The sequence below is a fragment of the Panthera uncia genome, chromosome X, assembly GCF_023721935.1.
Source record: "Panthera uncia isolate 11264 chromosome X, Puncia_PCG_1.0, whole genome shotgun sequence".
Classification (NCBI taxonomy): Eukaryota; Metazoa; Chordata; class Mammalia; order Carnivora; family Felidae; genus Panthera; species Panthera uncia.
In genome coordinates, this window is record NC_064817.1 from 107,667,166 (window position 1) to 107,739,254 (window position 72,089).

The following is a 72,089-nucleotide window of genomic DNA, read 5'->3' on the forward strand; positions in this document are numbered from 1 at the left end:
TGTACATAAGCAAGAGTCTGTGTTGTTATTACATGCCTGAATTGCTCATGTGAAGGTCATTTTTTTGGACTAGAAAAATGACCGATGATTGTACAATCAATGGGATTGCCAGCTGGTTGATTTCATTCCGGTTAGTTTGGCCGAATACCATCGACCAGAAAACAATCCATCTGACTGGGATCATTTCTAATTGCTCTGACAGAATTGATTGATTGAGGACTTTTTCGCCCATGGAAACAGACTTGTTTTTGTATGGTTTTGATATTTAGGAACTTGGAGCCCTTTCCCTCTATAAATGATTCGAAGGTTCCATTCTGTTTCTTAGATGAGACACACATCTGCCCAAAGGCTGCAAGTTGATAATATGTCACCTATTACTTATATAATTAAATCAGTAAACACTCTGGAGATGACCTTCCTCTTTGTTCCAAGTCCTGCATCATCTTGAGGGTGACTTTCATATCTATATCTCTCTCCATCTAGAACACTCTGACTCCCAGCATCTCCCAGCACTTACAGGGGCCTATTCAGATGAAGTGCCCTAAAGTTGACCCGAAGCTTCATGAGCTGCTTCACCTTTATGGTAAAAAGGTGAGCACCTTTTTAGGAGCACCTATCTTAGTTTGGAGTTGTTAAATCATTAACATGTCTATTTTATTAATATCTTCCTCCCCTAGTAGACTGTGTTCTGTGAGATCAGGGACCATGTCTAACTTTGCCAATCATGAAATCTTTAGTGTTTAGTGTGGTGCCCGAGATGGAATAGGTGCTCGATAAATATTTCTTTGCCCAGCACAGTGCCTGACAGGGTTCAGTGTTGGGCTGAATGGAACAGATAGAAGCCCTACCCTTCCCTCACTTTCTGTAGGCAGAATGCCAACCTCCAAATAGTCAATGTAAGCAAAGCTGTCTGGGATAACTTATGAAAGGAAGGAATGGAGAAGGAAGCAAATGGTTTGCTTAGGGTGGGCCTAGACTGGCTTAGACTGGGAAGCTGGGGGTGTTAGTGTGAGTGGTGCTGGAACTGCCATACTTTAGTGCCTCCCATTCCCCCTCTAAGCCTCGTGGGGGATGGGCAGGAGGCTGTGCGTAACAGCAAACTGAAGGGAAAAGGTGCAGGAAATCAGAAAGCAGTCAGCGAACATCATTAGAATGAGCCAGTAATAATCATAATAACAGTCATTTACCACGTTTTAGGCCCCGAGCTCCATACTTTCCCATACATTATCTCATATCTTGCTTATAATGAGTCTGTGAGAGAGATATTATCTCCATTTCATGCTGTGGAAACTAGGACTCACGTTGGTACAGAACTTGGCAGTGTTCCCATGGAAGTCCAAGGCACTCCAACCCTGCTCTTTCTGAGTTCTGAGCCAGAATTCCCTTTCAACCTGTGTACTATTAGCTGGAAGAAGAGTCTAGAAACAGGCAGAGCCTCCTGTGAGTGGGGGTCAAAGCAGCTTCCAGGGTGCACCTTGGTCAGTTGCTAGAGAGCCAGACAGAAGAAGGGATTTATTGGCCACTGGGCAGGGGACCTGTGGGAGCAGGATTTGGCTTGAGCCATGACTAGGTTGGAAGTAGGGTGGGACCAGGAAGGATGAGACCAATGACAATGAAAGGTGAACATCCAGCACCTAGGAGAGCTCCAGGTTCGCTTCTCCTGGGTGGGGCAAAGCTGGACCTGGCAATGCTATTGGCCTTCTCTTTTGCCCACGGAGCTCCCCCAGGTCAAGCCATCTATTCATCGATGTGACTGGGTGGCACGCACTGCCTGGGGCAGCTCACAACACTTGTGAGCTGCGTGTTAAGCAGAGGAGATGTATGCCAGACTTCTAGGTTGTAGCCCAGCTACGTCCCAGAACCCAGACCCTGCCCTGAATTCTTGAGCAGTGGAAACAGCAGTGACAGCTGTGAAAACAAGCAGACTTGCTCATCTTGGCATTGAGTTATAGAGCACATCACCATTATAGAGGGAATCAGTAACATCTGTCTTTCCTGGCCCTTATTTAACTTATTCTACTTAGGAAGCCTCTCCCTGTTCCCACTCTGTAACTACTGTAAATGATGCAAAAGAGCAGCAAGAGACAGAGACAGAAAGAGTGAGGGAGAATTAATTTACCACTGGGTGAAATGAAAATGTACTGAAGTGTAATGGAATTTCATTAACTTCGGAAATGATGATGAATGCTGTCCAAATAATTCTTACTAATGCATAATTCACAGCTGAAAATAGAGCCAAACTCTCCTAAAAAGCACATCCATTTATGCCCCCAAATTAATTTGGTGTGTTATTCAGGATGGTTGACAGGATAAAAGATCTACTATGAAATGTAATCATCTATTAAGATTGGGAATCTATGAGTCTTTCTAGTTTAGTAGATGAGGGTAGCTGATAACAAGTGGCATCTTGAGAGGCAGACACCCACAGTCCTCATTCTCATAATTTGAATCTCCCCAAAGACATAATTTCAGACATAACCACGGAGAAGTTAGGATGAGCTTTGAGATCTCCATAGCAACCACGACCCAGTTCATATATATATCCCAAAAGGAAATTAAAATCCCTTTCAACAGATTCAAATGGGGTCAGGAAAAGACCCATACCTTTTCTGACTGGCAATGTTTTTACATTATACGTTTATATAATATATAAATTATATAGATCATATATTATATACATTTACATATAATTAGGTGGAAAGGTTTAAAAATTACTTTCCCATTTTGTGCAATACTGTCTTTCCTATTCCACAAACTCTCAGCGACATTTATCACTTAATGTCTCAAGATATAATAATCCCTTCATTAAAACCCACTTAGGCTTTTTGTATACTCAGGGGAGTGGTAATGGGGGAGAGACCTTTTCACCTTTAGATCTGACACAAACCCCCACTGTGGTTGGCAGAGAGACTCTATTATTAAGTAGGAGGGTAGCTATTGGCTCAGCTTGTACCAATGGGAATACGTAATCAGAGGCCAGTCAACACCCTACAGTGGAGGCATCCTGGCTCTTACCCCTGATTGGTCCCTTCAGCCAATTAGAGAGAACCTTGGTCATACATGTGAATAGTAATGTTAGGGATGACTTCAGGAATCCTCTGAATTCCTTCCCCAGGGTGGATTGTACTGTGTGGAGGTGGAGGTGTCATGGGGGGAGCATTGCCTTCCAAGGCGACCTCTATTTGTCTAAATGGCCAGACCTTATGATTTGAGGTGCTGGGGTGGTAAACAAGCACACTGGCTGCTGATACAGGGGATATGATGCAGGGGGAGGCAGCCCTTGGGAAGAATCCACCAATGGGAAGCCTTGGTTGCAGGACCATCAACACCCAACAATGGAGGCATCATGGCTCCTCCCCACCATGGATCCCTCCGCCACTCAGAGAGTACCCTGTTGCTGACATATGAATAGTGATATCAGGGATGACAAATGCTACCCGTGCAGGTCTTTCACCAAAGATGAGGTCTAGTTGGTGGAAATGGGACTACTACCTTCCAAGACCACCCCTATTCCTCCTAATGGCTTGACCCTATGATTTGGAAAGCATCTGGTGGTGAGGAGCACATTGGTTGCTGATAGTGTTGGTGACAAAGTAGAAGGGCAGCCAATAGGCCAGCTTCCACCAATGGTAGACCTTAGTTTTCTGGGTCATCAGCACGTCACAAAGGAGGCATCATGGCTCCACACCCCCTCCCCTGTGGCGCCAAGAGCCCCTCAGGGAGCACCTTGTGCTCACCTGTGAATAGTGATGTCAGGGATGACTTCTGCCACCCTGCATTGCCTCCCCTAGAGCAGGATTCAGTGTGTGAGTTCTCTGTGATAGGGGGAACCCTACCTTCCAGGGCCATCCTGACCCTTTAACAGTCCTGCCCTGTACTATGGGTGCTGATGTGACAAGCCAGCACATTGGCTGCTTCTATTGAGGATGTGATTGAGAAGGAGGCAGCCATTGGCCAGCTTCCACCAATGGGAGCCCTTCATTTCCTAGGTCATCAACACATCACAAAGGAGGTATCATGGCTCCTCCCCACCCCTCCCCTTGGGTCCCTGAACCACTCAGGGAGCACTTTGTGCTGACGTGTGCATAGTGCTATCAGGGATGACTTCTGCCACACTGCATTGCTTCCCTAAGAGCAGGATTTAGTGTTTGCGTTTGAAATGTTATACAGGGAACACTATTTTGAGGGCCATCCAGATTACTCTTAAGAGTCCTCCCCTGTACTATGGGTGCTGAGGTGGGAATCAAGCACATTGGCTGCTTCTGCTGAGGATGTGATTGAGAAGGAGGCAGCCATTGGCCAACTTCCACCAATGGGAGTCCTTCATTTCCTAGGTCATCAACACATCACAAAAGAGGCATCATGGCTCCCCCTGCCCCATGAGCCACTCAGGGAGCACCTTGTGCTGACGTGTGAATAGTGATGTCAGGGATTTCTGCCACCCTGTATTGCTTCCCCTAGAGTAGGATTTAGTGTGTGAGTTCGAAATGTTATACAGGGAACAATATTTCGAGGGCCATCCAGATTCCTCTTAACTGTCCTGCCCTATACTATGGGTGCTGTGGTGAGAATCAAGCACACTGGGTGCTTCTACTGAGGATGTGATTGAGAAGGAGGCAGCCATTGGCCAACTTCCACCAATGGGAGTCCTTAGTTTCCTAAGTCATCAACACGTCACAAAGGAAGTATCATGGCTCCACCGCCCCCCTCCCCTGTGTGTCCCAGAGCCCCTCAATGAGCACCTTGTGCTGATGTTTGAATAGTGATGTCAGGGATTTCTGCCACCCTGCATTGCCTCCCCTAGAGCAAGATTCAGTGTGTGAGTTCTCTGTGATAGGGTGAACGCTACCTTCTAGGGCCATCCTGAACTCTTAACAGTCCTGCACTGTACTATGGGTGCTGATGTGACAAGCCAGCACATTGGCTGCTTCTACTGAGGATCTGATTAAGAAGGAGGCAGCCATTGGCCAGCTTCCACCAGTGGCAGTCCTTAGTTTTCTTGGTCATCAACACAGCACAAAGGAGGCCCTTGGCTCCTCCCCCATCTTGGGTCCCAGAGGCCCTCAGGGAGCACCTTGTGCTGACGTGTAAATAGTGATGTCAGGAATGACTTCTGCCACCCTGCATTACCTTCCCCAGAGCAGGATTCAGTGTGTGAGTTCGAAATACTATAGGGGGAACACTACTTTCGAGGGCAATCCCTATTCCTCTTAACAGTCCTCCCCTATACTATGGGTGCTGAGGTGGGAATCAAGCACGTTGGCTGCTTCTACTCAGGATGTGATTGAGAAGGAGGCAGCCATTGGCCAGCTTCCACCAATGGGAGTCCTTAGTTTCCTAGGTCATCAACACGTCACAAAGGAGGCATCATAGTTCCACCCCCGCCCCCCCCGCCCCCCCCCCCCCCATGGCTCCGTGAGCCACTCAGGGAGCACCTTGTGCTGATGTGTGAATAGTGATGTCAGGGATGACTTCTGCCACCCTGCATTGCCTCCCCTAGAGCAGGATTCAGTGTGTGAGCTCTCTGTGGTAGGGGGAACCCTACCTTCTAGGGCCATCCCGATCCTCTTAACAGTCCTGCCCTGTACTATGGGTGCTGATGTGACAAGCCAGCACATTGGCTGCTTCTATTGAGGATGTGATTGAGAAGGAGGCAGCCATTGGCCAGCTTCCACCAATGGGAGTCCCTAGTTTTCTAGGTCATCAAGACGTCACAAAGGAGGCATCATGGCTCCTCCCCACCCTTCCCCTTGGGTCCCTGAACCACTCAGGAAGCACTTTGTGCTGATGTGTGCATAGTGCTATCAGGGATGACTTCTGCCACCCTACGTTGCATCCCCCAGAGCAGGATTTAGTATTGGAGTTCGAAATGTTTTACAAAGAACACTATTTCGAGGGCCATCCAGACTCCTCTTAATCGTCCTCCCCTATACTGTGGGTGCCGAGGTGGGAATCAAGCACATTGGCTCTTGTACCGAGGATGTGTTAAGAAGGAGGCAGCCATTGGCCAGCTTCCACCAATGGGAGTCCTTAGTTTGTTAGGTCATCAATGCCTCACAGTGAAAGCATCATGGCTCCTTCCTCCCATGGGTTCCTGATCCACTCTGAGAATACCTTGTGCTGACACATGAATGTAATGTCGGGGAACGTATCTCTCCCTCTGAAAACCTTCCCTGGTGGCACAGGTGCAAATAAAAAGGGCCATTATTAACTAGGAGCTTCCTGAAGTCTTTCTTGCCCTGGTACCTCCGTGTAGTTTCCTTTTTCCTATTCTGTGGTGTCACAGACTTCTTACATCACAGTAACGAGGTAACCCTTGTTAAAGACACTTATCTCTGTTTGTTCCCATACCTAGGGATTTAGATGTAGTCACATTGAGATGCATCACTTACCTTATTATTCAACACATTTTCTAAGGCATATCTCAGCTTTTCACACTTTAGGGCCTGTGTAAACTGCTGAGCCTTTGCAATGGAGCCCAGTCCTGCTCCTTTGGGGGCATTCAGGACCCCATGTGGCTTGCTAAGTCCCCTCCAGCCCCATTCAATCCCCAAGGCTCCTCCCCACCATGTGTGCTCTAGGCACAAAGGTATCAGTGCTCACCCTGGCCCGAAATATTGTTAGTTCATCCCCCCTCATACAAGTGCTACTTTCCCTTCCAAGCCCAGGCCCACCGTCTCGTTTGAAACTGTCTCTCCCCTAGTTTAAATGCTCCCTTTTGCTGCTAGTTTGTCCTGAGACCCAGTGTCAGAACTGGATCTTTACCTGGCTTCTGGACTAGCTTAACTGCTCAGTACCCTTATCCGTTGGCCCTCTATGTATTTCTTTAAGATTCTTTTAGATTACTATATTGAATGAGTCCTTGTAAGCTATCTCCAGTTCATTTTGGAACAAATAGGCTAAATGAATAAAGAGATAGTAAAGAAATAGTCTTCTTCAGAGAGTTTCACCTCTAAGCCCTAGCTCGGTGATCACTCTTACTTGTTCTGTGTGTCTCATCCACCCCACCTCCCATTACCTTGTTCTTCTGACCGGACTGCTTGCGTGGTGGGTGAATGGACGTTGGTAATTCTCTGGATCGGAGCCTCGCCACGAAGGTGGGTTTCCGATGTCTTCATCTAGGCTCTTCTCTGGTGTCTGAGCTGTCCCAGGCGGTAAGCCTGTATGTATACCCAGGCCCCACCCAGACTGCCCTATTGTGTGCTCATCAACCCACTATGACCCGGCCTGAACTATGACATAGGTAGACCAGGACTAGGTGATACATGAATATATTTCAATGATCAAATATTTTTCAAGGTAGAAGAAACATATTTATGTATAAGCACAAAGACCTACATAACAACGTTATCACAAAATTGTTCAGAATTCTAGATTCACAATCCCACCTCTCCTTTTGTTCATAAAAAGCATGACCAGGCCCCCCGGGGTCCTGCTTTACGAGCTCCTCCTCCGAGACCCTCATCAGAGGCCCATTGCTTATTTCGGTCTTTCGTCAGACCCAGCAGCCACGCCTGCTTTAACATCCCCCTGGTTTAAGAGCTGTAACAGCAGCAGGTAAACATGTGGAAACTTCAGCGAGGCTAGTTCTAACTAAATTTCAGAGCTCTTCATGCTTTGTATTAAAAAAAAAATGCTCACCACCTTTTAGCTTGTTACCTACCTCTCGTAAGGTTGCTGCAACGCTATGAACCCGGCCTCCTTCCTTTGCCTGAGAAAGGAAACCCCATAACTGTTGGCTTCTGTTAAACAAGCAAACAAAAAACAACAGCAAGCACCTATCCATACGCTGCACAGACCTTGTAGAGACTCCCTTGAGGAACGCTGATTCAACTACGTTTGTTAATTGTTCATCCGTGAGAAACAAAAACCCAAACTGACAAGCTGGATATGCTCTCACAGGCTTAAATTTACTCTTAAAATAGAAACTTATCACAGAAATTAAATCAGCTCAGATGGCCTCATTGGTCATCTGTGCCTAGATTTACCAAATGCCAAAAGATAAAGGTGTCAAAACGTGCCGTACCAGCTAACAGCACCATCTTGGTTAAACTGTCAAGTGGGTCATTGACACGACCCAAAGCCTGGAGGGCCCTTTGAACACCTCCAAATAGGCTTTATACAAATGTCTCCTCAATGGGCTATAAATATGCCCGGTTATTGTTTGTTTTCAGGGTGGGTTAAAGCGTTTCCTCTCAGAGAGTGCAGCCCTGTATTAGTGGGCTAGGGCTGCTGTGATGGAGTACCATAGACTGGGTAGCTTGGATGACAGAAATGGGTTGGTCTCATGGCTGTAGAGGCAAGACGTCCAAAATCAAGATGAAGGCAGGGTTGGTTTCTTCTTCTTCTTTACTTACTTATTGATTGATTGATTGATTGATTGATTGATTTAAGGAAGCTCTACGCCCAACATGGGGCTCGAACCCACCACCCTGAGATCAAGGGTGTCGGGCTCTACTCACTGAGGCAGCCCGGTACCCCAGGTTGCTTTCTTCTGAAGCTGTAAGGGAAGGGTCTGTTCCAGGCCTCTCTCCTTGACTTGTAGATGGCTGCCTTTCCCTGTGTTTCTTCGCATTAGTTTCCCTGTCTGTGTCTGAATTTCTCCTTTTTGTAAGGACACTATAGTCATATTGGATTAGGGCCTACCCTGATGACCTCATCTTAACTGAACCAATTGTATCTGCAAAGGTCCTGTCTCCAAAGAAAATCACATTCTGAGGTCCTGGGGGTGAGGACTTCAACATATGAATTTTGGGGGCACACGATTCAACACATAACAGGCCCTAAATGTGGCAAAAATACAATCTTGATTTCATTTTTTTTCCCAGTCTGGGGCATTCCAACTTATCTCTCTAGCGACAGAGAAACTCATTTACCAGCACTGTTATTAAGGAGCTCTGTAAACGTCTCTCTTTTACCCAGAACACTGTCCTTATCATCCAGAGTCCTCATGAAAAGTAAAGAGAATAAATGGAACTCCGATTGTAGAACTAACAAAGCTCTCAGAAACCTTAAAACTTTCTATAGCTTAAAGTATTACCGCTAGCTTTCATGTCTATAAGGTCAACCCCTCTCAGTCTGGCGAGTTATCTCATGAATTAGTAAGGATTAATGAGGGGGCGCCCTGGTGGCTCAGTCGGTTAAGCATCTGACTGTTGGTTTCAGCTCAGGTCACGATCTCAAGGTTCGTGAGTTTGAGCCCCGTGTCAGGCTCTCCGCTGACTGTGGAGCCTGCTTGGGATCCTGTCTCTCCCTCTCTCTCTCTGCTCCTTCCCCGCCTGCTCGCTATCTCAAAAATAAATAAATAAACTTTAAAAAGTGATTAGTGAAATAATAAGCCCTAAGTGTTTGGGAAATTCACCCCTTGCCACCCCCCCCCCAGCCTTAGATTCTACCCTTATTATAAGCAGGTATGATTAGCTCATGCGAGACATTCATACCATCCCTCCGGCTTTATCGCCAACAGGTGCAAGCCACATTTCCAAATATCTACCCAAACAGCCTCTGCATGCTCTGCAAGCTGGGTATTTTGTCTTCTGGAAAAGGCTGGAGAAAAGCTGCTCTTGAGCCTTCACAGAAGGGACCTTATCGGCTACCGTTAACAGCTGTCATAGCAGTAGAGCTCCGAGGTATTGATCCCTGAGTTCATGATTTCCACCTTAAAAGATGTATGTCACTTCATCCTGATTCGCAGACATCCATTCCACCTGGAGATCGTAAGCCTGGGATTCTTAGGAATCCTCCAGAAGCTGCTGACTTCAGAGGTGGGCAGCTTCTGCCCAAGACGACAGAACAAGATTAATTTTCTGATTCTTCAGCACTCATTTTGTTCCTTCATTCTTCTACGCGTCTTGCTTATTATTCTATTTTGATGCCCTCTAGAACACTAATGTGACATCCCTCGTCTCCATCCGATTATTTTTGCCTCCTCAGGTCTCCTTCTACCTCTTAAGAAAAACACCAAACCCTCTTATGTGTTTTTTTCTGTAACCACTGCCCTGAATTGAACTGACTGCTGGCTCTGTTACCCCCTACCTATCCCTGCTGACAAAAATTGAATAGCTGTTCTTTTCAACACCTCAGGAGGTAGATTCCCTTTTACAGGTCCCTTCTGGTACTTGTTTCCTTCCCAGTGTTAACCCCGACCGGCAGTCTTATAAAAATTGGACCTTGGCCTCACATCAACAAAATGCTGCTGCTGAAGCCCTTATCAGCAAGTCCTAGTCGATCAAGAGTGGGCCCTGATATTGAGGATCTTCTGGTTGCAATGGTCTGTCCTCTTCAACCTGCTTTGCACGGACTGTTTAACTCCACTAAAGGGATTTGTCTATCTCGAGAGACACAAATTGGCTTATTCCTATAGTGGTAAATAATAGTTTTATTGCTAATATAATCTGTGCTTCACTAGAGTACTACTTCTTATGCAGTTATCAGCCTTATACCTTGAGAAAGACACCCAGAAGCCTCCCAAACGAGGCAAAGATAGGTTATTCAAGAGAACTCGCAAGAGGGATAATTGATTCCCTTGTTCCGCCTACACGTGGAGCTGCAGTTCCATAATGGGGGTAACGCAGCCAGACAGGTGGCCCCAAACTTGTCTCTGCCACTAGTAGAAGTCATAAATGACACACTTCTGCTCTGGAAGCCCAACAAAGTCGTCTAGATTCATTAGCTAGTGTTGTCACAGACAGTTGCCTAGCCCTTGATTTCCTCCTAGCCAGCCAAGGGAGAGTTTGTGCTACAGCAAATATTACTTGTTACACTTATGTCAATAATAATACAGAACAAGCAGAAGAGTTTGCGACTAAGCTAAAGGAAAAAGCCACCTGCTTGTCTAGAACAGACTTGATTGGATCCTGGGACATGATTTTGTTCGCTGGGTTTCATAGTCTAGGCCCCTGACTTTAAGACCTGCTACTGATACTTGTTTCTGGTAATGGCTTGTGTTACATTGGCCGATGCAAACCTCCCCGTCTTTCTATATTGACCTCTTCCTGTGCGGTCACTTGCATATCAGAGAATGCAACAGTTCATCCTGCAGCAAGCAGGAGGGACTAACCCCCGCCCGGCTGCAGACTGTGTTTTCTAAACAACCATCTTGATGGGTAGTAGGGAAATCTGGGTATCATGGAGTAATGTCCTGTAGCTGGACTTCATGTGTCCTTGGCCAAAAGAGAAAGAAAGGAAGCAGCCCCTGTCACCCAGGAAGTGGTCTGAGGCTCGCAGCTGAGCCGGAGTACAAGCTGGCTTGGTACCCACAGGTAGACTCCGTTATTCTCCTGTTGGGCATGAACAATCTTACAGAACATCAGTGTTTGCCAAGGTTACTCTAAGACCAGGATGAGTAAGTTCGAAGAAGGCTGCTTCATAATTTTGTCTAAGTGCAGACAAAACCAAGATCACGGTGCAACCCACAAAATGCCAAACATCTCCCTCTCCTGGCTACTGTGAGTGACTGCTGCCTCTGTATGAATCACAGTACCGGTGTCTCTCCTCATCCTCAGTTCGGCTTTCCACAGTTTGTTACCCATGGTCAACTACAGTCTAGAGGCACGTGATCCCTCCTGACGAATCCTGACAAGATCAGTAGCCCCCAACACCGGGTAGCAACGCCTACATCGTTTACCTCACTGCGTCTCATCACTAGGCATTTAATTATCTCACGTCATCACAAGAAGAAGGGTGAGGGGCCCCTGGGTGGCTCAGTCGGTCGAACGTCCGCCTCCTGATTGCAGCTCAGGTCATGATCTCACGGTATGCGGGTTTGAGCCCCGCGTCGGACTCTGTGCTGGCAGCACGGAACCTGCTCGGGATTCTCTCTCTCTTCCCCTCTCTCTGCTCCTCCCCCACTTGTGCTCGCTCGCTCTCTCAAAACAAAGAAATAAACATTTCTAAAAAAAAATTATAAAAGATTTGGTGGCCACTTAGGGAAAGGGTATAGTCTTACAGATGCCCCCAAACTCAACTGAGTTGTATCTTTTCGTTAACTAAGCCTGTCTCCCACTTCCCTGTGCCCCAGGCTCCTTTGAATTCTGGCCTACCTATATCCCCGGGGTGGTCTGAGCAAGCCTCGGCTCTCCTGGAAACCCTACTACCACTGTTAAGTCCCAAGGATTCCAGCACTGGGCCTCCACTTACATCAACTTGTATCAAGGGCCAATCATTACCCTTGATACATTAGGACACAAAGAACCTGAAAAGGGGACTTTTATCTCTCCTAGGAGTCCAGAAAGGTGGCCGAAGGAGAGTAACGCTGGTGCCACAATGGCCTGAATGATAATTTCTACCCAGGATGGGATGCAAGGAGAAGGGATGGCTCAGGGAAGACTTCCCAGAAGAAAAACATAGCTGTGTTGACTCTTGAAGGACAAGTAGGAAATTTTTAGGTGGCCAAGGTGCAGGAGGGACAGGCTGCGAAAAGAATATTCTAGGCACAGGGTGCCTGGGTGGCTTAGCCAGTTAAGCATCTGACTCTTGATTTCAGCTCAGGTCATGAGTTCAAGCCCCGCATCAGGCTGTGAGCTGATGGCGTGGAGCTTGCTTGGGATTCTCTCTCTCTCCCTCTATCTCTGCCCCTCCCTCTCTCTCTCCCTCTATATCTGCCCCTCCCCTGCTCATGCTTTCTCTCTCTCTCTTTCAAAATTAATAAACCAAACATTAAAAAAAGAATCCTCTAAGGGCCCCTCGGTGGCTCAGCCAGTTGAGCATCTGACTTCGGCTCAGGTCATGATCTCACGGTTTGTGGGTTCGAGCTCCAAGTCCATCTCTGTGCTGACAGCTCAGAACCTGGAGCCTGCTTCCGATTCTGTGTCTCCACCCCCCCCCCCAAAAATACATAAATAAACATCGAAAACAATATTCTAAGCAAAAGGAACAACATTCACTAAAGCACAGAAGAATAAAAGAGAATGGAATATTTGGGGGAACTGTAGAAATTTCGCTATGGGCAAAGTGTAGGATTTGAGGAAGGAGAGCAGTGGGGGATGGAGCGGGAGAAGTCCACAAGGACCAGGCTAGAGAAGGGCTTTCTTTGCAATGCCATGTTTTGTTTTGTTTTGTTTTTTCATTGCGGTACGGTCAATAGAATTCAAAGGAACCAAAGTTTGTATGTCAAAATCCTAACCCTCAGTGTGATGGTACTTGGAGGTGAGGCCTTTGGGAGATCACTAGAGTGAAGCTTTCCTGCGTGGGATTAGGAGAGCTTATAAAACAGATCCCCGAGGCCCTCCTCATTCCTCCTGCCATGGAAGGAGAAGTTGGCCATCTATGAACCATAAGGTGGGCCGTCACCAGACATTGAACTGGCCGGTGTCTTCATCTTGGACTTCCCAGTTTCTCGAACTGTGATAAACAAATGTCTGTTGTTTATAAGTCACCCAGTCTGTGGTATTTTGTTACAGCAGCCCCAAAAGAAGGAAGGACGGGATATTTACACAGACTCTAAGCATTTTTCCACACATCACTTACGAATTACAAGTGGAGAAATTATAAGTTTCCAGTGGAGGAAACTGGCAAATGCCATCTTAATCAAGTTATCAAAGTTAACATTCTCAATAATGGGACAGAGTGACATCCTGTGTGTCCTGACGGGATGTCCCTCGGACACAACAGCACTTCTGTGCTATTCCTGCCAAAGATACGTAGCCTGAACTCTGAGGAAAGATTAGACAAACCCAAATTGAAGGATATTCAGTGAAATAGCAGGCGCATACACTTCAAAAAAATGTCAATGTAATGAAAGTCAACGTAAGGCTGAGGAATCTTTCCAGATTAAAGGAGACTAAAAAATAATGGCAGCGAAAGCAGCTTGTCATCCTAGATTGCTCCCGGATCAGAGGGGGAGACCATGAAAGATGGCATTAGTGAGACGGTTGGCTAAATGTGAACGTGGACCGTATAGGAGGTAGTATTACCTCAAGGTAAATTGCCCAATTTTGATAATTATACCGTGGTTATGTAAGAAGCTATTCTTGCTCTCAGGAAAATGCCAGCTGAGGTGTTCAGGGTAAAGGGGCACCATGGCTGCAATTTACTCTTAAGTATTTCAGAAATAAACGTAAAAAGGGATGTGGCAAATGTGGCAAAATGTTAACAACCGATTTTTCTGACAACTCTTCTGCTAGGTTGATGTTATTTTGAAGTCACAAGTTTTGAAACACTCTGCACGGGTTGCCTCCCCATTTCTCCAGGGTAAAGCCAAAGTTCTGGAAATGGCCCACCAGAGCGTGTGTGATTTGGCCCTCCATTATGTCTCTTGCTTCTTTGCTCTTTGTTGTCCCCTTGGCTTGCTCTGCTCCTGGCACGCTGACCACAGCGCTGTTGCTGGAACACCTGCACGTCAACTTTGTGAGGAGGGACAGGTTATCTGTTTGGGTCACTGCTGAAGCCCCAGCGTCTTACAACCGCCAAGCGTTCTTGACGAAACGAATACTGTTGAGCTTGAAAAGCAAGGTGCAGAAGAACAGCGAATAAGAGCCAATACTTATAAATTTATTGTGTACCATGCAGTGCTCTAAGTGCTTTACAGATATTATCTCATCTATACCATAAAAACACTAGACATGGACACCATCGTCATCGTCATCATCACCATGTTGCCCACACATGTGGCGAACGTACGAAGGTAGGGTGGGAATAAGAGCCAGCAGGGAGTCAGCTGGATGGTAGCGTGTAAGGTGGCAAGCGGACCTAATCAAAGTTGTACTTGAAAATCTCTTAGCAAGTCCCCAACACAGATGATTTCTTCCCCGAGCATCGGATCCTTTCACTGTGTCTACAGTTGAGACCTGAACTCAATAGCTGGTTTGTGGGTGGGGGCCATGTTGTATGGAAATTTCCAGAGAAATTTCCAGTTGAGAAATTGGCCTGGTGGGATGCTCACCCCAGGAAGGGAAGAGGGGATGATGACAACGGGGACCTTCACCGGAGTAAAGGTCTCTTCTAGTGACAGAAACAGGGACAGAGTCTCATAAGCTCAGCCATCTCTCTCTGTGGGAGGACAAGTAAATCAGTAAAGCCATATGAGCTGTCTAGACCTTTGAGTTTCTGGGTATGGATGGCTCATCACATCTTGTGACAGCCTTTTCTGGTGTTTATCAACTCCTATCAGCAGTAACTAGTTCTTTATGTTTAACTCACACCTCCCACTGCAATTTCAGTCCGTTTCCTATTTCTCTCTGTACATTCAGAGAACAGATCCTCAACTTTCTCCTTCTAATCTTCCAGAGGATGGAAGATACCCACTGAAAGCCTCCCTCCTCAGGTGACATTTTTTTTTCTCAACCAAAGGGCTCCAGCCTCTTCATTTTTCTGCACGTTTCATTTTCCAGTCAATCATTTCAGTTGCACTACATCAGATTTTTTTTTTCAGTGAGCTCTACTCCCAACATGCAGCTCGAATTCACAACCCCAAGATCAAGAGTCGCATGCTCTACTGACTGAGCCAGCCAGGTGCCCTGCACCATGTTGGATTTAAAAAATAAATAAATAAACATAGTAATTTTTTTTTGAAAAAGTAACACTTGCAAATGATGAAAATTTGAACAGAAGAAAAGCATATCCAGAGAAATGTAAGTTTCTCTCCCATCCAAGACCTCTCAGTCTCCTTTTCTAGAATCAACCCTTCTCACCAGGGTCTCCTTCCGGAGAATTTTTTTAAGTCTATTAATTTATTTTGAGAGAGAGAGAGAGAGCAAGCAAGTGGTGGAGGAGCAGAGAGAGAATCCCGTGCAGGCTCCATGCTGCCAGAGCAGAGCCCGACATAGGGCTCAGCCCCACGAACCTCGAGATCACATCCTGAGCCACAATCCAGACTTGGACGCTCAACCGGCTGAGCCACCCAGGCACCCCCGGAGAATTTTCTTACCATATCCAAGTACATAAGAATAAGTTTTCCTCTAAATTCTTTTTCAGTTTCAACAAATGTGCACGAAGCATCTACTAAGTGCCGGGCGCTGTGCCAACTCCTGGGGCAGGGCACGAGGAGAACAGAGATGTGATTCCCTGTCCCCCAGTAAGCACACGCTTGAGTAGGGGAGAAAGGCATAGTCACGCATTCAGTTATTTATCACATATTGAATGAGCGCTCTCTATGTGCCAGGCAGTGTGTGAGCCACTGAGTAACACGGAGTTACTGTCCTTCCAGAGCTCATCGGGTTATGGGGGTAGGGGGGAGGCAGACCAATGAGCGGGCCTGAAGTGAAAGAGAAATCAGTGCCAAGGAAGTGCTAAGATGACACTTGACAATTGCCCCACGCTCCCTTGTAAGCCGTGTGGACCATGTGGGGAGCAGGCCACAAAAGCTTAGCCTTGTGCGCGGTGGTAAGAGAAGACAGTGGCATTCTAGGTAGGAGCAGGGGCACCGGGATCCCTGCCAGGCTCTGGGCTAAGCCCTTTGCACCGAATGTCCTATGTAATCTTCACAGGGATATGAGGTGAGTGGTATTAGCCACCTTTTACAAACGAGGACACTTTTTGGCTCCAGAGATGTTAAGAACCTGGCTGTCTGTCACACAACTGAGAATCAAACACTCATCTATCTTTCAGGAAAGCCTGGGCTCTCATCCGCCGTACCACGAACAGTTTCTGGGCTTGGGGGTGAGTGACGGATAATTCTGATACTGCCTCCTTCCCCGTTCCCCTGCGGAGAGCCACTGGCCTGAAGATAGCGGGTTGACTCAGTCTGTTAGCAAACTGAATTTTTCCATTTAAGGTGTGAGAGGGAGAGGACCGTGCATTGGCCTGGGAACCAGGAGCCCTCCGTCGTCGTGACTCCTGCTCCGCCTCTCATCATCCCTATGACTTTGAGCAAGTCATTGTGTCATTGTACCCTCTGAACTTAGGGCCCTGACCTTGGAAGTGCAGAGCCTGGTGGGGATCATCCCTGGATGCTTGATGGGATTTGCTGGTATTTCCGTCATTCCAAAGCGCTGTAATGACACCTTCTGGAGCACAAAACTACACCCCTCTCTTGAGAAGGCCACAAAACCAGTTCTGTGCATCTCTTTTCAAAGCACTTTGAAGAATGGATCTGTGGTGAGGGTAAAAAGCTGGCCCGTCGTCCTGACGGGGTGAGATGTGGACATGTTAATCCTTGCCTGGCCTCTGATTTCTGCTCACCGGTCTGAACACCATCCCCCACCCCCAAGTTCTCAATAAAGTGAAATGAGCCTTAGTTAAGTGAGCAAATACCGGTTTAATATATCCAACTTAATTAAAGCGATAATCAACTAGCAACTGAAGATAATCCTTGGTGAGCACTGGGAAAGGGCCCTCGCATTAATGGGTAATTGCAGGTATGTAATAACCTGAGAACTTTGCTCGGGCTGATTTCATGCTCGAGAAAGCAGCCCCAGGACGTACTGCAAGCCACAGAAAGAGGATCTGCCCTGGTCAGTAAGCCCCATAAAGCTAAGAGCAGAGAGGCTGAGTTGATCTAGAAAGAAAAAAAAAAAAGGTGACTGAGGCATGGCCAGCAGATAATGAGCCTTCGTGCATTTTGCTCTTTCCATTTCACATCAAACGTGGGGATTTGGAGACCAGATCTGGTCATTCGTGAAGCAAATTCTCCTTCTGGACCCCACAGTGACACGGGGTGGGAAGTTGGAGGAATCCAGCTCTCAGGTAAGCGTCTTTCTTCCTTTCTTCCACCCTCCCTTCCTTCTGCCCTACCTCCCTCTTTCCTTCCTTCTCTCCCTCCTTTCTTCCTGCCTTTAAATTTCTTTTAAATGATGAAAAGAACATCTATTAAGCACAAAAGAACCACATTGCATGTAATTGTAAGAGGCATAAAACACAGGTCCTTAATCTCTACCCTCTCTCTCTTTCTCTCTTTCTCTTCTTTTCCTCCTTCCCATCTTTCTTTCCATTTTGTAAAATTATACGAGACAGGCAGGCTCAGTATAAAATACTCAAACAGTACAGAATGGTATTAGGCATAGAGGAAACCTACTTAGTATCCATCCTTCCTTCCTATCTTGTCTTCTTCCTCTCTCCCTCCCTCCCTTCCTGTCTCCTTTCCTTCAATTGTAAAAATTACATAGGTAATGTATGATGATCGTAGAAAAGCTGAGCAGCACAGAATTGCATTGTATATAAAGGAAAGTCCTCAGGGCCCATCCCGTATCCCCACCCACCTTTTCATACCTGACAGACAGACAGACTTACCTGACTCCTTTTAATGGCTGCATAGTATTCCGTACTGTGTCCCATGATTTATTTATTGGGTGCCAGGTAAGTTTCTGAAACATACATTGGAATTGTTATAAAAGTTTAGAGGAAATGCAAGAAAGATATAAATTGGATTGTTTGCTACTGAAAATTCCATTTTATAGATAGCAATCATATCCATTTCTATAACACTTTATACTTTGAAAATTGCCTTTGAAATATCACCTTATTTGATCCTCTTGTATAGCAGCTCTGGGAAATAGGCAGATTATTATCTCCATTTTTACAGATAAGGAAACTGAGGCCCAGGGAAATGAAGGAACAGAAATACGGGCCCACAGCTAGTTATGGATTCTCAGTCAGGTCCTCCTTACAGCGCTGTGAATTTAAGCTGCATTTCATCTCACAAGTCGTAAGAGATTTAGACATTCCCCCACTTCTAAGTTTGTGGTGTAGAAAATCCATCCAAGTCATACAAATTCCCTTCTTATTCGCACTTAGAAGGGGAAAGAAATACAATATGTTGCATTATCCTATAGGAAAAGAAATGTTTAAATCTGTAAGTCATTCAGAAGTTCATTTTATTTAAAATCAGAAAAGGCCCATCAGCACCCTACTGCCAAACTTCTGTAATATGTTCTGTAAGGTTTGTAGTTTTAACACTGTTTTGGCTGGAGAAGGGGGCTTTCCAGGGTATTCCCCAAATAAGCAGCTTTAATTACACTTTTTTTTTTTTTTTTTAAGGAGAAAAGCTGGGTGAATGAAGGAGGTGATCAGGTCTCTCTAAACAGATCTGTTCTAAAAATAGAAATGATTTCAGGAGTTACCTTGGCCATTTCTTCCAAATGTTTCGGATCGTTACAATTGCAAGTCTTGGGTTGAAGATGTGTGCATTAAGGTTGAGTGCAGCCCCATTTTGTAATTAACGCATTCGATGTGTGTCTTCCCCTCTGGGCTAACTTGTCTTCCCGGCACTGTTATTCCCAGCGTGTAACACAGGCTCTGGCACATGTAGGCACTCGGTACAATTTGTTGGAAGGATATGCAAATAAACCAATCAGTGAGGTTTCAGCCAGGCTGCATAACTCAGGCAAGCGTCTATACTGCGGCTGGCAGACATGGCTTTAAGCAATAGGAAAAAGCCTTGCATTGGACGGGAGGGAGAAGGATGGTCACATACACTTGGAAATAAACCTTTTTTTTTTTTTTTTTTTTTTTTTTTTTTGGAAATAAACCTTTTGTTCTGAATCTCAGCTGGGCATATTTTTGACTTTTTGAACACAGGTTTACACAATGAAAGAACACATCATATGTCAGAAGTTTTATGGATTGATTCTCATGTTGAGCGGTACCTTTCTCTCAGGTAAGAAAATGTACTTTTGTGATTTCTTTCAATGTCTTATATACAGTAGGTGAAATGAACCATTTGCAAAGTTGTGGGGCTGCCTCTCAACGGCTTCCTTTGGGTCAATATGGCTGCAGGACAAGTTGAAACTTCAGTAAATGCATCCATTCACTCAGGATTGTGTAAGACTGATAGAAAACTGGCTTCAAGTACCCAGTAGTTTGGATGATTGTCTTTGACATTTCATTTTCTTTTTTTTCCTAAATAAAGTAGCCTCCACACCCAACATGGGGCTTGAACTCACAACTCTGAGGTCAAAAGTTGTGTGTTCTACCAACTGAGCCAGTCAGGTGCTGTCTTTGACATTTCTTAATGCAGCTCTGAAATGCCATTTGATGGCTAATGCACACTTAAAAGAAGCTTTCAGTTTTCTTTTGGGCTGTTTTCTCTCATGCAAAATGCTGTATTTAAAGTTCCCTGCAGCATGATAATATCATCTTTCTTTCTTTTAAGATATGTATTTTAGGGGCGCCTGGGTGGCTCAGTCGGTTAAGCATCTGACTTTGGCTCAGGTCATGATCTCACGGTTTGTGGGTTCGAGTCACGCACCAGGCTCTGTGCTGACAGCTCAGAGCCTGGGGCCTGCTTCGGATTCTGTGCCTCCCTCTCTCTCTGCCCCTTCCCCACTTATATTCTCTCTGTCTCTCTAAAATAAGTAACATTAAAAAATTTTTTAAAAATACAATATGTATTTTAAATCCAACAGTTTTTAAAATTGTTTTATACGGTCATTATTCTTTTCTTTTACTTTATTTTATTATGTATATATTATGTATTTATTTATTTTATTTTATTATGATATCACCTTTATCTCCTTTACATGGCAACAATCAATCATAGAATGTAGATGGGGAAACTGAGGTGTGCCAAAAGCTGGTCACTGATCCACGGTGACAAACAGGCATCTGTTCTGGGGTGGCCCAGACCTTGCCTAGGCTCTGTGGCAGGACTGGAGATAGATTCTGTCTTTGTTTTTATTCTGCAGTGAATAGATGATTAAGACAATTGAACTGAAGTAGCTGGTAATTTGGAGACTTCAGGAAAAGGTTGTCTTGGAAGGCTGCAACTTTGTCCACATTAAGTAAATTCAGTTGATAGCATTGTTCACTTAGCACATCAGTCTTTAGCTAAAAGGTCATGCATGCCAGTGAGTGACAATTCTTGATGAAATAGACCTGGGGTTTAATTTGAATAGCCCTCAGATTGAGTGCTAATCTTCTGGAAAAACACCAAATCATCATCACCATCAACAACAAACACTGACTGGCTTCTTGCTGTGTGCAGGGCCTGATGGGAAACCATGTTTCTCATAATAAAGCTTGAAATGGGACCTATGGGGCACAGCGGCGGCGACTCTGTCACCTGGCCTTGACTACCTGCTAAGATGTTGATTTATCTTTCCCTGCCTGTTTCCTCAAAGGCCAGAAGCTGTTTTCTCCATTTCTCTGTCCAAAACATACAGCACAGGACTTGACCCACAGGTTAGGCATTAGGTACCTATTTGCTGATTCACTAAGTTTGTTTTATTTAATAAATTAATGCAACTTGAAATCACACATTTTTGAACTCCTGTTTGGTGATGCTATATGTGACACAGACTCTACGTGGGTTTTTTTTTTGAGGGGTCATGGGGCACGAAATAGAGGGATCTAGGAACAGAGGGATCTGGAAGTCTTTACTGTAGTCATGAAAGAAAAAGTGGAAGAATGCGTTGTCCTGGAAAATGAGAATGAGTTTGTGAGGAATGTCACTGGTCAATGGAAATTATGATGGATAGGCAGATTTTCAACCTGAAGAAGTCATTTTAAAGCATTCACAAGGTTTTCCAGACTAAGTCTCAAAACCATGGGTCAAGACAATGATTTTTTTTTTGAGGTTATCAAATAATTAATTCTAATTGTTCTTCAATTGGCGAGAAGCTCATCGTTTTCTTCCTGGGGGGTGGGGGAGGATTCTGTCCTTGAAACAATGGCATAACTAAGGTTCGGTTCCCTTCGGGCTCCAGATGAGTCACCAGCTTCCCAACTGTGAGGGTCATCGTAGGATAGAGCGCTAAGGGCAACACTGGGCACAAGACTCAGATGCTCTAAATGGACGGAGCCAGAGTGTGGAAAAAAGCCATGTTCCTGGAAGAACACCAAAGGTCAAAAAGAAGAAACCAAGTCTGTCCTAAGGTCTAAGGGTTGAGAGCCGAGCCAGCAAGAATGGATGAAGACAGGTCAGGGACTGAATAGTTGCAGAATGGAGCAGGAGATGAGGAATAAACCTGAAATAGACTCCTCACTGGTCTTCCTGCTTCTACTCGTGCTCTGCTATAGCCCATTCTCCACACCACGGCCAGAGCAATCCTTTAACGTGTCAAGTCAGAGCGTGTCACTTTTTTTTTTTTTTTACTCAAAACCTGCTAATACATTTCCATGACAATTAGAATACAATCGCAATTCTTTTTTAAAGATAAACTGCAGATCCTTTTATGTAAGTTTATGTATTCATTTTGCGAGAGGAAGAGAGAGAAGCAGGGGAGGGGCAGGGGGAGAGGGAGACAGAGAGAATCCCAAGCAGGCTCCGCTCTGTTAAGCGAGGAGCCCGATGCGGGGCTCGAACTCACGAGCCATGAGATCATGACCTGAGCTGAGATCAAGAGCTGGATGCTCAACCAACGGAGCCACCCAGGTACCCCAGTCCAAATTCTTTAATAAGACCTAAAAAGCACTGTGTGATCTGGTCTCCCACTGCTTCTTGGGCCTCATTTCCTACCATGCTGCCTCTCTCACTCCACCCCAGACGTGCTGGCTTCCTTCCTATTCCTTGAACATGTCAAGCACAGTCTTACTTCAGGGCCTTTATATATGCTATTACCCATGTCTGGGTCACTCTTACTCCACATCTTTGTAGCCCTGGCTGTTTTTAGTCTCCTAGAACTGGGTGGAAACGACTCTTCTCTCAGAGGGGTCTTCCTAAACTATCCTGTCTAATGTAGATATTCCCATTCGCCTTATCCCCATTAGCTAACTCATCAGCTTATTAATTTCCTTCAGAGCACTTTTCACAATTTGTAATTCTTTTTTTTTTAAGATTTTATTTTTAAGTAATCTCTACACCCAACATGGGGCTCAAACTCACAACCCCGAGATCAAGAGCACAAGTTCTACCGACTGAGCCAGCCAGGCACCCCACAAGTTGTAATTTTTTTTTCTTTTTTAAATGTAATTTGTTGTCAAGTTAGCTAACATACAGAGTATACGGTGTGCTCTTGGCTTCGGGAGTAGATTCCCATGATTCATTGCTAATTTGTAATTCTTATATTTACTTGTTTATTGACTACCTCTCTCTCTGGAATGTAAGCTGATTAGGGCCAAGGACCTGAGGTGAATATGAGTTCGCTCTAGCACTGATACATAGTTGAGTAGATGAATTCTCCAGGGTTCTTCTGGCTTTCTGAGTAAAGACATCCATTTTGTAGGGTAAGACATGGGCCTTGGACCCAAAATTTGAAGGAACAATCACATTACCTATGTGGGGGTGATTCTTCTGCTTCCTATTTTGAGAAGAATTCTTGACAGGCCTCATATGTGGTCAGCGTCCTGTGGCCTGGAAGAGCAGGTGTGTTGGAAAACTCTGTGGTTAGTGACTGGTGACAGAAATGAGGCTCAAAGGTGGATGCTTTTACATATGACAGATCTGGCTTATCCACAGGTTAGCCGGTTACTCACAAGACCGGCGGGAAGTGTAGGCAGTGGGTATCAGGCAGTAACTCCCATTCTCTATGGCTGTTCACGTGATGACCATGGTGTTGTGGGTAATGGAGCTCCCCAGTATCAAGCATCTATCCACAGATCAACTCAGACAGCCACGGATCTGCTAGAACTCAGACCTGGTCTACAAGAGTTTTCCACGCTCCTGAACATTCATTTGCGAGAGTTTGTGATACTCAGAGCCAGAAGGCCCTTTGTGCAGGTATAGGTTTCACATACTATGGAAATGAGGGTCCGCCCACTCCCCTTTTAGGAGCGAGTGCTGACATTTCCCAGTTGAGGCAGGCATGGTGTACCCTTGTGGAATGCCCGTCCTCAGGGTGGCCAGATTTTCCAGGGTATAAAAGCAGCCGAGGCCTCTGGTGGGTCCCTTCCCTAAAATTTGCTCTGCCTTGTCTCCCCCTTCTGATAGGAGGTATTTCCAGGTGGTTAGCTGGGCCTTGAGCCTTATGCAGTATTATGAATTGAATTGTGTCCCCCCCAAATTCATATGTTGAGGTCCTCTCCCTCAGCACCTCAGAATGTAATCACATTTGGGAGTAGGGTCAATGCAAACGTAATTAGTTAAGTAAAGTTGGGGTCATACTGGAGTAGGGTGGGCCCCTAATCTGAGATGACTGGTGTCCTTATAAAAGGAGAAAATTTGCACACAGACACGCATACAGGGAGAGGGCCATGTGGAGGCAAAGGTGGAGGTTGGGGAGATCAAAAGAAGTCACAAAACACCAAATGTTGCCAGCAAACCAGAATCTAGGAGAGAGACAAGGCACAGGTTTTCCCCCTCAGAGCCCTTAGAAGGAAAGGACGCTGCCGACACTTTGATCTCAGCTGGTAGCCGCCAGAGCTGTGGGACGATAAATGTCTGTGGTTTAACGCACTGGTCTGTGGTACTTTGTTACAGCACCCAAACGACTGCTCAGTAAGGCTCTCTGGATTGGAAATCTTGAGTAAAATAGAGGAGAGCAGGTCACCTCATCGGGGGAGAAACAGAGACCAGGCCATGCCTATGGTGCCAGACTGTGATGAGCTTCATTCGTCCACTCCCCCTAAGATGGTTCAAGGCAGTGTATCTAGAATCTCAGGCCCCTAAGTTTTGAAACACTTTAACATTTCAAGGAGAAACTCGGCCTAGAGAGGACAGAGAAACAAATACAGGATATATCTGATGATTGCTTAATGCTGTCTGCAGAAAATTAAGGGGTTGTGCAGAAAAAGAATCATTTGGATTGCTTGTCTCTTAGAATTCTAAGCCTTTTACTCCGTGACTTTTAAAATGAATGTATTTGTGACTTTTGGGGTCCGATAGGAAGAGGAAACTTTACAGTTCAGAACTTCTCATTCTATGTCAGATACTTCGCTCACATCTCTGATGCCTTTGCACAAGGAACGGCCCTCTATCTGCCATCCATTAGACTCCAACTCAGTGCCCTAATAGTGGGCAAACCATCGATCAGAAAATAGCTATAAAGGACCTAATATGTACCAGCCATGATGCTGGGCACTGGAAACTGGCAGTAGAGGGCCAAGACTTCGGTTAAGCCACTGCCCTGGAAAATCAGTCAATACAAGAGTTGGAGCATTCTGGGAAAAACTGGCGTTATTTCATGCTCAGTGAATTCAGTTCTGCTTCAAAATTGTGTAAACATGGCATCACCAGGCAGAGCAGCTTTGGAACTTAGCAAAAAGCAAAGTAAAATTACATACTGAGTAATCATTATAGCAAGAGTTTTATTTTCCCCCCAGGATCTGCCAGAGACAGACCTGGGACACAATCTTTTGCTCTATCAATCTTTTTTTTAAAGATTTAAAAAATTGTTAAGGCATCTCTACATCCAACATGAGGCTTGAACCCACAACCCCAAGACCAAAGTCGCATGCTCTTCTGACTGAGCCAGCCAGGTGCCCCTGAAAATTTCTTTTTTTTGTTTTTAAGTAAGCTTTACATCTAATATGGGTCTTTAACTCACGACTCTGAGATTAAGAGTCTCATGCTCTACCCATTGAGCCAGGCAGGTTTCCCTAGACACAAAAATTCTTAACAAAATACTAGCAGGCTGAATCCAGCAATATATTGAGAGGATTATATACCTTGACCAAGTGGAATTTATCCCACGAATGAATGCAAAGGTGGTTCGACATGTAAAAATTGATCAATTAACGTAATACAACACATTTCTAGCCTGAAGGGGGGAAAACCACAGGATCGTCTCGATTGATGCAGGAAAAAAGTTTGACAAAAATCCAACACCTTTTCATGACTAAAACACTTGCCACACTAGAAATGGAAGGGAACTTCCTCCACCTGATAAGCCCATCTAGCTAAGGCCCACAGTAAACATTATACTTAATGATGAAAAGCTGAAAACTTTCCCCTAAGATCGGGAACAAGACCAGAATACCCACTTTTACCACTTGTATTCAACATTACCGGAAGTTCTAGCCAGAGAACTTGGGCAAGAAAAAGATATAAAAGGCATCCAAACTGGAAAGAAAAAGTAAAACCATCTCTATTTGCAGATGATTACATGTTCTTACATATAGAACGCCCTACAGAATCTGCAAAAAAAAAAAAAAAAAAAAAGACATTTAAGTTAATAAACACATTCAGCCAAGTTGCAAGACACAAGATCCACACAAAAATTTAGTGGTATTTCTGTGTACTAGTAAGGCGCAATCTGAAACAAAGTTACAAAAATAATTTCATTTACAATAGCATATAAAAGAATAACATACCTATGGGGCAGCTGGGTGGCTCAGTCGGTTAAGTGTCCGACTTCAGCTCAGGTCATAACCTTGTGGCATGTGGGTTCCGGCCCCGCGGCCGGCTCTGTGCTGACAGCTCAGAGCCTGGAGCCTGCTTTAGATTCTGTGTCTCCCTCTCTCTCTCTCTACCCCTCTTCCACTCACGCTCTTTCTCTCTCTCTCTCTCTAAAAAATAAATAAACATTTTTAAAAATTAAAAAAAAGAATAAAATACCTAGGAATAAATTTAACCAAGTAGTTGAAAGACTTCTACATTCAAACTGCAAACATTGCTGAAAGAAATTAAAGGAGACCTAAATAAATGGAAAAGATCCCACGTTCACGGATTTAATATTAAGGTAACATGATTTAGGGGTGCCTGGCTGGCTCGGTCGGTAGAGCTATTTGACTCTTGATCTTGGGTTTATTGGGCATACAGCTTACTTTAAAAAAAGATAACAGGATTTAATATTAAAATGTCAATATTCCCCGAAGAGATCTACAAATTAATTGCAAATCTTATCAAAATCCAAGGGCTTATTTTTTTTTTAACAGATAAGGAAAAGATGATTGTGCAATTCATATGGAATTGCAAGGGACCCTGAATAGCCAAAACGATCTTGAAAAAGAACAAAGTTGGAGAATTCACACATCCCAGTTTCAAAACTTACTACAAGGTTATGGTAATCAAAACAGTATGTTATTGGCATCAGAACAGATATAGGTTAATGGCACAGAATGGAAAGTCCAGAAAGAAACCCATGCATATATATGTATGGTCAGTTAATTTTTCACAAGGGGGCCAAGAGCATTCAATGGGGAAAAATAGTCTCTTCAACAAATGGTGCTAGCCCAACTGGACATGTAAACTTATACATATACATATAAACACATAAAAAGAATGAATGAAGTTGGACTCCCTCTTCACACCATGTACAAAAATTAAGTCAAAGTAGATGAAAGACCAAACGTAAGAACAACTATAAAAAACGGAAGAAATCTTCATGACCTTGGTTTTGGCAATAGAGTCTTAGAACCGACACCAAAAGAATGAGCAGTGGGGCGCCTGGGTGGCTCAGTCAGTTAAGCATCTGACTCTTGATTTTAGCTCAGGTCGTGATCTCATGGTTCGTACATTCGAGCCCTGTGTCAGGCTCCTTGCTGACGGTGCGGAGCCTGCTTGGGATTCTTTCTCTCTCTCTCTCTCTCTGCCCCTGCCCTGCTCTCTCTCTCTCAAAATAAATAAACAACAACAACAAAAGAATAAGCAGGAAAAGAAAAAATGGATAAATTGGATTTCATCTGAATTAAAGATTTACGCATCAAAGGACACTATCAAGAAACTGAGAAAACAAACTAGAGAATGGGAGAAAATGTTTTCCAGTCACACATCTCATAAGGTCCTAGGATCTAGAATATATATCGGAGCACCTGGGTGACTCAGTCCATTGAGCGTCCAACTTTGGCTCCGGTCATCTTGCGGTTTGTGAGTTTGAGCCCCCGCATCGGGCTCACTGCTGTCAGCTTTGGATCCTCTGTCCCTGTCTCTCTACCTGTTCTCCAGTCGTGCTCTGTCTCTTTCAAAAATAAATAATAAAACATTTTTTAAAAAATAGAACAGGGGCGCCTGGGTGGCTCAGTTGGTTGGGTGACCGACTTTGGCTCAGGTCATGATCTGACAGTTTGTGAGTTCGAGCCCCACGTTGGGCTCTGTGCTGACAGCTCACAGCCTGGAGCCTGCTTCGGATTCTGCCTCTCTCTACCCCTCCCCTGCTCATGCTCTGTGTCCCTCTGTTTCTCAATAATGAATAGTCATTAAAAAATTTAAAAAAATAGAACATATAAAGAGTGCTTACAATTCAACAACAAAAAGACAAATGACACAACTTAAAAATGGGCAAAGGGCTTGAATAGACATTTCTCCAAAGAAGATATGCACATGGCCAACAAGCACATGAAAAGATGCTCAATGTCATTAGTCCTTAGGGAAATGTAAACCAAAACCATGGGGAGACACCACTCCACACCCTCTGTGATGGTTATAACACTAATTTAAAGAAATGGAAAATAGCAAATGTTGGTGACGAAGTAGAGAAATTAGAACCCTTATAAACTGCTGGAGGGAATATGAAGTGGCTGCTGTGGAAACCAGTGGCTGTTACTCAGTAAGTTAAACACAGAATTACTACATGACCCATCCTAGATATGTACCCAAAAGCAACGAAGGCATGTTCACACAAAACAAATGACATGAGTGTCCACAGAGGCACTGTTCATAATAGTTAAAAGGTAGAAACAACCCAAAAGTCCGTTAACAGATGAGTCAGTAAACAAAATGTAGTATATCCCTACAATGGAATGTCATTCCACCATCAAAAATAACGATGTATTGGGGCGCCTGGCTGGTTCGGTTGGAAATGCGTGTGACTCTTGATCTCAGAGTTATGAGTTCGAGCCCCACGTTGCGTGTAGAGATTACTTAAAAAAAATAAGATCTTAAAAAAAAAATAATGATGTACTGATGCGTGCTGAAACATGGATGGATTTGGAAACATTATGCGAAGTGCAAGAAACTAGAAACTAGAAAGGTCACTTGGATGTTTCTATTTATATGAAATGTCCAGAATAGTCAAATCCATACAGACAGAAAGTAGATTAGTGGTTGCCAGCAGGACGGAGGAGGGAAGGGTCGTTGACTGCTTGACGGATATGGGGTTTCCTTTTGGGAGGCTGAGGATGTTCTAGAACTAGATAATGGTGATGGTCATATCCCATCACGAATGTACTGACTGCCACTGAACTGTACACTTTAAAATGATTCATATGGTGAATTTTGTAGTATGTGAATTTTCTCAATGTAAATAAAATGGTGCCTGGCACTCCCAGGGCTGTAACAGAGCCATTTAAACGAGGCTCGTAAGTTTTTCCTAACATGGGAGATACTTATGTCATCATGTTACGTGAGAAAAGCAGGGTACCAAATTTTCCATACAATATGATCTCAGCCACGTAGAAATAAACAAAACTCGTGCACGGAAGAAAAGGAACGCCAAAGGAAACTTGCCAAAATGTTGTCTCCGGGTGGTAGGGCTCTGGCTGACTTTGTTCTCATCTTTTTACTTTTCTAATGCTTTCCATTTTTTCTTTTAAAAAGCATGCACAGTATCACTTCTATAATGGAAGAAACAGGGTTTTTCTTTTAAGTGAGGAAAACAATAAATGTAATTGAAAATAAAAGGAAACAGGATAGGGGCGAGGAGACACAGAGGAGCCAAATCAAGAGGGAACACGCTTCGGGGGAGCAATCATGCAATTTGGACTTGAAAATTGCCAGGGAACAGATGGCAGCGTCCAAGCAGACATCTGCAATGGATAGTTAAATCATATGCAAAGGCACAAGTGGCCTTTGAAGCAGGCCCTGGAGAGGCCCAGCTGAGAACGCTGCTCGCCAGTCCAAACAGAAGGGCAAAGCCCTTGTCCCGCCTCGGCACAGCCTGGTCCCCTCTGAGCCCCAGCTGGGGGCCCGGGGGCTGCAGCAGGGCTCCGTGCAGACGCTCTTGCCTGTGTGAGGGTACAAAAGAGGTTTGGGAGAAGAAAGAGACTTCTAATAATGACAGTGGTGAACATGGCAGCTGACATTCACACGGGGCTTCACAGTTTATAAACATTTCATACATAAAACCTAAATGGCACTTATTACCGCGCCATCTCTCATAATGGCCCTGTGAGGACGGTAATTGTTATTCCTATCTTACCATGGAGGAATGAGACACAAAGAAGTGACGTAGGTGTATTTAACATTCATACAGTGCTCACTAAATGCCACTGTCCTAAAAGCTTTCTCGTGCGTTAATTGTCCACGTTCATGCAGTGAGTAAGGGGCAGACGTAGGACTCAGAGCTGGTTCTTTGGACTCCATTACACCAACTTCTGCTCATATCCAGGTAGACCTTACCTCTGCCCCCAGAAACACAGAGTCTCAAGTATGGCCACAAGTGGTTCTATCGATCGATCGATCCATCCATCCATCCATCCATCTTTATTTTTCTGATTATAAATTTAACACATGATTGTATAAAAAGTGCAAATATCGGGGCACGTCGGTGGCTTAGTCCATTAAGTGTCTGAGTTTGGCTCAGGTCGTGATCTCACCATTTGTGAGTTTGAGCCCCGCATCGGACTCTCTGCTGACAGCACAGAGCCCGCTTTCGTTCCTCTGTTCCCCTCTCTGCCCCTCTCTCTCTCACACACTCTCTCTCAAAAAAAAAAAAAAAAAAAATTAAGGGGCCCCTGGGTGGCTCAGTTGTTTAAGCGTCATGATCTCATGGCTCGTGAGTTCAAGCCCCATGTCAGGCTCTATGCTGACAGCTCAGAGCCTTGGAGCCCGCTTCGGATTCTGTGTCTCCCTCTCTCTCTGCCCCTCCCCCACGCACGCTCTGTCTCTTTCTCTCTATCAAAAAATAAATAAAATTTTGAAAAATTCTATAAAAAGTAAACATTAAAAACAAAAAAAATAAAAAGTGCAAATATTACTGAAATAAGTAACATAGAAAGTAAAACTCCCCCTAAATCTCACACCTAAAGATACTCATTCTTAACTGCTTGGTGTGTGTTTTTCTGGCTTTTTTTCTATGCTAAGGCACATATTTTTCTCTTATTTTAAACAGTAGGATAATATTCTGTCTATACTTATGTAACTCACATTTCATATAATATGGAGCCTTGGAAATCTCTCCATGATTGTATTGATCTACCTTGTTTGCTTTAATTGTCCATTATACAGAGGTAACAGTTGCTTAACTAGTCACTTATGGACTGACATACAAATATTCTTACTTTTTCTCAACTACAAACAATACCGCAATAAATATCCTGGTACTTGCATTATTGTATACATGTACATTTGTCTAGAATAAATTGATAGAAATGGAATTGATGGGTCAAAAGTATATACACAGCTATACACAATGAAAGTGTTCATAGATATTGGCAAATTGCCCATCAGAAAAAAAGACTGTCTTGGGGAGCCTGGCTGGCTCAGTCAGCAGAGCTATGTAACTCTTGATCTCCAGATCATGAGTTCCAGCCCCAAGTTGAGAGTAGAGTTTACCAAAAAAAAAAAAAAAAAAAAAAAAAAAAAGACTGAATTATTGTGCTGGTTGAACATCTTTGTGAATATGCTAAAAAACATTGATCCTCCTCCAGGAGCCTTCTTTTTCTTTTTAAAGATTTTTAAAAAAATGTTTGTTTATTTTTGAGAGAGAGAGAGCAAGTATGAGCAAGGGAGGGGCAGAGAGAGAGGGAGGCAGAGGAGCTGAAGCAGGTTCTGTGCTGACAGCAGAGAGCCTGATGTGGGGCTCGAACTCATGAACCATGAGATCATGACCTCAGCCAAAGTCAGACACTTAGCTGAGCCACCCAGGTGCCCCTAAAGATTTTATTTATTTTTATTTTTAAAAAATTTTTAATGTTTATTAATTTTTTGAGAGACAAAGACAGAGCGAGAGTGGGGGAGGTGCAGAGAGAGAGGGAGACCCAGGATCCGAAGCAGGCTCCAGGCTCTGAGCTGGCAGCACAGAGCCCGATGCGGGGCTCGAGCTCACAAACCGTGAGATCATGACCTGAGCCGAAGCTGGACACTTAACTGACTGAGCCACCCAGGCGCCCCAAGATTTAATTTTTTTAAAGTAATCTCTGTACCCAATGTGTTGCTCGAACTTATAAATAACCCTAAGATCAAGAGCCACATGCTTGGGACGCCTGGCGGGCTCAGTCAGTGGAACATGCAACTCTTGATCTCAGGGTTGTGAGTTGGAGCCCCACGTTGGATGTAGAGATTACCAAAAAATAAATAAACTTAAAGAAATAGATCATACTAATTGGTGCTCCCACGACAGTGTATTAAAATGACTTGTTTCCTCACAAGCTTGTCAATGCTGGCTATTCTCAGTCTAAAGTGCTATCATTTCAAAAGGTAAAAATGGTTATCTCCTTGTTGTAACTTGTGTTTCAAAAATAGCGAGGGGCCATCTTTTTATATTTCTGATGCAGTTATGTTGCATGTTTGTGTCCTTTGGCAACTGGCTTTGTATGAGTATATTGCAGAGAGGAGGGGCCCTGTAGATAATATGGGATTATGATACATTCTCCTTTAAAGGACAAATGAGCCTTGGAGATTTATGCTCATCATAAAACCTGTTCTTAAACGTTGTATTTGACGTCATTTTGGGGGGTTGAACAGAAAAGCAGTTAACCAACCATAATCGAGATTTGGGTTTCATAGTGATTATCGCCTTGTGGGATGACCTCTAGATTTATTAGCCACATGAAAGATGATAAGATAATATAATCACATAAGCCAGGGATAGAAATAAACATTTGCTCATCCACCATGGACAGTTCAGAAATAGCTCACTGGCAGGTGGATGGTATGGGTTCCGGCACATGGCGGGAGGCGGGGGGTGGGGGGTGGGGTGTGTGTGCCCGTGTGTGCGCATGCGTGCGTGTGGGCAGGCACGTACTTGTTTGCCTTTGAAAGACATCAGTGGAGGAATGGAGGGCGAGAGAATATTGTAGGGCTGGAGAATACCTAGAAGCTTTCATCTGGGGACACCTTCCAGAAGCAGGGAAGCGGTCACTTCCTGCCAGCCTTTGTAGTGTGCTGTTCTGGCAGGACACTGTCAGTTGTAGAGTGGCGGTCCCAGTGTCACATCCCTAATGCAGAGAGAGGTTGGAATTCTGTTCTGTCATAAAGCTCTTTTTGGTTTGTCAGGTACCGTGCTGGGGCTGGACTTAGGTTGATATTTGCCAATTCTCAGATATTTGCCTCGTGGCCTGGGGTGTGAGGTTTGTAACGCTGATACTGTCACCATTCACCAATGGCTTCCTGTGAAGCAAAGGGCATGCTCAAGTTTAAATTTTCATAGATATTGCCAGATCGACCACGAAATGACTGTACCGATGGCCGTGTTCTTCAGCAATGTTTGAGAGGGCTCGGCATGCATCATCTCACTTAATCTTCAAGCTTGTAAGGTCACTAGATAGGGGTATTATCTGGTGTAGATTATAATGTGAATGGTGGGCCCGAGTTGTGCCTGCATACTGGGGCCCTGACTCCCCATTTTATTGAGGCAAACGTTGAGGCATGGGGAGGTTAAGGTACTTGTTCAAAGTTACACAGCTGATGAATGTCAGAGCTGAGATTCCAACCCAGGCTCGTTGACTCCAGAGCCAGTGGTAACTGGGTCCATGGCCCCCTGGAACCTCTTAAAGATACGCAGCTCCCTTGGTGAGGAGCTGGAAGGGGGGAATTGGGGTACATTCAAGGCAGTGCCATTTATCTTATTTCTGAGTGCAGACAGAAGCCTTGAAGCTTCGGTATTGTCCGCCTGGTCACCCTCCGGGCCCCTGTCGGTGCCTTCAGCGAGACGCAGTCTCCAGAGACAGAATAAATCAAGTAATTTGGCTCAGGAAAAGGCATTGCAGAAATAAATTGCTGTTGCACCATGAATATAATAAGGCAGTTAGGTAGATGGAAATAGCTATCTTTTGATTACACGAGCGAAGATTATGTGCAGCAAATTTTAAGTCCAAGCTGCCTTTTCTTTGGCCTCTTCCCTGCCAACTACTTACATACTTCTAGCTGCCTCCCTGAAATGTCCAGCTGGTGTGTGCTCTGGGAACACTAATCTGACTTTTCATATTAGCGCAGGCAAAATATAATTAGGAGGAAACTCTTCTGCCAAAAACTGTCACATGCCAATGTCAAACAGAGATGATTTGTGTATCTCCATTATTTGGGCTGTTTTGCAGCAGTATTGACTCATAATGGTATTGTGTAACCTGGATATGACTATGTGGCCAAAGATGATAAAATTGAGTTTTTGTTACTGAAATTTCATTTGCTTTCTCTTTCCCCTATCCCCAAATTTGGACAGATGCACTTTCACTGAAAGGAAAAAGACTGGATTTTTATGGAAGAGCTGACACGTACGTGAGCCTGACCAACACGGTTCCTGAACTCAGTCGATTCACAGCATGCATTGACCTGGTATTCGTGGATGACAAATCAAGCGATTGGATGGCCTTCTCCTACGTGGGCAGAGAAGACATAGACCTTGGACTTGCAGGAGACCATCAGCAGCTAATACTGTACAACTTGGGGAGGACTTTTTATATCCGTTACCAACTGACTCCGTTTCAGTGGCATACAATCTGCTTGATATGGGATGGTGTGAAGGGCAGGTTAGAGCTCTTCCTGAATACAGAAAGCATACTGGTAGTGATGGATCAACCACAAAGCCTGACACCTAATGGGACTCTGATTCTAGGACATTTTCTCAAGAACTGGGACAGCCAGGTTAAAAGCCCACTGCCTGGCTTCGCTGGCAGCTTGTACTACTTTCAACTCTGGGACCACGTCCTGGAAAATGAGGACTTTATGAAGTGTTTGGGTGGAAACGTAGTTAGTTGGGAAGAAGATGTTTGGCTCATCAACAAGGTCATCCCAACTGTTGACATGAGACTGCGCTGCTGTGAGTAACTTCTGAATTGTCCTCCTAGGCAAGGGTTGTGCTGATGCAGTCGTCTGCTTGCTGCTCTGGATGACCCACTCTTGGCCAAGGCTCTGTTTTCTTCAGAGGGGCCCACGGTTGCCACCATTTTGTCATCTTTTTTTTTTAATGTAGGACAAATACTATTTTCTTTCCTTTTTTGTGTGTGTTTTATTTTGATATGATTTCAAGCTTGCAGAAAAATTACAACAGGACAGAGAACTTCAATATGTTCTTTACCCACATTCACTGTTACATTTTCCCCATGTTTTATTCTTCTTTTTCCTTCTCTTTCTTCCTCCATTCACACACACACACACACACACACACGCACACACACTATCTGTTTCTTAATCATTTGAGAGTAAGTTGCAGACATAATGCCTCATTACCCCTAAATGTCTCAAAATATCTCAGTGTGTACTTCTTTAGAATAAGGACATTCTCTTTGTGGAACACCGATACAGCACGAATATCTAATTCATACTCCATATTCAAATTTAACCAATTATCCTACTAATTTCTTTTATAGCTATTTTTTGATTGGTCCAGGATCCAATTCAAGATCATGCATTGCAGTTAGTTACCACGTCTTGTTAGATGAATCTGGAACAGATCCTTAGTCCTTTCCTGTCTTTCATGATGCCAATTTTTCCCATTACTGGCGATGATCATTTGATTCTGACGATGATTCTAGATTTCTCCACTGTGCAGTTGCTATTTTCCCCTTTGTAATTAACTAATTTCCGGGGGGAATATCTGGAGGCTATGTAAACATCCCATTATTATCAAACTTTCACCCAGTAGTTTTACATCTATTGATGATTCTTGCCTCAGTGACTTGGTTGCATAGTGATGATTTTTAAAACTCCATTATTTTTCAACATGTATTAGTTCGTATTTTATTGTAAGGGAGAGTGTTTTCTTCTTCCACATTTACTTATATATTCCTTCCGTTGTTTATGTGTTTATACCAACACGAACTCATGGATTCTTCCCTTATTCGATGGGTTACAATCTGTTGCTATCATTTATTTTGATGTTCAAATTGGCCCTCTTTTGGCCAGTGGGAGTCCTTCCATCTGGCTCTTGTGTCCTTTTGACACATTCCCAGCTTTTTTTTTTTTTTTTTTTTTTTTTTGAGTATTTCCTTAGTTTCAGCACAACAGGATGTTATAGGCTCATCTTGTACTTTTTCTGCTAAGCGCAAGAATCAGCCATTTTACCAAGGAGTCCTGGGTCCTTTTTAGCAAGCAATGGGATTTATAAACCAATTCATTTTTCTTTTGTGAGCAATGATGATGTTAGAGAACTGTTTGGGATGGAGTTCTTGTAAGAAAACTGGCTTTTTGGAATGACGCATGTTATTTTTCTCCTTCTTTCCAATTTCGATGAGAAAATATAGGGTTGCTTTTCTCTGTACAACCCCATTCTCCCCTCAAATCCAATCTTTTCCACCCTCAGCAGTAGCAGGTCCTGAGCGTGGGTAAAGTCAGTGATAACAACATCCAGATGGGATTTTTTTTTCTCATTTCCTGAAATGTTCACTCATTTTTAGGTTTTATTGACGATTCTTATGGATTTGGGGGAGAGGTATCAAGGGAATGAGGGCTAGACCCATGCTTAATAGGCTCTCACAGATTATATAGATATGTATTCACCAGTGGTCTGGGTACTGTTTGAATTAAGGGCAGAGGCGCATTCCAGAGGGTTTCTGTGTTTCTTGGAGATCAGACTAAAGCAAAGGAACAGGAATGCTATTCCTTTGGGTGACTACCTGAAGGCATTTGGTTTTTCTCTTTTCTGAAGCCTTGGAAATAAAAGAGAATAGTCCTAGCTGGCTCTGATTACAAAAAGGAGCTAAGGACTAGCAGGTTAAGCCTGAACAGCTCACCCAAAGCAGTTTAAAGTAACTTTATCTTTGATCTAAAGAACCGGAAGTATGGCTCTATTAAATCCATATGCTCAGGAGTGGTTTTTGAAAACCTAATCTGGCTAGTGAATTGCTATGACCTTTTCTACCACTTTGCTGGTAAATTGCTAAATCTAACTGATGCGTTAAAGTGCTAGACAACCCCCATTTACTTTGCTCTGTTGTACACTCTTTAATGTACAATGTATCTTCTTGGTCTGATTGAGTCCTGATAGGCATAATACACAAATCATCCAACACAACAAAAAGGAAAAGAAAACACAATCTGAAATGACAACCAGCAAAAGGAGTAGAAAAGATTATTTCTACTATTCAGGTTTCTTCAATTGTTCTTTCTAAACCTTAGACCAGGGGTCCAGAGGTCCAGAATGGCCTCGATGGGTGGGCAAAGCCCTTGAAATTGCATGCAACATACTAAAAATGCAAGATGGATTCTTTTTTCCTGAGGACGAAGTCTATAGTTTCCATCATATTCAAAAGTATTTTGATTAATTGCTACATTTTACAAAGTTCTTTCCCTGTACCAGGCATGTTACAGATGAGGAAAGAGAGGCTCAAAGAGGTTAAGTAAGTTGCTTGATGTCACCAATTAAATTAGTGGAGCTGAGATGTGAGCAAAGATTTGTCCTGTTGCAAAGCTCGTGTTCTTTCACCCCCGCACCGTGCAGGACTATGTCTAGGGGTCTGTGGCCCCCAAAAGATTATGACCACTGTTTTACAAGCTTCCTTTGAAGGGATTTGCTGGTGCTAATAACCCACCTGGGGCAATTCGGCTACTGGCTGCAGCTCACCACAGAAGGAGCTGTAACACCACAGAATTTCTACCTCCGTCCTGGCCACATGACATATGGGGAAAAGGGGGCAATTACATGAATAAATAGGAGTGATTACAACATGCCTAGCTTCAGCTTTTGCCTAATAAACTGGTATTTATGGTCCATAGAAGGATGATGACCTTTAACAAATAAATTTTAATGAGCACATTGCTAGGTTACAAATCTCAATAAATCTATTGACACATAAATTATATATGTATATATTTATATATTCATGAGAACAAGGCTTTTGGGGAACATTTCCTGAAAACCACGAACCCTACCTGGACTTAATAAGCGAGTATTCACTATAGTTGGAGATGTCTCTGGAATATTTAGACAACACAGTGATAAATAATAACAACAGCAAGTTGCCAGTCATTAGTAATTTAATTTTGGAGTCGTTTTTAAGCATCTTTTCTTCGGTTTTAGAAATTACAAATGCAGGTGGTGCCTGGCTGGCTCAGTTGGTAGAGCATGTGACTCTTGATCTCAGGGTTGTGAGTTCAATCCCCATGTTGGGCATGGAGCCTACTTTGAAGAAGAAAAAAATAGGGGTGCCTGGGTGGCTTAGTCGGTTAAGCATCTGACTTCAGCTTAGGTCATGATCTCAGTTTGTTAAGTTCGAACCCACTTTGGGTGAGCCCCACTTCTCTCTCCCCCGCCAACCCTCTTTCTCCCTCCCTCTCTCTACCCCTTGTGGGATTCTCTCTCTCCCTCTCTATGCCCCTCGCTCACTTGAGCCCTCTCTCTCTCTCAAAAAAAAAAAAAAAAAGAAAACAAAGAAAAACTTAAAAAAATTACAAATGCAATACATTATGGTTGTTTATTATATGGAGTTTACTATAATATAAACTCAAACAAGACAAAGTACATGAATATAAAGTAAAACCTACCCCACACCCTCTCCACAGAGGTATCTATTCTTCTAGATTTTGTTTTCTATAGATTTATAATGTGTGCTTGTGCGTGTGTGTTTTGTTTTCCAAAAAAACCCAAAAATAATATATGCATACATACATATTATTTTATCATTTGATGTATTTTTAACTTAATATTATCATGGATGTATCAGTACATTTAGATCAACCTCATCTGTTTTTAGGGCTGCATTTATCCATTGTATAGATGTACTATGATTTATTTAACTCACTACTGATGGGCATTTAAGTTGCTTCCAATTTTTTGCAGTTACAAATAATGCTGTAATAAATTTCCTTGTACGTACACCTAGGTATACGTGGGCTAGCAATTTCATAGGGCACATTAGTAAAAGTAGAATTGCAAGGGAAAAGAACATAAGCTTTAACAATTTAAATTGATTTACCATTTTTACTAGCTATTTTATTAATTTAACTATTCATTAAGATGGGTTTCTTTTGGGGCACCTGGGTGGCTCAGTCGGTTGGGCGTCCGGCTTCGGCTCAGGTCATGATCTCATAGTCCGTGAGTTCGAGCCCCGTGTCGGGCTCTGTGCTGACAGTGCAGAGCCTGGAGCCTGCTTCGGATTCTGTGTCTCCTTCTCTCTCTGCCCCTCCCCTGCTCATGCTCTGCCTCTCTCTGTCTCAAAAATAAAAACATTAAAAAAAATTAAAAAAAAAGATGGGTTTCTTTTGGGTGTGCCTGGGTGGCTCAGTCAGTTAAACGTCCAACTTTGGCTCAGGTCATGATCTCATGGTTCATGAGTTCAAGCCCTGCATCGGTCTCTGTGCTGACAGCTCAGAGCCTGGAGCCTGCTTCGGATTCTGGGTCTCCCTCTCTCTCTGCCCCTCTGCCACTCGTGTTTTGTCTCTCTCAAAAAGAAATAAACATTACAAAATTTTTTAATTTTTATTTTATTTTTTTATTAAGTAGCAAAAATTCTTTTTTATTTTTTTTCATTTTATTTTTTATTTTTTAAAATTTACATCCAAAAAAAAATTTACATCCAAATTAGTTAGCATCTATCTAGTGCAACAATGATTTCAGGAGTAGATTCCTTAGTGCTCCTTACGCATTTAGCCCATCCCCCCTCCCACAACCCCTCCAGCAACCCCCAGTTTGCTCTCCACATCTATGAGTCTCCTCTGTTTTGTCCCCCTCCCTGTCCCCATATCATTTTTGCTTCCCTTCCCTTATGCCCGTCTTCCCTGTCTCCCAAAGTCCTCATATGAGTGAAGTCATATCATCTCCGTCTTTCTCTAACTTCACTCAGCACAATACCCTCCAGTTCCATCCACATAGTTGCAAACGGCAAGATTTCCTTCCCTTTGATTGCCGAGTAATACTCCATTGTATATATATACCACATTTTCTGTATCCATTCATCCATTGATGGACATTTGGGCTCTTTCCATACTTTGGCCATTGTTGATAGTGCTGCTATAAACATGGGGGTGCCTGTGTCCCTTCGAAACAGCACACCTGTATCCTGTGGATAAATGCCTAGTAGTGCAATTGCTGGGTCGTAGGGTAGTTCTATTTTTAGTTTTTTGAGGAAACTTCATACTGTTTTCCAGAGTGGCTGCACCAGTTTGCATTCCCACAAAATTTTTTTAAAAGATGGATTTATTTTTTAAAGTAAAAGCAATAGATACACCGGTAAAAATTCAAACAGTGAGTAAGGACATAAATTAAAAGTAAAAGCCTCCCTCTGGGCTGATGGCTCAGAGCCTGGAGCCTGCTTCCGATTCTGTGTCTCCCTCTCTCTCTGCCCCTCCCCCGTTCATGCTCTGTCTCTCTCTGTCCCAAAAATAAATAAACGTTAAAAAAAAATTTAAAAAAAAGTAAAAAAAAAGTAAAAGCCTCCTTTCTCGTCAATCTCTTGCCTTAAGTGCCTCTCCCTGAAAGTGATGAATGTTAACAATGTCTTATGTATCCTTGCAGACACAATGTAAAGCTTGGTTTACCTGTAAATAGTCTTTGTTTTTCTTTTTGACAGTTGGGATCATCATTATGTGCATAGTCTTCGTATCTGTTTTAAAAATCCATTTAATCATATATTTTGGAGGCATTCCCATATCAGAAAATACAGAACATAGAGCTGCCTGATTATTTGGGAGGAGGGTGTGGGTTAGTATGAGAGAGTAAAGGTCTCCTATAATTTATTCGACGACCTCTCTTTGAAGGACTTTGAAGTTATTTCCAGGTTTCAGCTGTGACAAAGTCTACAGTGTTTTAAAAAGGAATGGTTGGGGGCGCCTGGGTGGCTCAGTCGGTTGGGCGACCGACTTCAGCTCAGGTCACGATCTCACGGTCCGTGAGTTCGAGCCCCACGTCGGGCTCTGGGCTGATGGCTCAGAGCCTGGAGCCTGCTTCCGATTCTGTGTCTCCCTCTCTCTCTGCCCCTCCCCCGTTCATGCTCTGTCTCTCTCTGTCTCAAAAATAAATAAAAAAAAAACGTTAAAAAAAAAAAAAAAGGAATGGTTGGTGACAGGAATTTCTTGAGGTGACCATTAGGGACTGAGCACAACCTGAATTTCCTCTCCAGGTTATGTTGAGTATAATCGCCTAATCTTAGCTCAGACACATGATCCGGCAAAGGATTTGTTCTGAGTTGTGAATGTACGAAGACGAAGAGTCTTCCCAAAGGCGCTCAGACGAAATGAGCCCCTGGTTATGGAGTTGAGAAATCCCCTTGGAAAAGAGTGGAATAACATGAACCAAGCCCATCCCGGGAAGGCTGCACTGTATCGAAACTCAGAGCCCCTGTATCGGTGGAGCTATTGATTTGCTCAGGTTTATTAAGAGATCTAATGCTCCAGCTGCTTTAGAATTACTATGAACTAACCATTCTTAGAATATGCAGAGATTGATGATATCATTCATGCACTTTCTGAGGCCTTTGTTTGGCCCACTATTAAGCCCGCTAAGCAATTATCAGCTCTGATAGGAAAGGTTCCATAGCGATGGGTTCTACTAGCTAAAAGGCAATTTGGTTTGGCCCTTGTATATCAAGTCTCTGGGCTATCCTCGTTTTTTATCACGAAAGGTAAGCAGAGGCTGTTTGTAGTTTCCTTGAACTTCCTTATTTGTATTCCCCTGCACAGGGTGACGTTCTCCTATAGATTCAGAGATAGACGGTTTCACCTGTCTCTCTCCCTGTCTCAGGATTCATTTTTCATGTCCTTTCCTGGAAACTGAATACAGACACCATTTTGAAACATGTATATTTTTGTCATTATCTTAAAGATGCTCGTTTTGTATTTCTTCTGCCCCATGGGCAGATCTGTCTGTAGCAGTTTCTGGTCACTATTATCTCTCACAAATCTAATAAACACATTCTGAATTATATTTCCAAAGGTCGTGATTGGAAGAAAAAGCCAGATGCAATATGTAGGCTAGAAAACCACAAAGATTTAATATGAGGTGATATACCCAAATCATAAGCAGAATTTGGTACCTTAGCAAATGTTCTACTTAATATTCTGTTGGCAGGTACACCTGCAACAAAATGCCTCATAAATATTCAGCTACTCTATACCTCTGTTCTCTAGCTCCCAATGATTACAATAATACAATTTTGTCTAGAGTGAAGGAGCAAATGGCAATTAAGCCCACAGGCCCCTGTGAATTAGCGTGGATTATCCCCACTTTAATACAGAAATACCAAAGCTCATGCAAATCATTTGTGCAAATGATCACTTGTTCACAAGTGGAAACAGAATGAATGTGGCAAAACATGTTTGCAAGCCCTTCAAAGATGGAGGCCAGACTCCATGGCTTCTGTGGTCCTTCCAGTAGGAATGGACGTTCAGTTATCACTCAACTACCTGCACGGTGTGGGCTTTTGCATTTGCCTTTTTTTTTTTTTTCAATTGAGATACCTGTAGAGTCACATGCAGCTGGAGATCCCTTGTACAATTTGCTCTGTTTTCCCCAAGAGTAACCTTTTACAAAGCTATAGCATAACGACCAGAATATGGATGTCGATACAACTCGCTAACCGTATTCAGATTTCTCTAGTTTAATACTTGTACCCATTTGCGTGTATTAAGTTCTACATAATTCTATCCCCTGTGTTGATTTGTGCATCTAGCACCACAGTCAAGGCAGGGAACACTTTCAATACTGCAGGGATCCCTCCTGTTGTCCTTTATAAACACAACCACTTCTCTCCTGCCTTTCTCCCCGCTTCCCTCTGCTCCCCACCTCCCTAACCCTTGAAAACCCCTCATCTGTCCACCATTTCTAAAAGTTTGTCATTTCAAAAATGTTAATAAATGGAATCAGACAGTGTGTAACCTTTTGGCATTGGCTCTGCCCCCACCCCCCCATCAGCATTATTCCCTTGAGTTTCCTCCAGGTTGTGTGTATCCATAGTTTGTTCCTTTCTATTGCTGGGTAGGATTCCATGGTATGGATTTTCCACAGTTTGTTTAGACATTCACCCATTAAAGGGCATTTGGACTGATTCCAGGTTTTGGCTATAGCCACCCCTCAAAAAACCCCCACCACACCCTGCTACAGTCTTTGTGTACAGGTTTTTGTGTAAACACAAATTTTCCTTTCTCTGGGACAAATGCCCAGTAGCGTCATTGCTGAGCCGTATGGTAGTTGCACGTTTAGTTTTCTATGAAACTGTCAGGCTGTTTTCCAAAGTGCCAGTACCTTCTTATATTCCTACCAGCAATGGATGAGTTACGCATTTTCTCTCCATACTTGCCAGCATTTGGTGTTGTCACTATTTATTATTTTAGCCATTCTGGTAGTGTGTAGTGATGTTTCGTTATGGTTTTAATTTACATTTCCCTGGTGCCTTATGATGTTGAACACCTTTTTCTATGGTTATTTGCCATCTGTACATCCTCTTCAGTGAGCTATTCATGTCTTTTGCCTAGTTTTAAAAATTGGATTTGTTTTACTGTTGAGTCTTGAGAATTCTTTATATATTCTAGTCCTTAGTTGGATATAGGTTTTGCAAATATTTTCTCCTAGTCTGTAGATTGCTTTTTAAGATCCTTTTTACACGGGCTTTCATGGAGCAAAAGCTTCTAGTTTTGATGAAGTCCAATTTATCAGTTTTTCTTTTTGTGGATCATGCTTTTGGTGTCAAGTCTAAGAACTCTTGGCTTAGTGCTCATTTTGTACCATCCAGCCTTGCTGAACTCACTTCTAAGTTTCAAGAGTTTTTTGTTTTTGTTTTTTTTAAAGATTCCTTGGGATTTTCAACATGGACAATCATGTAATCTTCAATGACTTAATTTTTTTTATTAAGTAAACTCTACCCCCCAACATGGGGCTCAAACTCACAACCCTGAGATTAAGAGTTGCATGCTCTACTGAGTCAGCCAGGCGTTCCTGCAATGCCTTTTATTTCTTTCTCTTCTTACTGGAATGTCTCTGCTTCCAATAGTATGTTGACTAGAAGTGGTGAGAGCAGACATTCTTGCCTTGTTCCCAGTCTTGGAGGGAAGACGTTCAGTCTTTCACCATTATGGTTGATTTTATATGTAAGTTTCTTGGTTATGTTCTTTATCAGGTTGATATAAATGCTGTCCGTTCCTAATTTGCCAAGGGATTTTATCATGGATGGACGTGCGATTTTGTCAAATGCTTTTTCTGTATCAGTTGAACATCTCTGCTAACCCACTGTAATTCATTGGCAGACTTGGGGTTTGAAATAATCTTTAATTCCTATAAATCTTGGTTAAAAAGCTATTGACTTTTGATTGGATTGCCTTTATTTGGAATATGAATGATTCTTCAAGGCAGGTATCGTTTCAGGGCATGGCTATAATTTGGGACCCCCATTGAGTTTCAATGCCCAGGCCTGCAAGGGCACCTTTCTGTTTTGGTTTAGCACAGTGATACTCTCTTCTAAGGTTTATGTCTCATTATTTTGGATGATTGCTTATTCTTGAGCTATTCAGCATGTGCAGAACTTGGCTTTTATTATCTAAGTTTGTCTTTCCTTGTTTTTTTTTTAAGGTAGAGTCTCTTCATTCTCCTAGGTTTGTGGTGGTTCTGTGTAAATTGAGGGCATGCACTTATGGGTACTAGATAATTGAAACACTGACATGTACTGTCTTACTTCTCTACTTTTTCCATCTGTGGAAATCTCATCCTGTCAGCACTGTACCTCTCTGGGCCTAATATCTAAATGAAGTGGTTGAATACAGTCTCCAAGACTTAGTTCTAGGATTGTGTGATTTGGAGGTGCCTGGGTGGCTCAGTCAGTTAAGCATCTGACTCTTCATATCAGCTCAGGTCAGGATCTTGCGGTGACGTGATCAAGCCCTGAGTGGGGCTCCGTGCCGAGTGTGGAGCTTGCTCTGGATTCTGTCTCTGAATCCCTCTCTGCCCCTCCCCTGCTCACGTGCTCTCTCTCAAAATACGTGAACATTAAAAAAAAAAGATTCTGTGATTTTAATTAAGGAAGACTTGAGTATTTGTTAATAAAGACACTAGAGGAAAAACTTGGTACACTAATCCCTCTGGGAAAAAACTCTCATCTCAAAGATTCAATGGGAGGTTTGCTGAAATATAAATCCAGGCTTCGGATTCAAGTGAAGTGATGTAAGTTGCATTATCTTCCAAGAGATACCTGGTACTTAAAATGCCACCTGCTTGACAATTTTGTTCAATTCATCTGTTTTTCCTTTTCTAAGTTTCATGCTTCTTTTGAGACGCTTACTGGCAGTGTTAATAACAATTAACATCTATAGCTCAGCCCTCTTCAGATAAAAATATCATACCTAACTCCCATCCTCTGTGTTCTGAAAGAGTTTCCTGTTACTCATCAGGACTCCTGTAACAGTGCTTTTTGAATATTGCATCAAAGAAGATAACTTGGACTTTTGCGGTATTCAGTATTTTATTGTTTTCCTAAAAAGTAAATGCAGCTCCATCATGAATCATTTGTAAAGAACTGGAAATTGTGTACTCTTTCTCAACAATTAGTGTATTCATAGAGAGTGATTCAGGCTCTGGGATGCCACGCTCCTCAAATGTGATATAAGTGACACTTTAACAGCTTTGCTAAGCCAGTTGGCTGTGGTAAAGCCATCTGCAAAAATGGAAACCAAAAAACCCTGACAATTCTCCCTCTGCTTGTAGTTATGGACAAATTTGAAGGCAGAAAGCTTGAAATAAATATTGTGCTGTAGAAGTGTAGCAGTTTCTCGACGGGGCCTAACAGAATGCGAATCTCTGATCATCGAAACAATGTTGGAAAATTAAGTGGGAGAGTACTTTTTATATAACGTAGACTTTTCCCCTTATACATGTGTGTGGTGACCTTATACATGTGTGACTTTTGTCAACTCTGACTGTACAGTCAGTTGCAGACTTCTGATTGCCATTCATTCTACTTGCTAATGACCACAAAATCCTAAAGAACATCCTACACACATCTCAGAATTTCTATATATGCAAATTAAAGGTAATTTTAATGCTCAAGACAGTGAGACAAGTTAGTAGATTGTCTACCCCACCATAATTACTTCTACATCATAAGTAATAGGCTTCCCAGGTGGATAAATTCAAAATGCTAACTTCCCAATGGTAAATATGCATGATTTCATTCTGGGTGATCTGAACCAGAGAAAAATTATGACTCAGTCTTGAATTTTACTATGCACCATTTTCACGTGGATGTTCTTCACCCCAAATTCCACTTATCCAAGTCAGAACTGCATATTTTTCTTCTGAGAGAGGCTGCCTTCCCAATTTTCCTATTTTCTATGAGTATCACTGCTATTCTCCAAGTTGCCCAAAAGCAAAATTTGGGTTCTCTGAGATTTCCGTCCTCTTCATCTCGTAAGCTTCTTCATTACTCTAACCTGTCAATTCTTCCTTTAGGAATCCCAACATGACTCTTATTTCATTCCAACCCCTCGTCATCCACTTGTTCAGTTAGCCTGCAAATATTTACTGGACACCTACCATGTGACAGGCCCTATGCCAGGCACTAAGGTTACACTGGTGAGCAAAGAAAGAGGCGGTCCTTGCCCACATGGTGTAGTGGGGAAGACAGACAGTAGTGATAAGCACACACCAGTGTAAAACTGCAGATGTGACAACTACTGTGAAAAAGAAGTATGGGCTGTCATAAGAGCCTAGAATAGATTGGTTTGATCCAGTCGTGGAGGCGAAGGGAGGTAGCAGTCTTCCCTGAGGAAGCGATGCATGAGCTTGGATCTGAAGGATGAGGAGAAGTTAATCGAATGAAGAAGGATGGGAAGAACATTCCAAGTATAGGGAGCAGCACAGGGGGTGGTCTTGTGGTGGGAAAGAGCATGCCAAATACTGGAGGACTAAAACGAGGCTGGTGGGCCGAAGCCCAAGAAACAAAGGAGAAACGTCCTGCAAAGTGAGGCTGGACAGGTAGGTAGGGGCCAAACTGTGTATAGCTTTATAAGCTCTATTAAGAAACACATTTGTTTTTAATCCTAGGAGTCATGGAAGGCCACTAAAGGGAGCTAAATGTGTGTGTGTGTGTGTGTGAGAGAGAGAGAGAGAGAGAGAGAGATGATCAAATCTGCATTTCAAAAAAGATCACCCTGATTTTCTTATGGAAGAGACTGGAGGGGCACCAAGAGCAGAAGCAGAGATCAGGTGGGAGGCTGTGCAGCAGTCCAGGTGAGAGGCCAATGGGGGTTTGGTCAGGGTGGTAAGTGATAGAGATGGAGATAAACAGATGGAGTCAAGAGCTATTTGGGAGATAAGAGTTATAGGACAAAATTATGGGTTGGCTATGGCAGGCGAGAGAGAAAAAGAAGGAGACAGAGGGAGAGGATTTTGCCTTGTGCAATTGAACGCATGATGATGCCATTCACTGAGGGAGTCCTGACGGAGGACCCGGTTTGGAGAGAAGACCGAGTTCAAATTGGGGCATATTGAGTTGGAAGGGTTAATGAGATAGCCAACAGATGTCAAGTAAGCAATTGGGTATACAGATGTGGAGCTCAGAATAGAGATCCGGTCGAGAGATAGAACTTTGTCATTCATCTGTGTATAGGTGTAAACTGGAATATGGAGGTGTGTGAAGAAACCATAGGGTGAGGGGGCGCCTGGGTGGTTCAGTCGGTTGGGCGTCTGACTTCAGCTCAGGTCACGATCTCGCAGTTTGTGAGTCCGAGCCCCGCGTCGGGCTCCGTGCTGACCGCTCGGGGCCTGGAGCCAGCTTCGGATTCTGCGTCTCCCTCTCTCTCTCTCTGCCCCTCCACAGCTCACGCTCTGTCTCTCTCTCTCTCAAAAATAAATAAATATTTTTAAAAAAAGAAAGAAAGAAACCACAGGGTGAGAAGAGAAGAGGTGCTTGGACCAAGCTTTGAGGAACTCTAATATTTAATGACTGGGTTAAATAGGATGGGTCTGCGAAAGAGATAGAAAAGGAGTGGCCAGAGAAGAAGGAGAAAGCCCAAGAGCATGTTATGTCACGGAAATCAATGAAAGGAGTATTTTAAGAAGAAGGGAGTGGTCAACATTGTCCAAAACTGTTGAGAGGTAAAGTAAGATGAAGACTGAAAAAGTATCCATAGTATTTGTCCTTATGGAAGCCATTGGTGGCCTTAGTGGGTGTTGTGCAGTGGAATGATGACAAAAAACCCAGTTCAGTGTGGGCTAAAGAAAGGAGCCGGGGAGGGTGGAGACAGCCAGTATAGATAAACTTTCTTTAAAGTGGGTGTGATGGGGAAGAAGGAGACAGGGCAGTACCTGTAGAGGGATGTGGGGCTTTTATTGTTTTTAATGTTTATTTATTTATTTTGAGAGACAGATGGAGAGAGAGGGAGAGACAGAGAGAGGGAGGAAGGGGAAGAGGGAGAGGGAGAGAGAGAATCCCAGGTAGGCTCCTCGCTGTTAGTGCAGAGCCCGATGCGGGGCTCGATCCCACGAACTGTGAGATCATGACCTGAGCCGAAATCAAGAGTCGAACACTTAACCGACTGAACTACCCGGGCGCCCCAGATGTAGGGCTTTTATTTTGTATTACAAGAGACTGGAGTATGTTTTAAATCAGGAAGGAAAGGCTCCTTAAGAAAAGGAGCCATACCTGCCGGTGAGGGATAACTGAGACAGTAGCACGGCTGAGTTTCTGATCACTTCAATTATTCTGTCCCATGAAGTAAGGGGCACAGTTACGGAATAAACACGGGGCGAGGGGGCAGAGTTTGGTAATGAGGAAGGCTTCAAATAGTTATTGTAGAGAGTAGTAGCAAAAATTGAGCAGAGAAAATAGTAGGGTGGCTGGGCAGTGTGAGAGGCTTATTTGGGGTTGGTGATCAGGAATTTATAGAAACACTAATTCATCCCCTTGTGTGACCACGGCCAGCAGTGCTTGACCTCTCAAGTGCAAGTATGGGGGCGATGGATAGTCGGGTTGGCTCAGAGTTGATGGGAGTGAGGTGAGGAATAGGACTCTACCAGCCTCCTAAAGAATCTCCTTGCTTTCAGTGCCTTCCTGTTCCTACCCATCCTGTACACTGCCACGAAAGTCATTTGCTTTAAAGACTACTTTTATTCATTTCGTGCTCCTCACTCGAGAATCTACATCCTTTCCAAGGGTGGAGTGCTTAAGAGCATGGATGACAGACCTTGGTCTGAACTGTGAACTTGAGCAATTCGTGTAAAGTTGCCAACACTCTGTTTCTTCACCTCTAAAGTGGGAGTAGTGGTAATATCCACCTTATAAGGTTGTTAGGTGTATTCAACGAGATAGCATGGGGTGCCTGGCTGGCTCCTTTGGAAGAGCACACAACTCTTGATCTCGGGGTCATGAGTTTGGGCCCCACGCTGGATGTAGAGATTACTAAGAAAAATAAATAAACTTAAGAAAACTACTAAAAAAGAAATGGGATAGCATTTAGTACAGTGCTTGGCTCATAGTGAGTGTGTGGAAGCTGCTACATTATCTTCTGTTACCTGTTTCTCCACCCTCCCCTTCAAGTTACATCCTAGTCTGACATTCTTTCCCAGCCCTACCCAACATACTCCTTCCCAGCTAGACTGATCTTCCACTGCCTCCACATTCATTGCCACGAGCCTTTGATTCTCCACCCAAACCCCATCATTTCTCAAAGGCCAACATCTTCTAGAAGAAAGCTTCCTCATTAGTTTGAAGCCTGTGTTGATCTCTCACTGCACTGATCTCCCACTGCAATTCAGAGACATTTGGAACCTGGTTGTATTCCATTGTTCACTTTTTTTATTTATTTACTAAAATTTTTTCCCCATTTATTTATTTTTGAGAGATGCAGAGAGACAGAACATGAGTTGGGGAGGAACAGAGAGAGGGAGACACAGGATCTGAAACAGGCTCCAGGCTCCGAGCTGTCAGCACAGCCTGACACGGGGCTCGAACTCACAATCTGTGAGATCATGACCCGAGCTGAAGTCGGATTTTTAACCGACCGAGCCACCCAGGCACATCTTATTTATTTATTTTTAAAGTAGGCTTCACGCCCAGTGCAAAACCCAACACGGGACTTGAACTCACGACCCTAAGATCAAGACCTGAGCTGAGATCAAGAGTTGGACACTTAACTGACTGAGCCACCCAGGCGCCCCAAATTGTTCACTTTATTATACACTGTACTATTATTTTTTATTGTTTTCAGTGTTTTGTTTAAGAATGTTATATTTTTGTCTAAAAACATTTCAGTAATATAAGACTTTTCTAATGTAAGTGCGAGCGCTTTGAGGGAAGGAATCATGCTGTGAGAGCTATATACTTCTTTCTCACACGACCCAGAATAGCATTCATAATACTTGTTAAATTTAATTCACTTGAATCGAGATAAAATCTAGGCCCCAGTGGTCTTCAAAGTGAGGTACACAATTCTAGGGGGGCACACAGACAGTACATCAGAGTGCAGGAAGAAGATATTATAAAACTTCTATTTCTATTTATTTTTATCATATCCTTTTGACATTTCTATTTTTGTGTATGCTTGTAATGTACATAATACAAATTTATTATATATATGTACATACACTATTGACAAATATGTGTGTGTGTGTGTGTGTGTGTGTGTAGTGCATGTTCAAGAAGTTTAAGCTTGAGGTTCCAGATGAAAACATCTTTAATCTATAGAGCTTAGAAGAGTAATAGAAATTTGACCAAGTCTGAAACTTTCCTTTATGGCAGTTAAATTTCTTTTTGAGCACTTACCGTGTGCCAGGTGCTATACTAAGTGTTTTATATGCATTAGCTCAGTTCTCAAAAACAATTTTATAAGGTAGGTGTTATTTTTTTCACATTAGAGAGGAGGAAATTGCAGCACAGAGAGGTTAGGCAATTAGTTCAGGGTTACATAATGAAAAATGATGGCACCAGGATTTAAAACTACATCTATTTGAATCCAAAGCTGTCCCTCCTTTTGGGAAGACTTTTAACTACACAGTACAACTTCTTTGATAGATACGGGACTATTCAAGTTACCTATTTCTTCTTAAGTGAGCCTTGATCACTTGTGTCTTTCAAGAAATTGGTGCATTTCCCAGCGCTAAACCTCTTAATCAGTACGTGACTCTAGCATTCATCCCTCCTTTAGCGGTGCCTCCAATTTTTAATGGAGACACTATGAAATGGATGTCCTTCTACTTGTTACTTAACCAGGGCATTTTGAGAACAATATAGAGATTTTAGAAAGTAGAAAATTATCTTAAGAAAAACCAAGTAGTCAAGTGGTTTGATTATATCAGATATTTATCTCCTCTTAAAAATACAAGAAAAAATTATAGAGCTCTTTCTAACAGAATTGTCTCTGATTTCCAAAGCCGAATCCAAAGTAACACATGCTTTCTCATTTTTCAGTTGTTTATGAAAATATAACAACTCAAGAAATGAGTACGACTCTTTCTCAACAAGTAGATGTGACAACTCCATCCCAAGTTACTGGACTAAAACCGCAAGAGACAGTATATTCTTCTACAATGATGTTTAAAAGCATGCCTGTATTTGCAACTGATTATGCAACCGTATCATATTCCAATACAACGTCTCTACTTCTGGAAACAGTGACTGCCCCCAAATTATTAAAGACATCCGTAGCGGGGACTGCTAGATTCACGGCAGACAGTTTGTCAACTTCAGCAGCCATCACTCTGCCTACCAAGGGTACCTCCACAGGCACTACCACCAATTCCATGAAAATAACTAAATCCCCATCTTCAGAGAGCACCGGGACAACAAAAATGGCTGAAGCCATTGCTACCGAGACATTTCCTCAAACTGCAGCTACTAATTTTCCGTACACATCTGGATTTACCAAGGATTCAATTAGACCCAAAACTTCAGTGACTGGATCTCAGTCGGCCATTATGAAGACAACATCCGTATTCTCATCTGTTGAGTCAACACCCATATCTGCAACATCTCGGCCCAAGCAGAAATCCACAGGTATTGAGGCACTTGCTATCTTCACAGCTAGCCAGGAGTTTCTTACATCTACAGATGCTGGAACAGTGCCTCGGTCCACGGTGGAACAGACTTCGGCTACAGCTACTCATGTTGGGACTGTATCCGCATTCCCACCCGGGTCTGTGCTCATCTCCACAGTTGCTCCAGTGCATTCTGTATTTCCTAGAAATCAGACAGCATCGACACTGGCAATAACTGACACAGAAATAACATCTACAGTTCATTCAAAACCACTCCCAACGAGGCCCGTTGAGATGATGCCTGTGCTAAGAACAGCTGAGGCAGAATTGACATCTGTAGATTTCCAGGACGTCTCTTCACCCAGAATGGAGGATACGATATCTACTTTCATACCAGAAAAGGCCTCTTCTATGGCCCTTTCTTTCAGGACATCCTCTCCATTCACCGGAGCTCAGGATATACAGACAGTTCGTGATGCTGAGACTACATGTCCAGCCTCGACTCCTGGAGTCACACCTGCCACCACGGTGGCTGAAACGGTGCTCCCCCCGACAACAGCTGGGCCGACACATACCCAGAATACACCCACAGATGGTGGAAACATGCCCTCTTTGAATTCTACTAGATCAGCTTCCACAGTCAAGGCATATGAGTCTGGTCCCACATCCATAACTGATGGTGGTGCCCAACTACTCTCCACCGGTGAGGCCACTTGGGCTTCCAGGCCAGACCAGACCCTGCTGACACTAGCATTCCATGGGAGTGCTTCTAATGCAGAACATTCGTCCACAACTAGTCCTATTGGTATCCCACCAGAAGCACCCTCAGAAAGTGAGGCTACCCCTGTCGCCGATGCTATTATTACCGCTGATGGTACTACAGACAGATACACAACAGCTCTATCCAACTCGACAGCTTCGTGGTTGCTTGCTAACTTCTCCACAGTCTCAAGACCCGCGTCTGTAACCACACTGCCTGAGTTTAAACTTACCACCTTCCTACTAAAAACTACCCCTATGTCTACAGCAGCTGGAAGTGAGGTTCTTTCAACGCCAAGGGAGACAGTTGCTCCCCCAGTAGATGCATCTACCGTTGCTGACACTGACCCCAATTTTTCTACTGAGGAGAGCGCTTCTGAGACCAGCCTAACAGAGACAAGTGGTACGAGTGCATGTGGAGGGACAACGGCCCCCGTAGCAGAGTCTGCAAAAACACAAAGATATGAGGCTACTGTGACAAGGAAAGAAACAACTGCCCATTGTCTTGAGGGAAAATCAGCTATAGCAGCGACAACTGAGCGTTCTCCATCTGCAACAATGCTGGAAGCAACGGATGAATCTGCACAAAGGGTAACAGCTTCTGTCGCCATTTCCCCTTCTCCCGATACAGAAAAGTTGACTACCCCATTGGAGAATAGAACTGCAACTACTGAGGGGAGAGGAAGTTGGCTTTCTACAAAATCGATGAAAACCACACCTAAGAGTTCATATGATGGAGCCACAGAAATCTTTAATCCCACCCACACCTACACAGCACATTGGACTTCAGAGGCTCCGCCTGAGGGGAATCCAACCCCATCTCCCAGTTCTGGGAGCGCACAGACATTCCCTGATCCCTTGGGCGCTTCCACCAGAAGGATTTTGGGGACCAGTTTTGCCACTATCCCTACAGACACGACAGCTATGTCCTTGCCTGCTGGCATCTTGCCTCCGCAGCCTACGGCTACCCATTCCTCAGCAACCCCTGTGCCATCAGCTCCTGCGACCACAGCATCAGTGTCACCTTTGGGTCAGACTGCTTCGGCAACCAGCCACGGCATGCCTACACACAGACGCTCGATTCACGCCACTTCCGAAGCCACAGTGATCTCCGTCAGTAAAACACCCGCGACAGTCCTCTCTCTGACAGAACGTCCAGTCCCCTCGTGGAGACCTCCCACTCCCGTGGCAACTAAGGCTGAGACCACCCATCGCCTCACCTCGGCTGACACAGTAACCCCATTTACAGCCACTCTTGTCTGCTCTAAGTCTGTCTCTGACAACATTCCTGTCGCGTCCTCCACCCGTGTGATCTCAACTCGGTTTACACCGGTGACGACCCGACCTGTATCTCAAGCGGAGGAGACTTCCACCCACGCTCTCAGCTTTCCGCACACTCTCGGCAGTAGTGGGGATGTTGTTAGCTTGGCGACCAGCACCACAGAAACCTCTGTTGTTGATGAGACCATGTCCTCAGACACCTCTGCCCCTAAGGCTAGTACTTCAGTAGATGATCACGTTTCTCAATCTTCAGCGCATCTTGGAAACACACCGGTCCCCACCCTGTTAGTGACCGACGTTTCTACCTTGCCTTCTGACAAAGAGCAGATGACCACATCCCTGGGAAACACCTCTAGAACTATGGAGGTGACAGAAATGTCCCCAGCAGAGAATCCTTTTATTTCAGACTCCCAGAGTACTTCATCCTTGGAAATGACAGATACAGGAGCTGCTGAGAGCACAGCAATTTCCACCCATCAAACACGTTCACCTTCAGACTTCCCACTTGCAACCCCACCTGACGGGATGTCAGCTTCACCTCCCGCTTCTGGGAGTATACAGACTACATCTACCTCTCTCTCAAGCCACACAGGAGATGCTCACATTCCAGAAATGTCTACCGTCACTTCCGGGACAACCAGAGTATCGGATCCTGTAGACATCAACACATCTCTTTCAAACTTGCTTCCCCCTAAGACTCAAACGGAGCTGACTTCAGGCGCCTCTCCCATTTCTGAAAGCACACAGACCTCCCCTGACTTCCTGTCTCTTTCTACAACTGGACCATCTGGTGCCACTTTTACACTCGTCTCTGCTGATGGGGTCACTACAGCCCTTTCTGCTCCAAATGTACCAACGGTACTTCTTGGGAAAACCTCTATGGCAACGTCCATTCCTATCTACCAGATGTCCTCACTGCCAGTTGGCGTCACTGCCTTTGCCTCCAAGAGAGTTTCTAAAACTCCCACAACACTAGTAACTAACTCTTCTAAAACAACACACCCAGATTGCCCGAAGAGTCCCTCCACAGCCACTTCTGCGCCTATGTCTGAGATGTCCTCAATGTCAGTGAGTGGCTCTGCTTTCTCACCTCCAGCTGCCTCTTTTGACACTTCCGCAGCAGCCGGGTCATTCTCTTCATTATTGTCTTCATTCATGACCGTACCGGCATCTACACTGGATGTCGCACCTAGGCCTGCTTCAAAAAGCACGCTGTTTTCCTCTGCTTTCATTACTTCAGAAGTGACAGAGGTGTCCTCCAGGATCACACCTACATCCTCTTCCTCTCCGACAGAGTCAACTTTTCCCTCCGTGAAAACCATCCCAACCACTATCATGGCGGGGATAGCACCTCCATCCGTAGGCACCACTGCCTCCTCTCTACTCAGTTCTAGGAACACGGAAGCGATTTCTTCCATTCCAAAGACCACATTTTCACCCTTTCTAGCAACAACCCATCAGTCATCACAAAATGAGACGGCAACTCTGGGCATATTACCTGGGACTACCAAGGACTCCCTGTCTCCCGTAAGCAGTAGTACAGTAACAGCTCTCACAAATACTTCTTCTGGAGCTGATGCCCTGGAAAGTGTGTTTTCATCTACTCCGTCAGGTCATCCCCATACTTCCTCGAGTATTCAGGTGTCCCCGTCTTTGACTAGCTTTAAGAGCACTCCTGGACACACAAAAAGGGTCAAAGCCACCACTTACCTTTCTTCAGATACAGAAAAGAAGACTTCCTGGTCAGAAAATACTTCAACAGCTGAACCAGCAAAAGGTGCCACATCCGTGAAGACCCCTGTTTCGTACTCTCCGTGGACTCCATCCATTGCAACTCCACCCTCTTTGACATCACTTCTTTTTTCACCTCATCGTACGGAAGCCAAATTCTCCACTCCAAAGACTTTTCTTCCTCTTACATCCCAAATGGTTGAATTTCCAGTTCTGGGAACAAGAACCACACCTAGTAACACCCAACCTCTGCTTATGACTTCCTGGGACGCACCCACAGCTAAAGGTTCTCAATTTCCAATGTTTACCAGTACTCATGTACCTACACCCCACAAGATGGAAACGGAGATTCCATACCTTGTTCCTGGATCTTTGTCAACATTCGCAGCCCCTCAGACTGGTCTTATATCTGGAGATGTTATGGCAAAGCCATCAATTTCCACGTCAGGATTTCTTCCCACCTTGGGGATGTCTGACAGCCCTTCATCGATATCTTCAAGATCTATCCCTATCACTTTGGCTGATATTAAGCACACGTTTGAGAAAACAGCGACATCCGTAACTCTTGGGACCACACTCCCATCGAATCATTCTGGTGCTACTTCAGGATCCATACTTTCAAAGGCTACTAGTTCACCCACGCTGGCTTGGATTTTATCCACTCTCCCTTCGGGTTCTCCACTGTCAACTGTATCCAGTACTCCTCACATTGTAACTTCTTCTACAGTAAAGCTGTCAGAGTCCACATCTCTGACTTCTGACGGGACATTGACACGCTCGTTCCCTAACTCTACAACACCATCCTTTGCTACTGTACGCACCGCACTCACGGAAACCACCCCTACACCTGCAGTGGGCAGCATCAGCACTGGCTTCCCAACTTCTCTCCCTGTGTCTGTTAAACTCACAGATAACAGCCTATACGTTTCCAAATCCCCTGAGGCATCTTCCAGAACCACTGCGACTGCCAGCTCCAAGACTGTGTCTCAACCTCTACCCTCTAGCAAAATGAGTGGCTCACCTCCCGCGACTGACCACACCCGATCTATTAGTTCCATGCTTCTGCCCAGCCACGCCGTGACATCTGCCTGGAGCGGAATCCCAGCTGTATCAGCATCCTCTACACTGGACTCCCTTCCAGATATAACTGCCAATACATCTACTGCTACTGGAGGCTCACTTCCACTCACATCCACTGGAGTAACACCCCTTCCTCCAGCAACTGTGCCTTCACTACTCTCTTCCTCTCCTGAGACAATCTGGCTAGACTCCACACCTTCTTTTAGGTCTATGGAAACCTCGACTTCACTTGTTGCCACTGAGTCCACAGGTCTGTTCTAGAATATGTGCAGCGTATCGCTGACAGAATGCATGGGCACTGGGTCATGTGTCCTCTAAGGTGGCCGTTCCCTGAAGGCAGAAAAGGATAAAGAAGGGTACAGGTGTTTCTGCTCTCCTTCAGACAGTGGGTGCGGGGGGCAGCTGGCTGGCTCGGTCGGTAGAGCACGTGACTCTTGATCTCAGGGTTGTGAGTTCGAACCCCACACTGGGTGTGGAAATTACTATAAAAAGACAGTGGGTACATGGTACCTTGTCCAAACAGAATTCTCTAGCCATCTCGCTTACCTTTGCTTTATTGAAATATAGTGCAAATGTATCTTTTCATTCGGTAGGACCTCTCTAAGCACGCTTTCCATCCATTCTGTTCCTGATACTCTGTCTCTGCCAATGTGAACATCGATCAGGAACTTCGCCTTCTCCCAGTGTAGAATTATATGGCCTTAGGTCTGACGTGATGACTGCAAACCATCCAATTCCAGGAGATATTCTAGCCTGCCTTTTTAAATTCCTCTTATATAGGCCTCAGCTTCTCCACTCTCCACCTCCAGCCGGCTTGGAATGCTTATCTATGGCCAGGGAGTATTTGGCTTCCATATCATGCAAATCTGGAACGTCCCTTCAACTTTTAACGCTCAAAAATTGAAATTTGAAAGGGCAGACAAGAGAAAGAGGGATACAGAGACAAATCTGAAGTAGAAAGAAAAGTATAGGGAGAAATAAATATTTTCTCGGTGCAAATGATCTTGTGAGATAATGTTCAGCTTGACCATTAAATGGACTGGAAATGTGTTGGCTACAGAAAATTGAGGATTTCGAGGATTTGCAGAGTGTCCATCAACTGTATAGCAATCGGGAAACTGCCGAAATAATTAAAACAAAAATGTGATGGCACATCTGTTTTGCTTTTGGATATGGAGCCCAAGTGTTGGCTCTTGACCTTGGAGTTAAATTAAGCAAAATTTAAGAACGAGACTTCATTGTTGGTCTCTCTAAAATGACAAGCAATGTTGACCAAATTTATGGAAGTTAAATTTCTTGAGCTAAATGAGTGAAATTAATCTCGTTTTTAATTACAGTCTCCTTCTACAATATTGAAATGAGTTTCTCTGTCTTTGATGAAGACCCAAGGATCCCGGTTATCAGTGTTGTCAAAGAATTTGCAGAAAATTGGGTAAAATAATCTTTTAAATATTTATGGTACATATAAAATCTGTGAATATATGTATGTGCATATATATACGATGGACGGAGTAGCTTAAAAGTAGGCTTTAACTTCTTTCTACCCATAATACATTTCACAGCTAATTGGTTTTGATTTTTTGCTGCAAGTTTATCTACTGTGTGAGTAACACTGTAAGGACGTACGGTGTCGATGCTGAAAGCTTTTATGGGATGTCATTATTTTAATTTGTTTAGAACTTTCCCTTCACCGACACAAATTCTGGGCTTCTGCCAAATTTTCCTAATTGGAGAAAGCGGGGAGGCAGCGATAACAAAGCCTATGCTATTGTATTTAAATATGTTTATTTTCTGCAGTTTTATTTTTTCTCTCCTACACGATGTTTTCTTTATCCTCACATTTTTTTCTGAAAATAAAAGTAATACATTCTCTCTGTAAAAACAAATCCAGAGACTGAAATCCGAGCCCCAGAAAGTAAATGTCTTCCTCATACTGCTTGTATTGAATCCTCTTAACAGTCTGGGGTATATTCATTGAGGGGTTTTTTTTCTTTCTCCCTATACCCGTGGTAACACTGATGCATGTATGTTCTTTTACAAAAATAATTGGAACCATACAATTATCCTATTCTGCAGCTTGCTTTTTCTCACTTAACCATATATCTTTGAGCATATTCATATTGCAAATGTACATCTACCTCATATGCTTTAACAGATACAAAGGATTTCACTGGATGGTTGTAATATAGTATTTTTTTTTTGAATTCAGACACCCAGCGGTGGACATTTAGGTCACTTTTATTTTTTTCTCTATTTGGAAACAATGCTGACGATATGCCCTTGCAATAAATTTGGGAGGCACTTGAGGTTTTCTAGAGGATAAATTCCCAGAGCTGGAATTGCTGGATCAAAGCACATGAACATTGAACATTTAAAAAAAATAAGTTTATTTATTTATTCTGAGACAGAGAGAGAGAGAGAGCGAGCGTGCTTAGAAGTGGGGAAGAAGCAGAGTGAGGGAGAGACAGCACACAAATAGGAGAGGAAGAGAGAGAGAATCCCAAGCAGGCCCGGTACTGACAGCACAGAGCTCGATGCAGGCCTGCAACTCACAAACGGTCAGGTCATGACCTGAGTCAAAATCAAGAGTCGGTTAACCGACTGAGCCCCGCTTGGGCCCCACATTTCACATTCTAACATAAAGCTAGGTGGCCTCCCAGACAGGCGATATCCATTTGCACCCCACCAACAGTAAATGATCATGTCTGTTTCCTCTCTTTCCCCATCAGCATTTCTTTTGCCGTGTGTATAGCATGATTGTAAGTGCTTGAAAATGGGCGCGTGTATTTGTCTCTTAGGGCCGCCATAACAAAATACAAGGCACTGGGGGGCTTACACAACAGACATTTCTTCTCTCACAGTTCCGAAGGCTGGAAGTCCAAGATCAAGGCGCCTGGAGGGTGGGTTTCTTCAGAGGGCTCTCTCCTTGGCTTCCAGAGGGCCACCTTCTCACTGTGTCCTCCCATAGCCTTTCCTGCGTGTGCGCGCGCACACACACATGCGCACACGCACGCGCACGCGCGCGGCAGGTACAGAGAGAGAGAGAGAGAGAGAGAGAGACACACACACACACACACACACACACACGCACACACACATATCTGGTGTCTCTCTTCTTCCAGGGACTGCCAGTCCTACCAGATTAAGGCTCCACCTTCTGACTATATTGAGCCTTCATTGCCTCCTTAAAGGGCCTACACCCAAATATAGTCACATGAGGGAGTTAGGACTTCAACGTATCGATTGGAGGGGACGCTATTCAGCCCCTGGCAGTAGGTAAAATGTAAATTGAAGAACTGAGTGGAGCAGATGGAAATGTTGATCTCACTGGAATAATAAATGCAGCTTAATGATGACATTGTCTCAGGTAACTTCCCTGGCTTGATAGAGGAGTGGGAATACTAAAATCGATCTGTTTTGTCTCTTACAGTTGAATTCTATATTTCAGGACAGCGAATTTGCTGTTGCTAATCTGGCCATTCAAATTAAAAGCAGGTATGGGGGTATCATCTATTGTGGGTCGAAGGCAGTTTGGGGGCATTCTGGGTATGTTCCTATCCCGGGGGCGGGGGAGGGCGGATTTCATTTTGTTTTTTTCCGTCTGAGATTTAGGGTCGGCATTTTGAGTTACATCTTCCCTTCTGAGTGTAGGTTCTCTTTGGAATACGAGAAAAATGTGTATTATCACTGTAGGGTGTAAAGCCAATGAGAGAACAAAACAGAGGAATATAAATCAGGGAAACAGTGGAATTAGATTCAGTTGCCTTTAATGTCCCTTTTGGCTTTAAAATGCTCTGTGACTTTGAGGGGAAAAATCATGCCTTAAACGGATGAAAGGCTAGGGATGGCCAATGCATGAAGATTTATAAGACTCTTTCTTTTCTGATTAACGCACTTTCAGGAGGTAGAATATTCCAAAGGGAACCTGAAATGTGTAAGGTGAGGAGTGCTGACTAGTCTAAGACTTGCCTGGGGTGCAGATTTGGGGAGGTGATGACAGTGCAATGGGCAGGTGCTGAGAAGTATCGAGGAGCCGAGATCAAAAAGAAAACCCGCCTTTCCCCACCCTCTCCAATACCTGGTTTGCAGCTTATTTTCTACATACTCCTAGATTTGGGGCCATACGTTTATTAAGAGAACGGGATTCTACTCTACGTGCTGTTTTACACCTTTCTTTTCTTGCTTCAAAATACATCATGTACATCTTAGCGGGCCAACACATACAGATTTAGCTTCTTCATTTTAATGACTGCATGGGATCCTTTTGCATGGGTGTGCAATGGTGTATTTATCCGATTACCTAGTGATGGACATTTCAGTTATTTCCACTCTTGTACGTATATCTGTATGCACCCTTGTTGGTACTGTTATGGGACAGATTCCTGGGAGTGGGGTTGCTCAAAGACTTACCACCATTTGGGTACTCAGATAATGACCAAGCTCTTTTGAAGTGTCTCCTTAGAGCCCTAGTGTTTGAATTCCAAGCTGGGAGATTCTACTGTTCTGCCTCACAGTTGTCTTTCTCCTGAACTTGAGTCCTCATGTATTGGACACTATATTTCATTTACATGTGTGTGTGTGTATATATATATATATATATATATATTTATGCTTTTGATACAGAGACACTTCTGAGGGAGAAATAACCATGGATCAAACTGCAGTAAGTAATTTTTCAAAATGACTTGTAACTCATCCTGTACCTGAGTAGATATAAGTAAATTAGTGCTTCTACCCAAGTGTATGTCAAGCAAAGCTCAATTATGGCCGTTGAGGGTCAAATTACATTACTTTCTTTGGCATCTGCACAGCGACCCAGTTGGAAGACCATCCTCTGCTTTTCTGAACTCTCTGTGGGGCAGTTTTTTTGAGGTACCTTTTGTGTGGGCTATGGGAGCATGGAAGGACTTGGGGATTGTAAATAATAAATCTGCCTTTTATGTGTATAGGTTTGAAGTCAGAGTGTGACAAAACTACCTCCCATCCTCCTTGCCCCGATTCTCAGTACTTATCCCGGTGCCTCAAAATTTTACCACGTCAGACTCCAAAAGGATTAGTACGCAATGCAGCTCGTAAGGTTTTTAAACATGAGAGAAATATTTTGCTTATACAAAATAAAATCAAGCCTGCAGTGCCATCCAAATGATCTGCCGTCATTTATTTTTTAAACTTAAAAATTGTTTATTTTTGAGAAAGAGAGAGAGAGAGAGCAAGCACACGAGTGAACGGAGAAGAGCAGACAGGGAGAGAGAGAACCCCAAGCAGGCTCTGTGTTGTCAGTGCAGAGTCTGATGCGGGGCTCGAACCTTGAGATCATGAAACTGTGAGGTCATGACCTGAGCTGAAATCAAGAGTTGGATGCTTGGGGCACCTGGGTGGCTCAGCCGGTTAAGCATCTGACTTTGGCTCAGATCATGATCTCACAGTTCGTGGGTTCGAGCCCAGCATCATCTCTCCTCTCTCTCTGCTCCTCCCTGACTTGTGCTTTCTCTCAAAATAAATACATAAACTGGAAAAAAAAAAAAAAGAAAAATTTAAAAAAAAAAAAGACACTTAATTGACTGAGCCACCCGGGGGCTTCCTATCTGTCATCATTTAAAATACTTTCTGTAAAGAACAGAGTCTGAATTTTTTAATTTAATAGATAACATAACCTAAGTGAAATTGCTCTCAAATAATAGGTGTAAAAAGCCTTTTGGCGACACTGTGGTCCCCAGAGTAGGCTGCCTGGGTTAGAACCCCTGATCTTGCACTTCCTGAATGGGAGACCTTGGACAACCTAATTGAATGCTCTGTGCCTCAGTTTCCTCATCTGTAAAATGGGGATAACCATACTACCATTCCCCACAGGGATGTTTTGGAATGGGATGATTCATGTAAAGTGCTCAGCACAGGACATAGTAAATGCTTGGTAGTGTTTACCCTTGTCATCACCATGTCAGGATCTAGATCCGGAAGTCTCAGCTTCTGCTCCCGGTGCTGTGATTCATCAGCTGTGTGACACTGGGCAGATCACTTACCTTCTCTGAGACCTAGCTTTCTCATCTAGAAAATGGGGTGACTTTCCCTGCGTTGTCCACACCACAGGGATGATACGAGGACTAGATGCATTGACTTTTTTGAGACTGATTTGCAAATGGCAATGGGTTACATAAATGTAAAGCATAATGATGATTGCTGTTGTCAATAAGCCCTGTGCTCGATTGTAACATCTGTGTAAAGATTTCGGAGACAATGTACTTTTCTTTTGCATTATTTTGAAACAGAGGGAAGGGCAAGGAATGGCTACAATTTCCTATGTACCATACAGGTAAGAACTGAGTTTATTCGTAGCTGGTACATTTAGTTCTGATTTTCCTTCCATTTAATTCTGTATTTGCAGCCTCTGGGTCGGAGTTGTCAGAAGGAGATCAAAGTACCCGGTGGTTATTTTACAGATGCTGTAATTGGGCTCTTGCCTTCATGAAATAAGTTGTTTCGGTTGGTCATGGCACAGCCTAGCAAAGAGCCTGCTGCCTCTTTGTAGTGAAAAGAAAATGGGGTCCAAAGTGGTCATAATTTGGAGATGGGGGAATAAAGCGTTTGTTGCCGTCAAGAAAAGTCCACAGAATACTCAGCAGGGAAGTGGAACATACTAGGTATTTGTGACCTTGGCTAAGTCTCAGTTCCCTCATCTGTGGAATGGGGCTAATAGTAGCACTATTCGTGAGGCCATTGTGAAGATAACATGAGTAGCAAGACCAGGGGAGCAAGAGTGCTGCAAATGTTAGCTACTATCATTATCATTATCTCCATTATTACTATTGCAGAAATAGGCCTTCCGCACAACACATCTTTACAGACTAATTGAGCGTGTGCCATTTGCCTCATTGCAGTAATGATGGATAAATTGGAGACCAGAAGGATAAAAGGTTTTCTCCCGAGTAATAAATCCTGAGTACTCCCTCTTCTCTATTAATTAGCACAAACTCCCAGCGAACGCATGGCTAGTTGATTTTAATAGAATGCGAATGTTTCTGACTGTTCTTTTGCAAATGGGCTTTGAGTTGTTTATTTGGCAGACGAGAAAATTTATCAGAAGATTTCGATGGGCCGTCTTCCATCATGTCTTAAGGCTTGCCACTTGACGTAAAATGTTGGGTGTTTATGGGCTCTCAATTAAACCACCTGTGTAAAATCTCAGCGCCGCGGGCCAAGTTGTACCCTGTTGACATAACTGCGACATTGTTCTTTTGTCTCTGCTTTTTAGCTGTGTTTGTCAGGTCATCCTAAAAGCCAACTCTTCTTTAGCAGCCAGCGAATTGATTAGCAGGATCGAAAGGAAAATACATGGCAACCTCACACATGGAAACTTCACGCAAGGTCAACTGATGTTGTTAGTTGCATCGGAACACATTGCAGTGGAAAAACTAGGTAATTTGGGGTGGGGGGTATTCCATATGCATCCATTCCCCTTATTATATTCCCCATATATATATATATATATATATATATATATATATTATTGTCCACTTGGTTTCTACACAACACCCAGTGCTCATCCCAACAGGTGCCCTCCTCGATGCCCATCAGCCACTTTCCTCTCATTCCCCTTATTATAAAGCTCATAATGCACGCATAGGAAGACGTCCTGAGTTCTGAAGGGGAGAGGAGTTGTCTTCACGTCCCTTTCCTCATCCACAGTGCTCACTCACCCTGAGAATCTTTCTGCCTGTAAGAGCTTATAAACAATACAGGGGGACTACCGGAGACCATTGGTCAGCTCTGGACATCAGCAGTGGCCTGTCCATCAACGGAGCGGGAGAATTGTCTTTCTTGCATAAATACCCGGAGGGTGGGGGAGCTTCCTCGTCCCACACTAGAGCTGCCCGATAGATGCTTGCTGATTTATTGATTGATATAGCCAGGCTGTTCATCTTGGAAAGTGATCTGGGAACAGTCGGGCCTTTCTCTCATGGGCATTTCTTCCCTTACTCCCTGCCATTGCTGCTATAGCTCTCTTACTTTTCCCCAGTGGACTGCGGCAAAATAGATAGCGGGCTAACCCGGATACCACACATCCGTGTTAGAACACACAGTCCTCGGCGACAAACTAATCAGGTAGCAGAGGGCGGGCTGTGGTCCCAAGTGACAGATGAGTGGCAGGCAGAGAAGGGTAGAAGCCACAGGCAGAGCTTACAGGAGACTGGGATGGCCGGACCATTCTGTCAACACACGAGGGGGAAGATTTCTGGAACCAGGGTCATGAGCCCAGTGGGTGGTCAGTGAAAACAGGGGACTGACCACGCACACTTAGCCTGGGTCACTTCTCCCTTAACGTGACCACACTTGGCAGCAAAACCTTGCCCTCAGCATCGATATCAGAGCAGGGCTCCCGTGTCTAATACTGGCGACGGTCGGTACGTGGAGTTGACTAAAACCAAATCCACCCCAGAACCCCTGAAGAAGGGAGGAAGCATCCAGAAGGAGAAGTCAGTCTTTAGTCTCCCATCATTGACAGTGGGTACCTCTGAAGGAGGGCAACCGGCAGGTGAGGGCTTGTGGTTTTTGTGTGGGTGGCTTGAACTATTAGTCAATGCAAATGTAACACTTTTAAACACCAAGACAAAAAGCTGTCCTGTCAATTTGTGCTTTTAATGAAAAGGACTAAATGTGAGGTTTTGCTGGGAGGCTTAATTTAAGAAAGGGCTGCATTTCACATATTTTCCGTGAAGCCTGCTTTAAAGGGCCTGGTAGAAAAAGTTTCCTCTTTTATTTGCTGGTGTTTACAGGCAGGATAATAATGATGGGTCACAATGGCTGTTCATGATTCTTCTAAGTGCCTTTTGCCCTTTAAAATGTGCATACATTTTCTCTGTAGAGCCTGGAAGGTGTGAAGCCCAAGAAACAGTCTCTAAATACAAAGGGACCTATAAGTGGCTCTTAACCAACCCTACCGAGACAGCCCAAACTAGATGCATAAAGAATAGGGATGGAAACGCCACTAGAGTCTGGTATGTATTGGCCAAGTTCTAACTGCCAGTTCAGATACTCAAAGGTCCGCTTAACTGGGGCCACGCTTCTGAGCAGGCTCCCTCCCTCCCCTTCCACCCTTGTCTTGCCTTCTTTTACCCTTCGGACCTACTTAAGCACGCGCGTGCAACATAATCACATTCCAAAAGAATGTTCAAGAAGACAAAAGGGAAAACATCACCCATAATCCCACCATCGGAACACAGCTGTTTTTTAGGCTGGTGTGTTTTTTCATCTCGCTGTTCCCGGTGTGCCTTTAAGTTTTATGTAGCTTTTTTTGTAGTGGCAATCACCACCCTCCTATCAGCAATGTGATTTACCTTTTCACTCAATAGTTGATCAAACATTTTCTGTGGTTTACATTCTTCTTAATGACCATTTCGAAAAATTGCCTCCAAAGCTACCTCGTTGATGGGCCATAATAATTTACTAAATCACCCTCCTATTGTTGCCTTATCATTTTCCTCCTTTACATCATCAGCCCCTCTTCTCTGACTCTCTGCTGTTAATGGTTTATGCCATTAACTTAAGTAGGCAGCCCAGAAGGGCAGCAGGGTTTGACAGAGGCTTAAAAGCTTTTTTTTGGAAGGCAACATCTTAGACTGGGTCCTACTCTGTTCATACATCTAATCAGGTTATCAAATCATGCTGGTTTTGTGATCACAATCAGAGCTCACATGAAGCCTTTGCTTTCGGACTCCACCACCGCGACCCCCGTGCAGGTCCTTACCATTGTCCCTCAGCTACTATTAAAGCAGTCCCCTTGCCTTCCCCTGCTCTGGTTCCACATTGCCTCGGGTATTAAGTCTGAGCTCTTAAAGACAGTACTCAAGACCTGTGGGCTCCCCTTTTCTTTTTACCACGCATTCCAGCCAAGGACGGCCATTTGCCACTGTGGACTCGGGTGGGTGCCTTCTCAGGTCTCTTTCTCTGCTTGTGCTATTTTCTCTGCTTCGGGGCAGGGGGGCCCTCCTCCATGTCTGTCCTTTTAGCATCCAGCTCAGCTCAGAGCTTGCAGATAAGCTCTCCTCGCTTGGTGGTTTTGATAGAGTCCGTTTTGTCGATAGAGTTTTTTGTCTCACAACTTGCCTCCTAAACGTAGTTACATTTACAGACTCAAACCACCAAGTTACAACACGCTCCTGCCGGGACCAGACCCTGCTGTGTTTGTCTGCACTATCAGAGGTCCGAGAACACAGTGGGTGCTCAATAAATGTGTCCGCTCATTTGAAATGAACTGTATTGAATAGGGGAGGGTGGACGGTGGGGGCAAAGAGCGGCAGAGGGTGCCATACCAATTGCCTTTGGGGAATGATATGCTGAGACGGGGACAGATTCTAAACTGAATTTCCTTTTAAAATGGGGGTAAGAAAGGAAAGTGAGGGTAAGGAGCCACGTCCAGAGGGGCAAAAATCTGTGCCCCGGCTCTTGCTCTGCGGGACATTGCCATGCTTCATCTCAGACTCTCTTGCCTTTTTATACCTCCTGCATGGGGACCCTAGATTCGCTTGTTCCCCAAGAGCAAAGTTTTCTTCACTTTACAAACACTGGGCTCCTGCCTTTGCTATCTCAGCCAGCAGAGCCCAGTGTTTGTAAGTGGGAGTGGTCAAAAGGAAGAGGCACGCCAAAGATACACCGTGTTCCTTCTTTGTTTGCTTTAAGACTATTCTGGCCTCATCGTCCAACGAGAAAGCTCTTTGTCCCTCTCTCCTCTCTTTCTCAGCTCAATCAACGTGGAGACTGGCAAATCTCAGTGGGAAAAACCGAAGTTAAAACAGTGCAAACTGCTTCAAGGACTTCCTGATAAGATTGTGGATCTCGCTAACATTACTATAAGTGATGGTAAGACTGTTCTGTACACATTAGTGAAATAATGGAACCTCAGTTGGTCTGCTTGACCTGAGACCAGAGAGGGTGTAGGCTAGCCCCATGTGGGAAAATCCACCTTACAACGATCCAATTTCAGAAACTAAGTAGTTCACGTTGGTAGAGGTGGGAGTGAGGTATGCTAAGCTAGGACTCTCAGTGGGTTTTTTTTGGCTTTATAGTGTTTTTTATTTTATAATTTGTAGCTAATTATTACTTTTCACTTTAAAATAGTTTTAAGGGGTGCCTGGGTAGCTCAGTCGGTTGAACGCCCAACTCTTGATTTCAGCTCAGGTCATGATCCCAGGGTCCTGGGATTGAGCCTTGCATCGGACTCTGGATTGGGGGCGCCGAGCCTGCTTGGGACCATCACTCTCCCTTTCTCTTTGCCCCTCCCCCACTTGTGCTCTCTCTCGAGCTCTCTCAAAATAAATAAATAAACTTAAAAAAGTTTTAATAGGTAATTCTTCACATAGTTCAATATTGCAAAAACAGAAAGGCTATACAGTGAAACATCTTCCCACTGCTGACCCCTGCCATTCAATAAATATCCACAGAGATGTTTTATGTATCTACAAGGAAAATTACACACACACACACACACACACACACACCATACATATGCATATATGTGTATATTCTCCCTCCCTCTTTGTACACAAAGTGGAGCATGCTATTTATGCTGTTCTCCATATTGCTTTTTTCTCTTCACAATATATTGCAGAAATTTATTGTTTTGGTATTTGGAGAGCTTCCTCGTGCTTTTTATCACTGCATTATATTACACCGCATGCACGGGCCATAATTTATTTCTTTCACCTGTTTCCTATGGACGGGCATTTAAGCTGTCAATAACATTTTGTTTTTACGAAACTGTTGTAATGGATATTGTACATATGTCATTTTGCCTAAGTGGGATATACTTGAAAGATAAATTCCTAAAAGTAGAATTGCCGGGCTACTCATACTTTCGATGGTGTTAAAATGCTGTCTGTAATGGTTGCACCAGTTCGTACTCCCACTTGCAAGATGCGAAAGTGCCTGTCTTGGGGCACCTGGGTGGCTCAGTCAGTTGAGCGGCTGACTTCAGCTCAGGTCATGATCTCACGGTTCGTGAGTTCGAGCCCCACACTACAGATCCTCTGTCCCCCTCTCCCTCTGCCCCTCCCCTGCTTGTGCTCTCTCAAAAATAAATAAACATTAATGGGGCGCCTGGGTGGCTCAATCGGTTAAGTGTGCGACTTCAGCTCAGGTCATGATCTCGCGTTTCGTGGGTTCCAGCCCCACGTCGGGCTCTGTGCTGACAGCTCAGAGCCTGGAGCCTGTCTTCGGATTCTGTGTCTCCCTTTCTCTCTGCCCCTCCCTGGCTCAATCTCTGTCTTTCTCTCTTTCTCTGTCAAAAAAGAAAAAAATTAAAAAAAAAACAAAACCTTTTGAATCTCCAGTCATTTGATAAACAGAAATCGATATCTTGTAGTTGAAAAAAATTTTTATGAAGATATTCACATATAAAATTTTACACATTTAATGGGTACAATTCCATGGTTTTTAACATATTCACTAGAGTGTGCAACAGTCACCGCTAGTTCCAGAACATTTTGATCATTCCAAAAAGAAACCCCACACACATTAGCAGTCATTCCCTTCCCTTCATCCTTGCAATGCCTGGAAACCTCTAATCTACTTTCTTTCTTTTTTAAATTTTATTTTATTGTAATAAGAACGCTTAACATGAGATCTACCCTCTTGACAAAAAAATTTTTTTTAAGTAGGCTCCGTGCCCAGCGTGGAGCTCAATGTGGGGCTTGAACTCACGACCCTGAGATCAAGAGTTGGACACTTAACTGACCGGGACACCCAGGCAGTTCCCCCACTTGACAAATTCTTAAATGTATGCTATATTCCTACTGACTATGGGTACAATGTTGTGTAACAGATCTCCAGAACTTACTCGTCTTGCTTAACTGAAACTTTATGCCTGTTGATGAGCAACTCCCCATTTCCCCTCCCCCAGTCCCTGGCCACCACCATTCTACTCTGTGCTCTTGTGACTTCGACTATGTTAGATTCCCCCATATAAATGAGATCATGCTAGTGCCTGGGTGACTCCGTCGGTTAAGCGTCTGACTTCTGCTCAGGTCATAATCTCGCGGTTCGTGGGTTCTAGCCCCGCGTCGGACTCTGTGCTGACAGCTCAGAGCCTGGAGCTTGCTTCCGACGCTGTGTCTCTGTCTTTCTCTGCCGTTCCCCCACTCACTCTCTCTCTCCAAAATAAGTAAACATTAAAAACATTAAAAAAGATAAATGAGCTCATGCAATATTTGCCATTCTGTGTCTGGCTTATTTCACTTAGCCTAATGTCTCCAGGTTTATTATCCGTGTTGTTGCAAATGACAGGATTTCCTTCTTTTTAAAGGTGAATATCATTCCTGTGTGTGTGTGTGTGTGTGTGTGACATTTTCTTTATCCATTCATCTCTAGATGGACGCTTGTATTATTTTCATACCTTGACTATTGTGAATAATGTTGTAATGAACACGTTACTGTAGATATCTCTGTGAGATAGTGATTTTCGTTCCTTTGGATATACACACACAAGCGAGATGGCTGGATCATACGGTAGTTCTATTTTTAATTTGTGAGGAACCTCCATACTGTTTTCCATGGTGACTGTGCCAGTTTACATCCCCACCCACAGTGTACCAGGGTACCCTTTTCTCTACACCCTTGACGACACTTGTTGTCTCTTGATTTCTGATAATAGCTACCCTGACAGTTGTGACGTGATGTCTCAGTGTGGTTTTGCTTTCCATTTGTCTGATGATGATGGATGTTGAATGCCTTTTCACGTATCTATTGACCTTTTTTATGTCTTTTCAGAAGTGTCTATTTGAGTCCTTAGCCCATTTTTAATCAGGTTATTTGTTCACTATTGAGTTATAAAAAGTCTTTTTTTTAATTTATCTTTTAAGGTAGGCTCCATGCTCGCTGTGGGGCTTGAACTCGTGACCCTCAGATCAAGAGTCACATGCTCTACTGACTGAGCCAGCCAGGTACCCCATGAATTGTAGAAATTCTTTGTATATTTTGGAGATTAGCTCCTTATCAAATATGTGGTTTGCAGGTATTTTTTTTTCGCCATTTGGTAGGTTGTCTTTTCATTCTGTTGATTATTTCTCTTGTTGTGAGAAACTTTTTATATGTTGTGGTCCCATGTGTTTATTTTTGTTTCTGTTGCCTGTGCTTCTGGTGCCACATCCATGGGATTGTTGCCAAGATCAATGTCATGAAGTTTTCCCGTTATGTTTTCTTCTAGGATTTTTTGAGTTTCAGCTCTTGCATTTAAGTCCTGAATCAGTATGAGTTGATTTTTGTGTACGATGTAATAGAAGGGCCAATTTCATTCTTTTGCATGTGAATTTTCAGTTTTCCCAGCACCGTTTGTAGACGAGATTATCCTTTCCTCCTGTGTGTTTTTTTTCACTCTTGTTGAAGATCAGTTGATGGTATATGTGTGGATTTGTTTCTGGGCTCTCTATTCTGTTCCATTGGTTTATAGGTCTGCCTTTACACGGTACCGTGCTGTTTGATTACTGTAGCTTTGTATTATATTTTGATATCAAGGAGTGTAATGCCTTTGTTCTACTTTCTCAAGATTGATATGGCTACTTGTGTGTGTGGAGGGGTTCCATATGAATTTTAGAATTTTTTTTCTGTTTCTGTAAAAAAAAAATACCATTGGCTCGCTAATTTAGTGAAGTCTTTGTTCCCTGCAGTATATACATCTGATGCTTCTCATTAGAAGATGCAGCCTTAGGCTTGTCCACATTCTCCGTGACTACCAGGGATGACTGGTTCTAGCTGGGTTGTGATTGTTTCTTTTTTTGGTAATGTTTGTCTATTTATTTATTTATTTAGAGAGACAGAGAGCAGGCAGGGGAGGGGCAGAGAGAGAGGGAAACAGAAAATCCCAAGCCGGCTCCGTAGGTGTCAGCACAAGAGCCCGACGCGGGCCTTGAACCCACACACCGTGCCATCCTGACCTGACCCGAAACCAAGAGTTTTTGTGGGATTATGACTGGGTCCTTCACAAAATGCTTCACCAGAGTTTCCCCTCTGGAGCGGGAGCTGTGCGTGTAATTGACGGGAAGGGGGACTTGTTGCTGGCATTCAGCTGTTGCCGCTGCCCGGCGTGGCTCTTCCACAGACCGGAGTCAGAAATATGGGAACCGCCAATGCTCGCTGCCTGTCAAATGCCACTCACGATGGCTCTTCTACCCAGGGACCACTCAGCTGCCTAACTCAATGGAGCCACACGGCAGAGCTGCGGGACATGGCCTCCCACCATACCGACCAAGTGTCCATAGATTTTGTTGATGAAATGCATCTCGATTTGTTGTGAGATCTCTCATCAATCTCCAGAGACCTGGAATGATGGTCTTGGCTAATTTTGACCAGCATAATAGACGTCGCTCTTGGTGAACTTTTCCCCTGCCTCTCCTTACGGTACTATTCTTAAAGCCCTGTCTCTCCTTATCGGGGGTTTTGAGGCATGCACAAGTTTTCCCATCGGCAGAGCTCTACTGTGTGAAGGGGGAGGGGGTGCGTCCCAGAACACCTAGATGAAAATGAAGGCACAGACATCCCAGTGCCTTATAGGGGAGCCAGAGAATTGCCTTGAGGCAG

General features: G+C 43.9%; 2 protein-coding genes and 1 non-coding gene across 3 annotated transcripts in view; 2 read left to right on the forward strand and 1 right to left on the reverse strand.

The window, feature by feature from the left end:
* The window catches only part of MAP7D3 (MAP7 domain containing 3), a 57,100-nt gene extending 49,962 nt beyond the window's left edge, over window positions 1–7,138 (reverse strand). The window contains exon 1 of the mRNA XM_049644341.1: window positions 7,019–7,138. The gene's annotated coding sequence lies outside the window, so the exon portion shown is untranslated. The remainder of the gene's footprint in view (window positions 1–7,018) is intronic.
* Window positions 7,139–34,069: 26,931 nt separating this feature from the next.
* On the forward strand, window positions 34,070–34,753 carry ADGRG4 (adhesion G protein-coupled receptor G4). Its single transcript, XM_049644350.1, has one exon. The coding sequence runs from the start codon at window positions 34,151–34,153 to the stop codon at window positions 34,610–34,612; it is 462 nt and encodes a 153-aa protein (XP_049500307.1). The 5' UTR covers window positions 34,070–34,150; the 3' UTR covers window positions 34,613–34,753.
* Window positions 34,754–37,822: 3,069 nt separating this feature from the next.
* On the forward strand, window positions 37,823–37,895 carry TRNAK-CUU (transfer RNA lysine (anticodon CUU)). Its single transcript has one exon. It is a non-coding gene; the product is annotated as a tRNA-Lys (tRNA).
* Window positions 37,896–72,089: the final 34,194 nt, after the last annotated feature.

Coding starts and splice junctions, on each gene's coding strand:
- ADGRG4 (XM_049644350.1), top strand. CDS start 34,151: ATGGCCTTCTCCTACGTGGGCAGAGAAGACATAGACCTTGGACTTGCA.